We start from the raw sequence: 72,089 nt of genomic DNA, 5'->3' as shown, positions 1-72,089 counted from the left end.
AGTGTCTTGATCTATCTCTATAGATCTTGATACTTAATATGTAAGCAGCTTCACCGAGGTCTTTCTTTGAAAAACTCCTTTCAAACACTCCTTTATGCTTTGCAGAATAATTCTACATTATTTCCGATCAACAATATGTCATTCACATATACTTATCAGAAATGTTGTAGTGCTCCCACTCACTTTCTTGTAAATACAGGCTTCACCGCAAGTCTGTATAAAACTTATATGCTTTGATCAACTTATCAAAGCGTATATTCCAACTCCGAGATGCTTGCACCAGTCCATAGATGGATCGCTGGAGCTTGCATATTTTGTTAGCACCTTTAGGATTGACAAAACCTTCTGGTTGTATCATATACAACTCTTCTTTAATAAATCCATTAAGGAATGCAGTTTTGTTTATCCATTTGCCGGATTTCATAAAATGCGGCAATTGCTAACATGATTCGGACAGACTTAAGCATAGATACGAGTGAGAAACTCTCATCGTAGTCAACACCTTGAACTTGTCGAAAACCCTTTTTGCGACAATTCTAGCTTTGTAGATAGTAACACTACTATCAGCGTCCGTCTTCCTCTTGAAGATCCATTTATTTTCTATGGCTTGCCGATCATCGGGCAAGTCAACCAAAGTCCATACTTTGTTTTCATACATGGATCATACCTCAGATTTCATGGCCTCAAACCATTTCGCGGAATCTGGGCTCATCATCGCTTCCTCATAGTTCGCAAGTTTGTCATGGTCTAGTAACATGACTTCCAGAACAGGATTACCATACCACTCTGGTGCGGATCTCACTCTGGTTTACCTACGAGATTTGGTAGTAACTTGATCTGAAGTTATATGATCATTATCATTAGCTTCCTCACTAATTGGTGTAGTAGTCACAGGAACAGATTTCTGTGATGAACTACTTTCCAATAAGGGAGAAGGTACAATTACCTTATCAAGTTCTACTTTCCTCCCACTCACTTCTTTCGAGAGAAACTCCTTCTCTAGAAAGGATCCATTCTTAGCAACGAATGTCTTGCCTTCGGATCTGTGATAGAAGGTGTATCCAACAGTTTGCTTTGGGTATCCTATGAAGACATATTTCTCCGATTTGGTTTTGAGCTTATCAGGATGAAACCTTTTCATATAAGCATCACAATCCCAAACTTTAAGAAACGACAACTTTGGTTTCTTGCCAAACCATAGTTCAGATTGTGTCGTCTCAACGGACTTAGATGGTGCCCTTTTAAACGTGAATGCAGCTGTCTTTAATGCATAACCCCAAAACGATAGTGGTAAATCGGTTAGAAACATCATAGGTCGCACCATATCTAATAAAGTACGGTTATGACGTTCGGACACACCATTACATTGTGGTGTTCCAGGTGGCGTGAGTAGTGAAATTATTTCACATTGTTTTTAACTGAAGACCAAACTCGTAACTCAAATATTTGTCTCCGCGATTAGATCGTAGAAACTTTATTTTCTTGTCACGATGATTTTCCACTTCACTCTGAAATTCTTTGAACTTTTCAAATGTTTCAGACTTATGTTTCATCAAGTAGATATACCCATATCTGCTCAAATCATCTGTGAAGTTCAGAAAATAATGATACTTGCCGCGAGCCTTAACACTCATCGGACCGTATACATCAATATGTATTATTTCCAATAAGTCAGTTGCTCGCTCCGGAGAACGGAGTCTTAGTCATCTTGCCCATGAGGCATGGTTCGCAAGCATCAAGTGATTCATAATCAAGTGATTCCAAAATCCCATCAGCATGGAGTTTCTTCATGCGCTTTACACCAATATGACCTAAACGGCAATGCTACAAATAAGTTGCACTATCATTATTAACTTTGCATCTTTTGGTTTCAATATTATGAATATGTGTATCACTACGATCGAGATCCAATGAACTTGTTTCATTGGGTGTATGACCATCGAAGGTTTTATTCATGTAAACAGAACAACAATTATTCTCTGACTTTAATGAATAACCGAATTGCAATAAACATGATCAAATCATATTCATGCTCAACGCAAAAACCAAATAACACTTATTTAGGTTCAACACTAATCCCGAAAGTATAGGGGAGTGTGCGATGATGATCATATCAATCTTGGAACCACTTCCAACACACATCGTCACTTCTCCCTTAACTAGTCTCTGTTTATTCTGCAACTCCCGTTTCGAGTTACTAATCTTAGCAACTGAACTAGTATCAAATACCGAGGGGTTGCTATAAACACTAGTAAAGTACACATCAATAACATGTATATCAAATATACTTATGTTCACTTTGCCATCCTTCTTATCTGCCAATCACTTGGGGTAGTTCCGCTTCCAGTGACCAGTCCCTTTGCAGTAGAAACACTTAGTCTCAGGCTTAGGACCAGACTTGGGCTTCTTCACTTGAGCAGCAACTTGCTTGCCGTTCTTCTTGAAGTTCCCCTTCTTCCCTTTGCCCTTTTATTGAAACTAGTGGTCTTGTCTACCATCAACACTTGATGTTTTTCTTGATTTCTACCTTCGTTGATTTCAGCATCGCGAAGAGCTTGGGAATCACTTTAGTCATCCCTTGCATATTATAGTTCATCACGAAGTTCTACTAACTTGGTGATGGTGACTAGAGAATTCTGTCAATCACTATCTTATCTGGAAGATTAACTCCCACTTGATTCAAGCGATTGTAGTACTCAGACAATCTGGGCACATGCTCACTAGTTGAGCGATTCTCCTCCATCTTTTAGCTATAGAACTTGTTGGAGACTTCATATCTCTCAACTCGGGTATTTGCTTGAAATATTAACTTCAACTCCAGGAACATCTCATATGGTCCATGACGTTCAAAACGTCTTTGAAGTCCCGATTCTAAGCCGTTAAGCATGGTGCACTAAACTATCAAGTAGTCATCATATTGAGCCAGCCAAACGTTCATAGCGTCTGCATTTGCTCCTGCAATAGGTCTGTCACCTAGCGGTGCATCAAGGACATAATTCTTCTGTGCAGCAATGAGGATAAACCTCAGATCACGGATCCAATCCGCATCATTGCTACTAACATTTTTCAACACAATTTTTCTCTAGGAACATATCAAAAATAAACACAGGGAAGCAACAACACGAGCTATTGATCTACAACATAATTTGCAAAATACTATCAGGACTAAGTTCATGATAAATTAAAGTTCAATTAATCATATTACTTAAAGAACTCCCACTTAGATAGACATCCCTCTAATCCTCTAAGTGATTACGTGATCCAAATCAACTAAATCATGTCCGATCATCACGTGAGATGGAGTAGTATCATCGGTGAACATCATTATGTTGATCATATCTACTATATGATTCACGCTCGACCTTTCGGTCTCCGTGTTCCGAGGCCATATCCGTATATGCTTGGCTCGTCAAGTATAACCTGAGTATTCTACGTGCGCAACTGTTTTGCACCCGTTGTATTTGAACGTAGAACCTATCACACCCGATCATCATGTGGTGTCTCAGCACGAAGAACTTTCGCAACGGTGCATACTCAGGGAGAACACTTCTTGATAATTTAGTGAGAGATCATCTTATAATGCTACCGTCAATCAAAGCAAGATAAGATGAATAAAAGATAAACATCACATGCAATCAATATAAGTGATATGATATGGCCATCATCATCTTGTGCCTGTGATCTCCATCTCCGAAGCACCGTCATGATCACCATCATCACCGGCGCGACACCTTGATCTCCATTGTAGCATCGTTGTCGTCTCGCCAATCTTATGCTTTCACGACTATCACTACCGTTTAGTAATAAAGTAAAGCATTACATCGCGATTGCATTGCATACAATAAAGCGACAACCATATGGCTCCTGCCAGTTGCCGATAACTCGGTTACAAAACATGATCATCTCATACAATAAAATTCAGCATCATGCCTTGACCATATCACATCACAACATGCCCTGCAAAAACAAGTTAGACGTCCTCTACTTTGTTGTTGCATGTTTTACGTGGCTGCTACGGGCTTAACTAAGAACCAATCTCACCTACGCATCAAAACCACAACGATAGTTTGTCAAATAGACTCTGTTTTAACCTTCGCAAGGACCGGGCGTAGCCATACTTGGTTCAACTAAAGTTGGAGAGACAGTCGCCCGCAAGCCATCTCTGTGCAAAGCACGTCGAGGGAACCGATCTCGCGTAAGCGTACGCGTAAGGTTGGTCCGGGTCGTCTCGTCCAACAATACCGCCGAACCAAAGTATGACATGCTGGTAGGCAGTATGACTTGTATCGTCCACAACTCACTTGTGTTTTACTCGTGCATATAACATCAACATAAATAACCTAGGCTCTGATGCCACCGTAGGGTTTCATAGTAATTTCAAAAAATTTCCTACGCACACGCAAGATCATGTGATGCATAGCAACGAGGGGGAGAGTGTTGTCTACGTACCCAACGCAGACCGACTGCGGAAGCGATGACACGACGTAGAGGAAGTAGTCGTACGTCTTCACGATCCAACCGATCAAGCACCGAAACTACGGCACCTCCGAGTTCGAGCACACGTTCAGCTCGATGACGATCCCCGGACTCCGATCCAGCAAAGTGTTGGGGAAGAGTTCCATCAGCACGACGGCGTGGTGACGATCTTGATGAACTACAGCAGCAGGGCTTCGCCTAAACTCCGCTACAGTATCATCGAGGAATATGGTGGCAGGGGGCACCGCACACGACTAAGGAACAGATCACGTGGATCAACTTGTGTGTCTAGAGGTGCCCCCTGCCTCCGTATACAAAGGATCCAAGGGGGAGGGCTGGCCGGCCAAGGAGGGGAGGCGCAGGAGAGTCCTACTCCCTCTAGGAGTAGGATTCCTCCCCCCAATCCTAGTCCAACTAGGATTCCTCGGAGGGGAAGGGAGAGAGGGGGGCCGGCCACCTTCTCCTAGTCCTAATAGGACTAGGGGAGGGGGAAGTGGTGCAGCCACCTTGGGCTGCCCCTTTCTCCTTTCCACTAAGGCCCATGAAGGCCCATATGGCTCCCGGGGGGTTCCGGTAACCTCCCAGTAACCCGGTAAAATCCCGATTTCACCCGGAACACTTCCGATGTCCAAACATAGGCTTCCAATATATCAATCTTTACGTCTCGACCATTTAGAGACTCCTCGTCATGTCCGTGATCACATCCGGGACTCCGAACAACCTTCGGTACATCAAAATGCATAAACTCATAATGTAAGTGTCATCGTAACCTTAAGCGTGCGGACCCTACGGGTTCAAGAAGAATGTAGACATGACCGAGACACGTTTCCGGTCAATAACCAATAGCGGGACCTGGATGCCCATATTGGCTCCTATATATTCTACGAAGATCTTTATCGGTCAGACCGCATAACAACATACGTTGTTCCCTTTGTCATCGGTATGTTACTTGCCCGAGATTCGATCGTCGGTATCCAATACCTAGTTCAATCTCGTTACCGGCAAGTCTCTTTACTCGTTCCGTAATACATCATCTCACAACTGACATATTAGTTGTAATGCTTGCAAGGCTTATGTGATGTGTATTACCGAGAGGGCCCAGAGATACCTCTCCGACAATCGGAGTGACAAATCCTAATCTCGAAATACGCCAACCCAACATCTACCTTTGGAGACACCTGTAATGCTCCTTTATAATCACCCATTTACGTTGTGACGTTTGGTAGCACCCAAAGTGTTCCTCCGGCAAACGGGAGTTGCATAATCTCATAGTCATAGGAACATGTATAAGTCATGAAGAAAGCAGTAGCAACATACTAAACGATCGGGTGCTAAGCTAATGGAATGGGTCATGTCAATCAGATCATTCACCTAATGATGTGACCTCGTTAGTCAAATAACAACTCTTTGTTCATGGTTAGGAAACATAACCATCTTTGATTAACGAGCTAGTTAAGTAGAGGCATACTAGTGACACTCTGTTTGTCTATGTATTCACACATGTATTATGTTTCCGGTTAATACAATTCTAGCATGAATAATAAACATTTATCATGATATAAGGAAATAAATAATAACTTTATTATTGCCTCTAGGGCATATTTCCTTCAGGCTCCCCGATGAGGGGCAGCTCATCCCCACCCCCGGGCCCCATGAGAGGGTGGTTTTCCTTCCCTATTTCCTCTGCGGATTGGGCTTCCCACTCCACCCCTTTGTTCGGGGGCTCATGTTCTACTATGGCTTGGATTTCCATGATCTGGCCCCGAATTTCATCCTCAACATCTTGGCGTTTATCGTCGTGTGCGAGGCGTTCCTCTGCATCCAGCCCCACTTCGGCTTATGGCTAAAGACTTTTATTGTCAAGCCAAAGATAGTGGGGGGCAGCCAAGCGGACTGCGGAGGCGCCATGGTGGGCAAGATGCCCAACGTCACCTGGCTCGAGGGCTCCTTCATGGAAACCATCAAAGGGTGGCAATCGGGGTGGTTCTACATCACCGAGCCGCGTGACCCCGAATGGGCAGCGGCCCCCGAATTCAGATCTGGCATCCCCACGCGGTTCACCTACTGGAAAGAGAAGGGCCTGTTGTGGGGCGATTCGGAAGAGCTGACCGGACTCCAATCATGTCTCCAAACCCTGGTGAACAAGAAGCTCAAGCTTGTCAACGTAATCCAGGTCATGCTCATCCGCCGGATTCTCCCCTGCCAATAGCGGGACTTCAACTTGTGGGAGTTCGATCTGGCACAGCACCAGACCTTGAGCGGGCTTTTCGACACTATGTACGAAGAAGCCTGGAGGGTGCTGTTCAAGGGCGCCGAGGCTCCCGCATCCGCTACCGAAGATCGCAGATTCAGCTCGCAGCATCCGGCTGGCGAGGTAAGTCATGTTATCCTTTATGGGACACTTGTTTTTCATAGTTTGACTCTATGTGGGATCTAAACTCCCAATACCTTTAACAGGCCTGGCAGAAGATGTCCGGACAGGTTAACTGTCCGGCCCCCCTTCCAGAAGACCCAGCGGATGCCCGTTTGACAGGGCTGCTGGTCCCGGCGCCTTACGTGGTGCCGGAGAAGAAGGCCAAGAAGAAGGCCACGGGAACCCGGAGGAGTTCCCGACGCCAGGTGGTATCGGATTCATCGTCCGATGACTCCGAGGCGGACTCCTCCCACGAAGGCGAGGAGGAGAAGAAAGAGGCCTCTCCCCCAGCGGGGGGAGAGAAGAAGAGGAAGGCTTCCCCAACGGGGGAGGCCGAAGGGTCCAAGAAAGGGAGGACCCTTCACCCGGACTGTTCCACCAATGCCGACGATGGCGACGAGGAGTGGTCCTCGAGGGCCAAGCCCCTGGCGAGATCGTAAGTGTCCGGACTCCTGAGTAACTCATAATTTTTCTTTTTGTTGCATAGCGTCTTTTAACGTCGCATACAACCTTGTAGTCCGCCCAAGGATGATCTTCCTGCTTCGTCGAGCGGGTCCTTGGGTACGTCAGATGTGAATAGCACTTCACTTCCGACCACCTCCTCCCCCCGTGACGCCGACGATGCCGAGGTGGGATCCTAGAAAGGGACCCACCAGGAGGAGGAGGCCCTGGAGGTGTCGCAGGGCAACCTCCCGGACTTTGGACCGGACTCGGAACCTTCAGTGGTTCCGGAGTCCGGCGGGCGGCCCCTTCGTAAGAAGGGCAAGACTGTGACGCCGGTGGCCTCCGTCCAACCGGAGGCGCCGGATAACTTGCTGGAGGTGCTCAACGACGCTTCCATCGACGAGGAGCACCGCACTGTCATGAGTGTGGTGATTCAGAAGGTTCAGCTCGCCAAAAGCAGGCTGACCGAAGCCTGCAGCAGCCTTCTAACAGGCTTTGAGGTAAGAATTTTAAGATATGTAAAATAGTACCGCATAGACAGTAGCCCCTGATGCTCGGTTCGGTGTTCAGAAAGAAAAGCCGGACTGAGGATCTAAAAAGATATACACAAGAGTCTTAACAAAAATATGTCAATATGGGAATGCAGGCTGCGCTGCTGACCTCTACCCCACTGACTGCGGAGGTCAATGCCTTGAAGCAGAGCCTCGAGCGGTCCGAGAGCGAGCTCGGCCGTGCCAAGAAGCAGCTCGAGGACAAGGAAGGTGAGTACCACCTTATTAAAGTTGTACCTTACAGAAAAGGATTTGGTTGCAAGAAGAATGACAAGGATAATGTGGGTACTCCAGGGGCTATGAACAAGGTGGCGACCCTGAAGGAGGCGGTGTCCGCGGCCGAACGCAATGCGGCCGCGGAACGCGCCGAGCGAGAGAAGCAGGAGGCGCGGGTGGCGGAGGTACGACAAGAGCTCCAGGCTCTCGTGGAAAAACACGAGAGTTTGGAGCGTGACTCAAAGACTCGAGAGTCCGAGCTTGTGTCGGCTCTTGAGAGTGCCAAAGCCGCTAAGGCCGAAGCCCACAAGGCCCTCCGGGAAATCGAGGCACTAAAGAAGATAGCGGCGGGTAAGGCATTCTTCATGCAAAGCAAGCATGTAAAAGTGAATTACCTGTTACTTACCCGAATTCGGAGCTCTCCAGGAGCGTTCGCAGATCTGCCCCGTAGCGTGTCCGATGCTGCCGCTTTCTACAGAGCCGAGGAGGGGATCTCGACGGAGAAGGTGTTCTGGTCTCAGTATGCTGAGGCCGGACATCCGGTGCCCCTTAGCGACCAGCTGAAGCAGCTGGTCGAGCTCCACAAGGTGGCCGAACAGGCCACGAGGGGCCTCATAGTTCAGCTGTGGCCCAAAGAGGCCATGCCTGGGAGCTACTTCGGCCTGGTGCGGCGACTGGTGGATGCTTGTCCATGGGTTGAAGTCATCAAGCACTCCGCCTGCATTGAAGGTGCCCATCGGGCCCTTGCCCGTGCTAAAGTGCATTGGGGCAGGATGGACGCTGAGAAGCTTGTGTGGACGCGCCACCGTCGGGCAAGGAGTATCGCACGCCCGAGATGTATTATAAGGGTGTCCTGAAGGGTGCCCGCATTATTGCGGGTGAGTGCTCCAAAGATGTAATTTTTGAGTAGACTTGCATTTTGTTATCCTGTGCGCTGAAAACTTCATTCATATGCGCTAAGCAACGCTTGTTAATTTAAAATATTACCTTCTGTGCGGCCATTTATCAAATCTGAGAGATGGCAAGTCGTTGGCTTCAGCCCCCATGCCACGAGTGCTGGGGTGTTTGGGATAAACTTGAGTGCTCTTGTTCCCATTTTTGGGTCCTTCTAGGGAGGCGCTCAACACAACGAACGAGGCAACCGGACTTATAGTGCTTGAACACTCTCACTTAGCCATAGAATTCTATAATTTTAAATTTCAGCGAAGCCCCTGGTGTTCGGAAGGCCAAATTCGGGGCGTTATCCATGCCTGGGCCGGACAAAGCCGGTTCTTCGCTCTAAGTGGCATAAGTCTTTAGGGACTCAAAAAAACCTCTCGAACAGCGACCGGCTCTCGCCCTATCATGACGGTCAGTTTTAGCTTTCTCCACTGAGGTGCTCACCTAGCTCAACTGGGGCACAATCGCAGTGGTTCTCCCAGCGCTACCTTAGCCGATATAACGGAACGTAAGGTACCAAAACATGGGAGCCGGGCAAACCCAACTATTGACCCAAGACATGATTCAGAGCCGATGCATATAATGCTATAAGTTCGGGTGCCACACTTGTGAAAGTGTTCGGACTTACCACACCATAATATGGGGAACTTAAGCCCCTGGTGTATTTAGCCGTACCAGAGTGTACGGATGCAACATGTCAGAAGTGAACAGATGTATAAAGAAGGAATGCAATGGTAGGCAAAAAGCGATGCATTGTTTATTCAAAAAATACTGCCATGAATGCAGAATGATACAAATAGTGTGATAAGCAAGGGGTGAGACTATTTAACATGTCCCCCTCCAGGGGTAAGCTGCGGAATGGTGTATAAAACAGGTATAATGCTCGTAATGGAGACCACCTGGACACTCGTCGTAGCTTTTCTGCTTCACTGGCTGTTGTATCGTGAGTTCGGCGGGTCTATTGCCGGGCAGGGCTTCTGATAAACGGAGTCCTAAGGATAAGAAAAAAAAGAAAAAAGTATGACACATGTGGGAGCCCCTAGTGTGGTTGAGCCACATTCTGGGCCTGCCGTGGTCGTGCCCCTCCCCCTATGCCCATGGTATCTCCAGAGCATAGTGATGTACGCGTAGTGCTGGTCTTGTCACTTTACGAGGGCTGGGGTTGGGGCCGCATTGCTATGCGTGCTCGGAACGTGCCAGGTGGTCTTGTTGTAGGTTACTCCGGGCGTGCTTGACGATGTCCGGTCGCTTAACGGCCGGACTCGAGAATTGCCTTAAGAGGCTGCTCTGTACTTCCGCCGTGAGAGCCGCCATATGCTCCTCCGTTTGGAGGGAGCGTTCTGTGTTTCCGTTGACCATGATGACTCCTCGAGGGCCTGGCATCTTCAGCTTGAGGTATGCGTAGTGCGGCACCGCATTGAACTTTGCGAATACGGTTCGTCCGAGCAGTGCATGATAGCCGCTGCGGAACGGGACTATGTCGAAGATTAACTCCTCGCTTCGGAAGTTATCCGGGGATTCGAAGACCACTTCAAGTGTAACTGAGCCTGTACAGTTGGCCTCTACACCTGGTATGACGCCTTTGAAGGTCGTCTTTGTGGGTTTAATCCTTGAGGGATCTATGCCCATCTTGCGCACCGTATCCTGATAAAGCAGGTTCAGACTGCTGCCGCCGTCCATCAGGACTCTAGTGAGGTGAAATCCATCAACGATTGGGTCTAGAACCAATGCGGCGAATCCGCTATGGCGGATGCTGGTGGGGTGGTCCCTTCGATCAAAAGTGATTGGGCAGGAGGACCATGGATTGACCTTTGGGGCGACTGGCTCCATCGCGTATACGTCCCTAAGCGCACGCTTCCGCTCCCTTTTGGGTATGTGGGTTGCGTATATCATGTTCACCGTCCGCACTTGTGGGGGGAAACCCTTTTGTCCTCTATTGTTCGGCGTCCGGGTCTCTTCCTCGTCATTGCTGTGCAGCCCCTTGTCGTTGTTTTCGGCAATTAACTTGCCTGCCTGCTTGAATACCCAATAGTCCCTGTTGGTGTGATTAGCTGTCTTTTCGGGGGTGCCGTGTATGTGGCATGAGCGGTCGAGTATTCGGTCCAAATTGGACGGACCCGGGGTAGTTCTTTTAAATGGCTTTTTCCGCTGACCGGGTTTGGAGCCTCTGAATCCGGCGTTGACTTCCGTATCCTCAGTATTATCGCTGTTAATGCGGCGTTTGTGCTTGTTGCGACGCGACCTGCCATTGCTGTCTTTGGTGTCCGGACTGCCAGAATTTTTGTTGAGATTCTTACTGCGGGCTAGCCAGCTATCCTCTCCCGCACAAAAGCGGGTCATGAGTGATGTGAGGGCTGCCATGGATTTCGGCTTTTCCTGTCCTAAGTGCCGGGCAAGCCACTCGTCGCGGATGTTGTGTTTGAAGGCTGCAAGGGCCTCTGCATCCGGACAGTCGACGATTTGATTTTTCTTGGTTAAGAACCGTGTCCAGAATTGTTTGGCCGATTCGTCTGGCTGCTGAATGATGTGGCTTAGGTCATCGGCATCTGGTGGTCGCACATATGTGCCCTGGAAGTTATCAAGGAATGCGGCTTCCAGGTCCTCCCAACACCCAATTGGTTCTGCTGGCAAGCTGTTAAGCCAATGTTGAGCTGGTCCTTTAAGCTTGAGTGGGAGGTATTTGATGGCGTGAAGATCATCACCACGGGCCATGTGGATATGAAGGAGATAGTCTTCGATCCAAACCGCGGGATCTATTGTGCCATCGTAGGATTCAATGTTCACGGGTTTAAACCCTTCGGGGATTTGATGATCCACTTCATCTGTGAAGCATAGTGGGTGTGCGGCGCCTCTGTATTGGGCTACATCACGACGTAGCTCAAGCGAGCTTTGTCTGCTGTGTTCGGCCCGGCCGAAGTTGCTGTATCTGGCGTGACGGTTATCGTCGCGTATCGTGGGGCGCCCGCGCGATCCGTAGATCGATCTTGATTGTCTTGCCTTATCCTCCAATATGTCTCGCAAGTCCGGCGCATTCCCCCGTGCCTTTGTACTTTTCGAGCGATGCCGGGGTACGGCTTTAGTGGAGGGCCTAGAGGCCTCTTTGTCGCGGCCACGAGGTGGTCGTTCAGCCGTATTGTGCGCTGGTGATGTAGGTTTATATGCTTCCTCCTCTAATCGGGGCAGCAGCTTGCGTTTGGGGTAGCTTTTGGAGGGGCGTTCGAGTTCGTACTCTTCGGCCGCAAGGACTTCGGTCCATCTGTCGGCTAGCAAATCTTGATCAGCTCTAAGTTGTTGCTGCATTTTCTTGAGGCTGCTTGCCATGGCCATGAGCCTGCGTTTAAAACGCTCTTGTTCGACGGGATCCTCAGGCACGACGAATTCATCGTCGTCGAGGCTTGCCTCGTCTCCGGAGGGAGGCATGTAATTATCGTCCTCTACCTCTTTGTCTGCCGCTCTCTCATGAGGGCTGGCTTCTCCATCCTCCTGTGCTGAATCTTGCTGGAGGGGGTTGTCTTCGGCACTGTCCGGGGTGTTATTGTCTCCGATGCCGGAATCTCCATTCTTGCTGTGGCGGGATTTAGAGCGGCGCCGCTGATGCCGGCGCTTAGGCTGTTTCTTGGAGGGGTCTTCCTCCACTGTTCCATCGCCATTCTCATCCTTTGGGATGTCCACCATGTATATGTCGTATGACGAGGTGGCTTTCCAGTGCCCCGTGGGCGCTGGTTCTTGGTCGTCTCTGGCATCGTCGTCCATGCCGTCGATGTCTTCTGAGTTGAAGTCTAGCATGTCGGTTAGGTCGTCGACAGTGGCTACAAAGTGGGTGGTGTGTGGGTTTTTAATTTCTTCGTCGTCCGCATCCCAACTGTCCCGACCGTGATCCGGCCAGGGCTCTCCTGATAGAGAGAGATACTTTAGCGAATTCGGGATGTCGCCAAAAGGCGAGTGCTAAAAGATGTCCGCAGCGGTGAACTCCATGATCGGCGCCTTGATCTATCTCTATAGATTTTGATGCCTAATATGTAAGCAGCTTCTCCAAGGTCCTTCACTGAAAAACACTTATTCAAGTAGGCCTTAATGTTTTCCAAAAGTTCTATATCATTTCCCATCAAAAGTATGTCATCCACATATAATATGAGAAATGCTACAAAGCTCCCACTCACTTTCTTGTAAACGCAGGCTTCTCCATAAGTCTGCATAAACCCAAACGCTTTCATCATCTCATTAAAGCGAATGTTCCAACTCCGAGATGCTTGCACCAGCCCATAGATGGAGCGTTGGAGCTTGCATACCTTGTTAGCATTTTTAGGGTCGACAAAACCTTCCGGCTGCATCATATACAGTTCTTCCTTAAGGTGACCGTTAAGGAATGCCGTTTTGACGTCCATTTGCCATATCTCATAATCATAGTATGCGGCAATTGCTAACATGATTCGGACGGACTTCAGCTTTGCTACGGGAGAGAATGTCTCATCGTAGTCAATCCCTTGAACTTGTCGATAACCCTTAGCGACAAGTCAAGCTTTATATATGGTAACATTACCATCCGCGTCCGTCTTCTTCTTAAAGATCCATTTGTTTTCTATCGCTCGCCGATCATCAGGCAAGTCTGTCAAAGTCCACACTTTGTTTTCATACATGGATCCTATCTCGGATTGCATGGCTTCAAGCCATTTGTTGGAATCTGGGCCCGCCATCGCTTCTTCATAGTTCGAAGGTTCACCGTTGTCCAACAACATGATTTCCAAGACAGGGTTGCCGTACCACTCTAGTGCGGAACGTGTCATTTTGGACCTTCGAAGTTCAGTAGGAGCTTGATCCGAAGTATCTTGATCATCATCATTAACCTCCTCTCTTGTCGGTGCTGGCACCACAGGAACATCTTCCTAAGTTGCGCTACTTACCGTTTCAAGAGGCAGTACTTCGTCAAGCTCCACTTTCCTCCCACTTAATTCTTTCGAGAGAAACTCTTTCTCCAGAAAGGACCCGTTCTTGGCAACAAAAATCTGCCCTTGGATCTTAAGTAGAAGGTATACCCAATGGTTTCCTTAGGGTATCCTATGAAGACGCATTTTTCCGACTTGGGTTCGAGCTTCTCAGGTTGAAGTTTCTTGACATAAGCATCGCATACCCAAACTTTTAGAAACGATAGCTTAGGTTTCTTCCCAAACCATAATTCATACGGTGTCGTCTCAACGGATTTAGACGGTGCCCTATTTAAAGTGAATGTAGCTGTCTCTAGAGCGTATCCCCAAAATGATAGTGGTAAATCGGTAAGTGACATCGTAGATCGCACCATATCCAATAGAGTGTGATTACGACATTCAGACACACCATTTCGCTGAGGTGTTCCAGGCGACGTGAGTTGTGAAACGATTCCACATTTCCTTAAGTGCGTACCAAATTCGTGACTTAAATATTCACCCCCACGATCTGATCAAAAGAACTTTATCTTTCAGTCACGTTGATTCTCTACCTCATTCTGAAATTTCTTGAACTTTTCAAAGGTCTCAGACTTGTGTTTCATTAAGTAGACATACCCATATCTACTTAAGTCATCAGTGAGGGTGAGAACATAACGATATCCTCGCGAGCCTCAACGCTCATTGGACCGCACACATCAGTATGTATGATTTCCAATAAGTTGTTTGCTCGCTCCATTGTTCCGAAGTTTTGCCTATGAGGCATGGCTCGCATGTGTCAAACGATTCATAATCTAGAGACTCTAAAAGTCCATCAGCATGGAGCTTCTTCATGCGCTTGACACCAATGTGACCAAGGCGGCAGTGCCACAAGTATGTGGGACTATCGTTATCAACTTTACATCTTTTGGTATTCACACTATGAATATGTGTAACATTGCGCTCGAGATTCATTAAGAATAAACCATTCACCAGCGGGGCATGACCATAAAACATATCACTCATATAAATAGAACAACCATTATTCTCGGATTTAAATGAGTAGCCATCTCGAATTAAATGAGATCCTGATACAATGTTCATGCTCAAAGCTGGTACTAAATAACAATTATTGAGGTTTAAAACTAATCCCGTAGGTAAATATAGAGGTAGCGTGCCGACGGCGATCACATCGACCTTGGAACCATTCCCGACGCGCATCGTCACCTCGTCCTTCGCCAGTCTCCGCTTATTCCACAGCTCCTGCTTTGAGTTACAAATATGAGCAACCGCGCCGGTATCAAATACCCAGGAGCTACTACGAGCACTAGTAAGGTACACATCAATTACATGTATATCACATATACCTTTGGTTTTGCCGGCCTTCTTGTCCGCTAAGTACTTGGGGCAGTTCCGCTTCCAGTGACCACTTCCCTTGCAATAAAAGCACCCAGTCTCAGGCTTGGGTCCATTGTTTGACTTCTTCCCGGCAACTGGCTTACCGGGTGCGGCAACTCCCTTGCCATCCTTCTTGAAGTTCTTCTTACCCTTGCCCTTCTTGAACTTAGTGGTTTTATTCACCATCAACACTTGATGTTCCTTTTTGATCTCTACCTCTACTGATTTCAGCATTGAATATACCTCAGGAATGGTCTTTTCCATCCCCTGCATATTGAAGTTCATCACAAAGCTCTTGTAGCTCAGTGGAACCGACTGAAGGATTCTGTCAATGACCGCGTCATCCGGGAGGTTAACTCCCAGCTGAGTCAAGCGGTTGTGCAACCCAGACATCTTGAGTATGTGCTCATTGACAGAACTATTTTCCTCCATCTTACAGCTAAAGAACTTGTCGGAGACTTCATATCTCTCGACCCGGGCATGAGCTTGGAAAACCATTTTCAGCTCTTCGAACATCTCATATGCTTCGTGTTGCTCAAAACGCTTTTGGAGCCCCGGTTCTAAGCTGTAAAGCATGCCGCACTAAACGAGGGAGTAATCATCAGCACGAGACTGCCAAGCGTTCATAACGTCTTGGTTCTCTGGGATTGGTGCTTCACCTAGTGGTGCTTCTAGGACATAATCTTTCTTGGCAGCTATGAGGATGATCCTCAGGTTCCGGACCCAGTCCGTATAGTTGCTGCCATCATCTTTTAGCTTGGTTTTCCCTAGGAACGCGTTGAAGTTGAGGTGGACATGAGCGTTGGCCATTTGATCTACAAGACATTTTGCAAAGGTTTTAGACTAAGTTCATGATAATTAAGTTCATCTAATCAAATTATCAAATTATTCAATGAACTCCCACTTAGATAGACATCCCTCTAGTCATCTAAGTGAAACATGATCCGAGTCAACTAGGCCGTGTCCGATCATCATGTGAGATGGACTAGTTAACATCGGTGAACATCTTCATGTTGATCGTATCTTCTATACGACTCATGCTCGCCCTTTCGGTCTTCCGTGTTCCGAGGCCATGTCTGTACATGCTAGGCTCGTCAAGTCAACCTAAGTGTATTGCGTGTGTAAATCTGGCTTACACCCGTTGTATTCGAATGTTAGGATCTATCATACCCGATCATCACGTGGTGCTTCGAAACAACGAACCTTCGCAACGGTGCACAGTTAGGGGGAACACTTTTCTTGAAATTATTTTGAGGGATCATCTTATTTAAGCTACCGTCGTTCTGAGCAAATAAGATGTAAAACATGATAAACATCACATGCAATCAAATACTGACATGATATGGCCAATATCATATTGCTCTTTTGATCTCCATCTTCGGGGCGTCATGATCATCTTCGTCACCAGCATGACACCATGATCTCCATCATCATGATCTCCATCATCATGTCTTCATGAAGTTGTCACGCCAACGACTACTTCTACTTCTATGGCTAACGTGTTTAGCAATAAAGTAAAGTAATTTACATGGCATTCTTCAATGACACGCAGGTCATACAAAAATAAAGACAACTCCTATGGCTCCTGCCGGTTGTCATACTCATCGACATGCAAGTCGTGATTCCTATTACAAGAACATGATCATCTCATACATCACATATATCATTCATCACATCCTTTGGCCATATCACATCACAAAACACTTGCTGCAAAAACAAGTTAGACGTCCTCTAATTGTTGTTGCAAGTTTTTACGTGGCTTCTATAGGTGTTCTAGCAAGAACGTTTCTTACCTACGTAAAACCACAACGTGATAAGCCAATTTCTATTTACCCTTCATAAGGACCCTTTTCATCGAATCCGCTCCAACTAAAGTGGGAGAGACAGACACCCGCTAGCCACCTTATGCAACTAGTGCATGTCAGTCGGTGGAACCTGTCTCACGTAAGCGTACGTGTAAGGTCGGTCTGGGCCGCTTCATCCCATGATGCCGCCGAAGCAAGATAAGACTAGTAGTGGCAAGAAAATTAATAACATCTATGCCCACAACTGCTTTGTGTTCTACTCGTGCATAGTAACTACGCATAGACCTAGCTCTGATACCACTGTTGGGGAACGTTGCATAAAATAAAAAATTTCCTACGTTCACCAAGATCAATCTATGGAGCCATCTAGCAACGAGAGAGGGGAGTGCATCTACATACCCTTGTAGATCACGTGCGGAAGCGTTCAAGAGAACGAGGTTGAGGGAGTCGTACTCGTCGTGATCCAAATCACCGGAGATCCTAGCACCGAACGGACGGCACCTCTGCGTTCAACACACGTACGGTTGGGACGACGTCTCCTACTTATTGATCCAGCAAGGGGGAAGGAGAGGTTGATGAAGATCCAGCAGCACGACGGCGTGGTGGTGAATGCAACACGATCACGGCAGGGCTTCGCCAAGCTTCTGCGAGAGGGAGAGGTGTAGCAGGGGAGAGGGAGGCGCCAAGACTTGGGGTGCGGCTGCCCTCCCTCCCCTGCTCTTTATTTAGGCCCCCTGGGGGGCGCCGGCCCTAGGAGATGAGATCTCCAACGGGGGGCGACGGCCAAGGGGGTGGCTTGCCCCCCAAGGCAAGTGGAGGCGCCCCCCCCCCACCCTAGGGTTTCCAACCCTAGGCGCAGGGGGGCCCAAGGGGGGTGCACCAACCCACCAGGGGCTGGTTCCCCTCCCCACTTCAGCCCGCGGGGCCCTCCGGGATAGGTGGCCGCACCCGGTGGACCCCCGGACCTTTCCGGTGGTCCCGGCACAATACCGGTGACCCCCAAAACTTTCCCGATGGCCAAAACTACACTTCCTATATATAATTCTTCACCTCTGGACCATTCCGGAACTCCTCGTGACGTCTGGGATCTCATCCGGGACTCTGAACAACTTTCGGGTTACTGCATACTCATATCTCTACAACCCTAGCATCACCGAACCTTAAGTGTGTAGACCCTACGGGTTCGGGAGACATGCAGACATGACCGAGACGCCTCTCCGGTCAATAACCAACAATGGGATCTGGATAACCATGCTGGCTCCCACATGCTCCTCGATGATCTCATCAGATGAACCATGATGTCGAGGATTCAATCTATCCCGTATATAATTCCCTTTGTCAATCGGTACGTTACTTGCCCGAGACTTGATCATCGGTATCCCAATACCTCGTTCAATCTCGTTACCGGCAAGTCACTTTACTCGTACCGTAATGCATGATCCCGTGACCAGACACTTGGTCACATTGAGCTCATTATGATGATACATTACCGAGTGGGCCCAGAGATACCTCTCCGTCATACGGAGTGACAAATCCCAGTCTCGATTCGTGCCAACCCAACAGACACATTCGGAGATACCCGTAGTGCACCTTTATAGTCATCCAGTTACGTTGTGACGTTTGGCACACCCAAAGCACTCTTACGGTATCTGGGAGTTGCACAATCTCATGGTCTAAGGAAATGATACTTGACATTTGGAAAAGCTCTAGCGAAACGAACTACACGATCTTTGTGCTATGCTTATGATTGGGTCTTGTCCATCACATCATTCTCCTAATGATGTGATCCCGTTATCAATGACATCCAATGTCCATAGTCAGGAAACCATGACTATCTGTTGATCAACGAGCTAGTCAACTAGAGGCTCACTAGGGACTTGTTGTGGTCTATGTATTCACACATGTATTATGATTTCCGGATAATACAATTATAGCATGAAGAATAGACTATTATCATGAACAAAGAAATATAATAATAACCATTTTATTATTGCCTCTAGGGCATATTTCCAACACTGTCAATGTTTTATTCATCTCACAGATGTAACACTTACGGCGAACCCGGTTAACCAAACAAAGTCTTCGAGACGATTGAGTTCACATCAAGAAATTTTGAGGTTTTTTCCAGAGTGACACCGGTATTCAAGAGCTGCGGCATACTGCACGCATGGTCCTGCATATCATGTGCAAAAGTATGGCAAATCTGGAAAAAACAACCTCTTGTTAAGGTCATTGTACCAGTACATGGTTCGCTGCATGCGACTCGAACCTTTTTATTGCAGTTCATGTAGTCCTATAATACATCATATAATTTACCTACATAGTGCTACTTTTGTGCTCAACTAACAAAGCAGAAGACATGAACAACACATGTATTTGTTAATAACTAACGGTGTGCTACCAACACACTTGAAAGGCAGAAAACATGAACAAAACATACCAGGCCTTCAAATATATTCATTTAAGAAAAGTATGACTAAAATTCAATTGACAGATTTAATATTACAGAACAAAGGTAAATCACAGATGATGCATACGACAAAATATTATAGAAATGTAGAAATGGTAACCGATTGAAAGAGAAAGCTACTTAAAAACACTTTAATTAGACTGAGCACATACATAGCTGGAAGGGAAATGAATTTGCCTTAGATAATGAAATTTCATTATAAGATGAAACATCACAAGATTACTATCTGGCTAAGATAATTGTTTTCCTTATTTACCTGTTGAAATATCCACAACTTTAAAGGGTCATATCCATAGCTATTTCAATACCCCTTAAAAAGAAAAAACAGGAATATAAAATTTCTGACATGGATCTCCATATACTAGAACATGCAAAATCGTCATGAGTTAACTTTGCAAATAGGTTTTTTTAAGTTATTTTTGCAATGCAGTGAACATTATGGGCTGGTAAATTCAAACAACTCTAAGGTGAAACAAATAGATAGATAACCAAATTTGCATAATTAGTTACCAATGAAAATCTAAATATCCTTGCACAAGGATCTCCTTAGTAGATACAAAAGGTATGATTGATCTGCAAGAAACTATCCACCTTTATTTAAAATTCAGAAAATACTGCAGTTCTAATGATTACCTTGGTTGAAGAATGGCTGACTGGTTACACATTCAAGAACGGCTACTGCTATCTGCTCTTGCTTGCCTTCACATTCTATAAGGATATAGTCATTAGCATAAAAAATCAAGTTTTTCTGGTTGTTGGTATCTACCAAACAGATTATAACACACTATTCTGCTGAAGAATAAGTGAGATACATATGTACGGAACCAAGACATCACAGTTTGGTAAAGAAATTAATGAGTACCGTAAGCTCTGAATTTTAGGCTTATAGGAAAGAAAAGAAGACTGAACCTTTAGTCTTTGCGTACGGCAATCTCTGAAATTAATGGTACACATAGTCATATTCCAATACATGTTGCGGTTTGGTCGCTTCTTCCTATCTTCCAGAAGTTCTGATCAGACCATGGTTCATCCTTCACTATGTTGCGGTTTGGTCGTTTCTTCGGCTATTTCTGTCCCTTGAGCTTCGGCTTGCCAGGTCCAGCTTCGCCAGCGTCAGTATCTTCCCGACGATGCGCCGATGTGTGATTCACCAATGTACCCTTTATCCTCCATCTCGACCCACATGCATTGCAGAGAACTGGCTTGTCTGGTGGCCCATTACACCAAAGAGGAGTACCTGTATCAGCAGCATTTGCCATGAGTAATAAGAAATAGAGTACAAAACTGGTACCCGAGAATCTGTGTAAAATGCAGGTACAGAGTTCATCGGTAGTGGGGCCATCAATCAGGAGTTTGCTTGCATAATAGATTTACAAGAATTATGCCTAGCAGTGACACTACAAGAGATGGTGGCTGGTGTCCAAAAAAAAGATGGTGGTGCTAATCGAGGAAGCGAACATAACGCAACAGTCAGGAAGAATACATCTTCAAGGCTATAAATAAATAATCTCTCGTAGATACACGTAGTCATACTTCATATTCCAGGTACTCTTTTTGATGGTTAGTACAAACAAGCCTGTGATGCTCTATGTGATGTCCTACAGAATAAAGCCTAGCAAATGCAGATAATCTGAAAATGAAACCAATCTGTGCAGATGAGACAGAGCAGCAAAAAATCAACTCTGCCCCTGAACTCTGAATATATATTGAACTCTAAATATAATGAGATGAGCATATACATAGTCAAGCTGCATATTTCTTTCAGGTGTTGCTTATTTTCAATGGTTAATACAGACAAGCATATACATCTTCCCGATGGGTTAACCTGGACGGGACCGAACTGTCGCCTTCCCGTGGCAACAGGAGCAGCATCTCGCCCGTCCATGCTGCAGTCCACGAAGGAGAAGATGCGCGAGCTGCAGCCTCCTCTCCTCCCCACGCGAGACAGAGGGGGAGAGAGAGAGCGCGACCTAGTCTCCCTCCTCGCCTGCTCTGCTACTTTCAGTAACACAAAAACGTGTACAATCTAGAAGTTCAACTACTTTCAATACAATTTTCTTCAGGTTTTCTAGTTTTTCTTAGGAGACAACAAGTAACATAATTGAACGAATCAAATCAAAGGGGATTAAGGGCTGCTGCAGTACAAGAAAAGACCGAAATAGAAGAGAGGAGGAGAGGGGGACGGACCTCCATGGACATGCATATCGGCCCATCTCCCTTCCCGTCTTCTTAGCTCATCCATCCCCTTCTTCTCCTTTTCTCTGCACATGGAAAGGGGAAACACCAAATTGATGTCCCCCAAAACACAAATCGTTCCAAATCACAAGTATTACAAGGATGGGGCAGCTGCGCAGACCTGGCTGGAACTCCTTCGTGATCTGAGGTGACTGTCAGGACCGGATTTTTTGGGGTATCAATTTCCCAAAAATGGTCCTTGTGCTCACCAGCCCCAGGATTACTGTTAGCTGATGAGGCACCAACTTGATACAGAAATTCCAAGCAAAATACAAAATATGTGGTACAGAACCATTCTGGCCTATGAGTACAACAAATGGTTTCTAGTGGTTGCTGGCGGAAGTGGTTTGTGGTTCATCAGTGGCCATGGGACTCCATTTCCCACAGAAACAGCTGATCAGGATAACTCCTATCTTCGCGAGGCTGCTATCGCCATTGCGTATGTTCCCGGGCTGTCATCGCAACGCTCCTCTCCATGCAAGAAATCTGGCCAAGACAATAGCCAGGGACAAGCCAGTGAGTACTTTTGAATGTACTCGCAAACATTGTGAACACAGATATAATATAACAAATGATAATCATGCTCTGAATTATTCTAGGGTCACGACGTCAGTCACAAAATAACAATCCATGATGCACGCAAGCAGAGTTATTTATATACAACATGAACATGCAATAATGGAGTAGAAATAATATGCGCCAATCGGGTGTCTGAAGCGACACCTCAAAAGAATAATAATTTAAAGCATGCCTCAGTCGGGCGTCTAAGCGACACCACATAAAGGGCTTATAAGTAGTTTAAATAACAAACATGCCACAGTCGGGCGTCTGAGCGATACCATCATAAAGGGCTTATAAATGATTTAAATAATAAGCCTGCCACAGTCGGGCGTCTGAGCGACACCACATAAAGGGCTTATAAGTAGTTTAAATAACGAACATGCCACAATCGAGCGTCTGAGCGACACCACATAAAGGGCTTATAAGTAGTTTAAATAACGAACATGCCACAATCGGGCGTCTGCGCGACACCACATAAAGGGCTTATAAATAATTTAAATAACAAGCATGCCCCAATCGGGCGTCTGAGCGACACCACATAAAGGGCTTATAAGAAAATAATCACAGTGAATATCCAGGAGGTAGAACCGTCCCAGGGATACTCAATAATTCAAATAATGTAAATGGTTAGTGCATAATAACAATAATCATAACCATCATGAGTCACAAGTCACGATCCATGTTCTGGTTTAGCAAATTTTCTTTTTCCTCCCAAGACCGACACTAAGACCGACACTTGACCCAACCCAGACTGTAGTCCTTAACCATGGACACGGCTATTCGAATAGATATAATCTCTGCAGAGGGTGTACTCTTTACCCACGGGTAACGGATTCCTTTAGTCCATCGGGATTAATTCCGTCTACGGTCTTTTAGTTGAAAACACACCTAACCGCACACACCAGCCTGACTTATCGGTGTCTGGAATCACCCACGACACTCGTTAAGCAAAACTCTAAGTGGGGAGGCTACAACCTCGAGTAGCATGGGATCACAAAATTTATAACGCGCGCAAACTAGGGGAGCTACCCCCTCGGCTACAACCGAAAACACCCATGCCCCCGGACCAGGTGGCATGCCTACCGGATGCAGCCAGTATCTTCCATCATGGCCTCTCTGTACGGTGTGTGCTAGAAAGGGGTTGACAACTTACTGAACCGTACCCTACCTATGGCAGGGACAAGTGGTAGTACGAAACAAGTATGGGGGTTACTGGAACAAGACTCGATCTACTGTCGACTCAGGAGGGTTCAAGTATTCCCTACATGATTAGCATAACAAATATGTTTCAACCAGCAGACAGAATCACCACTCATCATACCTCACTATGCCATACCGGACACAACCGTCTCGACGAAGAGTGGAGACAAGCTCGTGTCTACCCAAGACAGAGGCTTTCCCGGATTCCTTCCGATAGGCATGAAAGGTATACGAGGGTGATTACTATCACAATGTATCAAATTCCAATAGCATGGAATCATCAATATGCACTTATGAGTATGTTCATATCATCACATAAAATAACGAAAACTCCAAGACAAGGGGTGTTGTAACTGTATCAAACAACACACGATAATATTATGCCAGGGTTCAGAATGCTTGCCTTCAAGTTGTGGAGAGGCAGGGTGCATTCCAAAACTTTTGAAAGTTGCCTTCTCTCTTCAACAAATCCTATTTTTGAAAATATTCAAATTAACACCAAATTTAAAAAACAGTACAAAAAGTTTTCCTAATTATTTTTGAAGTAAATCTTAAAATAATCTAGGTGAAATTTGAGAGAGGTAGGAAAAAGAATCAACTCATTTGGAGTTATATTTAAAAAATTATAGCCAGTCAAAGTTTAGTCAAATTTCTGTTTTTTAAATAAAACAGAAAAAAAACGTTTCGAAATAAAAACACGTCGAAGACGTACTCTGAGTTTACGCCTTCACTTAATCCAGCGTGGACCGGTTCGTGGTCACTGACAGTGGGTCCCCTGGGCCCACTGGTCAGGTTTGACCAGTCGCCCCTCCCTCCTTTCTCCTCTGCCCGAGCGGGGGCGGGGCTCTGGCGATCACCATCGACGGACGGCGGTTCCCCAGGGGTTCTGAGGGCGGGGATGGATCCGCCAGTCTAGGGCGGTCCTCCCGGTGGTCGACAGGCTGGCGGGGACGAACGGAGTCGCCGGCGGCGAGCTCCGTGGCGGAGGTGGCGTCGGGAGGATTTGGGGGTTCGGGCTATGGTGGTTCCTGATCGTGTTTGAGAGGTTGGGCGGCTCCGCAAGGCCATGGGGAGTCGAACGGTGGTGCTGGAAGGACGGGGGAGTGCCTGCTCGCGACGAATGGAGCCGGAGCGTGGCGGCGGCCGAACTGATCAGAGTCCAGGAAGAAAGCCTTCCTCCATTGATTGCGGGCTAGGGGCGCTCCAGAGGGATGGCCTGAGGCTGCCTGGGGTTTGGATGAGCTCGGGGGTCTCCATTTGTAGCGTAACTAGGTCGGTTCCACGGCCGTGGATAAGAACCCCGACGAACCGCCGTTCTGTAGTTGCAGGGCGACGTGGCGGCGACGTGCGCTAGTGGACGAGATTGCGGATGAGCTTGAGCTGCTCCAGAGGGCAGCTGGCATGTTGGAGTGGCTTGGGCGGCGCTGCCACGGCCGGGGCCTGCTATGGCCGGCCGCTAGCTGCCGTGGCCGACCTGACGGCGGCGCTGTGGGGCTCCAGGGGCGGCCTGGAGGGTTCTGGTGAGTGGTTGAGGACGGGCGTGGCTCTGCAGGTGAGTAAAGGCCAGGGGCCAGACGCGGCGACCCGGGCGCATGCACGTGCAAAACGCGTGCTCTGGGCGCGCCCAGCGCACGCACGCCAGATGCTCGACGAAATTCCAACGCGTGTTAGAGAGCTCGGATGATGCTGGTAGTTGACAGGCCTGGTTTAGGGTTAGCTAGGAGCTTAGTGGACAAGTTAGTTAGGTCAGAGGATCAAGCTCACAATGCCAACTAAAAATCATGCCAAATCTGGCTATGCACACAGAGTGCTCGACAGAATGTCATGGGCATCTAGGCATCTCTTGGGGTGGCCAAAAACTCCAGATCATAGTCTCTTTAGATGCTAAAGAAGGTGGCAAGGTTAGTTTGTCAAAGATAGAAACTTGTTAGTGCAAGTTTTTGAGAAAACCAAAACTGGACAGAAACTAAAGGCTATCATTGCATGGACCAAAAATACTCCAATGGGTCCACTCTCCTGGACTTAAGGGTTTTGTAGGATGGACTATAAGCAGGAGAAAGATCATGAGCACTAGAGCAAAATAAATTAGGATTGCAGTAGAAAAAGCCAATCTGGTCCAGAGAGCAGAAGAGGATGATTTGCTCAAAATTTTCAAAGAACACTCATGGGTTTTTGCATAAAGTTGAATAATATACTCCTACTAACATCCCCTAATTTTGGTGGAAGTTTTAAAGAAATATTTAAATAGGTTGTAGTGAAATTTTACCAACTGGACCAGTTTTGAAAACTAGGGATAGAGCTTAAAATCTCCAATGAATAAAAGATATTTTTGCATCAGAGTGATTTAATAACATCACATGACATACCCAAATTTTGGTGAAAATTTTAAATGCATTTATCAAATGGTTGCAGTGCAAAAGAGGCTCCAAAACTTATGAAAAATCATTTTAAAAGAATAAAGCTCAGGAAAAACAATTATGCAAATAAATCCACTGATAAAAGAATTGTTTTTCTTGAGAGGGTATACAAGTCCAATGATAATTTTGGAAAGTTTTTACTTGGGGTAAAAACTCCACAATATTAAAGAAAAGAGAGGTTCTGAAATCAAAAGAAAATCCAGAAAGTAAAATTTTTAATCTCCTGGCAAAATTTTAATAAACAAATCATGGTTAAATTTTTGGGGTGTTACAGTGACGACCAACGAGGAGAGACACGGCAAAGGAGGAGGCCGACGACATGGGGAAGAGGGGCTCGCGGCAGGGGCGGGGATAGAGGAAAGGGAGGAGGCGGCAGCGAGAAGGGACGACGGTCGCGATGGCGACGCCCACGCCCCTCCTGCCGTGTGCACGCAAGGACGACGGCGACGCCGCCGGGGAAGTGGATGGCGGGGATCCGGCAGGCTGGAGGAACGAGACGGCGGCGGCGTGGGGAGTAGATAGGGTTAGGGAATGGGAGGAGCTCGGCGCGCGAGTGCGGGAGGAGGCGATGGCAAGGTTATCTCCACGGGAGGGGTTGCGTTTTATATGGCTGCGTGTGAAATGACGATAATGCCCTCAACGGGGCGCTCGATTTACACGCAGTGGCAGCCGCTGGTGGTAACTGTTCATTGCAATAGTGTCTCCGATTCGATCTAACGGCTGTGGTCCTCCAGCGGCTTGATCCGACGGCCCAGATCCGATCAAGCCACCCGATCCAACGGCCATGGGATCCCGAGCGGTGAGGAGGCGGGAGGATGACTGTCGATCTTATTTCTCGATTTATGATGTGGGCTTAACTTGTGAAATTTGTACTACTGCGCATTTTGCTAGAAACCTCGCACTCACTCGCTCAGTCCACAGCCCACAGTCCACACTCGTGTCCCACTGACCACTGTCCTTCCCAAAAACCCTCGTCGAAGGCGACCGCGGCACCGCCGCCGGAGGACTTCGCCCGCCACGCTATGGCCTACGTAGCCGAGGAGGAGGAGGAGGACCCTGAGGAGGTGGAGCCGTGGATTTCCTCCGACTCGGAGCCGGACGAGCACCCGGCGCCCGAGCCGCGGAGCCCTTCCCCCGACACGGAGCCGGAGCAGCCGCCGCCGCCGGCACCGCAGTCGCCGCCTGCGCCGACGAATTCGGCGTCCGAGGCGGCGGAGGAGGGGCAGAAGGCGGCGCCTTGGCCCGGGTTTCCCGGCGCGAGCGTGTTCCGGCTGGTCGTGGCCGGGGACAAGGTGGGCGGTCTCATCGGCCGCCGGGGCGAGATCGTCAAGCGCCTCTGCGAGGTGACCCGCGCCCGCGTCCGCGTCCTCGACGCCGCGGACGGCGTCTCCAGCCGGATTGTAAGGCTCCTTCCCTGTAATTTTGGTCGATGGCTTGATGGCGGTGGTTAGGGCACGGGAAATTGGGCGCCTGGAGCATGACTGTCTACGGTCTCATGTGGTCACAACCTCTCCAGGTTAATAAGGAGAACTAAATTAGAAATTGCTTTGGGATTTGTGCATGCTCACTGTAAGAGCATCTCCAACGGCTCCCCTTTCCCCAATATTTTTCTGGTATTGAGGGATTTGGGACAAAATACCAGCTCAAATTTTCCTGGTATTGGGGGATTTGGGTTGCTCATTTCCAAGTTCTCTTGGGACTTGAGATCATCCAGCGCCTCTGCAAGGAGACCCATGTCCGCGGCCGCGAGACCACGGGCGGCGTCACCGGCCATATTTTAAGGCTCCTACCCCGGAATTCTGGTTGATTCATGTTAGGATTTATGGCTCGATGGTGGTGGTTAGGACATCGGGGATTAGAAATTGAGTCGCTTGTGCCATGCTTAGTATGCGGTTGGGCGCGTGGAGCATGAATTTCATGGTCTCATGTGGTCACAACGATCGATTAGCAATATAAGCTAGCTAATCTAGAAATTACTTTGCGATTTGTGTATGCTCATTGTACATTGGACTGTGGCGTTACCATGGGTCTTCCACAAGCAGCTCTCGACATGTAGATCAGCAATTGTGTGCCAGCATTGCCCTGGTTTGGGTTACTCATTTCCATGTTCTCTTGAGAATTGTGCATTGTGGCCATCGGCACATTGTTACTGTCATCTTGCAACGCTATCCTAATAGTTTTGGAACCCTTTTTTTAACTTGTTCTGGAACCTAATTTGGTTATGAAATGGACGAAACAGTGGCATCAATGTTAGCTTTATAATTCCAATTGTTCAATGACCTTTTTTTGTTAGCATTTAATAGATAAGTGACTTATTGTTTAATTTAATTGTTCTACAAGAAATCTCTACTTTGGTAAGTCTTGGCCATGTTATCTGTTGGGTTTGTTGTTTTAGTTTAACAGTTTTTGCAACCATAGGAACAAAGCCATTACTAAGGCCATGTGTTAGGGAAGTTGAAATAACTGAAAATTACTCTCAGTCTTGTAAGCATAAGCTTTTTAAAACAGGAGGATTCTATTCTAGCGTGGCATGTTGAGGTGGTACTTATTGTGAGTACATAGAAAAGAACAAAAAAGGTTAAACTTAGATCATTTGTTTGTATTTTCTTATTCATTTTGTTAATTTTATACCTCCTCTTTAGGTCTTGATATCCGCAACAGAAGAAACACAAGCAGAACTGGCACCTGCTATGGATGCTACAGTTAGGATCTTCAAGCATGTAAATGATATAGAAGGGATCAATCCTGATGTCACATTATCTGCTTCTGCACCAGAAATTTGTTGCGCTAGATTACTGGTTCCTAAAGCACAAGCGGTGCACTTAATTGGCAAGCAAGGAACCATGATCAAGTTAATGCAAGAAACTACTGGTGTTACCATAAGGATTATAGATCAAGGTACACGGTTATACATTTTCATGTTAACTATTATGCGATGCATTTCCAGTTTGATCCATAGAATTACTGGTCATTTTTATTACCTATGAATTAATGACATTGGTTTCGCTCTTGGATGTGTAACTTGAAAAGGTATATACATTTTCAACTCAAGTATTATGTGATGCATTTCCAGTTTGATTTGTAGAATGGCCAGTCATTTTTGTTACCTATAAATTATTAACATTGGTTTCGATCTTGGATGTATAACTTGAATGTGGAAACAAGGGAGTATACCTGGGCATTCTAAAGCAAACGTGGTGTCCCTAACTTCTATGATCCATCATTTCTTGTACAAGAGTCCACCTGTACTTGATGTCAAGTTCTTTTTGCTGAGAAAAATCCAGAAAAACTATTGGACTGTTTTCCCAACTTTGTGTTGTAGCACCAACCTTCTCTGAAAAGTAGCACCTGCCTTCTCCCAGAAATTACTAGCACCGGCCCTGTTCACTAGAATAGTAGAACGTACTCTGTTTCATCACTGAAGAAGGAGTGCAATTGATAGGATTCTTGTTCTTGTGTTATCTAACTTGTTAGCATGAGAATACTTGGTTTCGTTGGTTGACACCGATTTTTCAACCAAATTGTGTATTGTGACCCTTGTAGAAAATGGTGGTTGCTTAAGGGATTTACACCAATCAGTTAACCAGATGCTTTGTTGTGACCCTATCACTTGAAAAATTAAACTCCCCCACTTTTATAAAATATTGAGACCAGAAGTCACATAAGCTTCCACATTGCATTGCATCCCTATATATCAGTGGTATAATCGAACTAGATTGGATTGTCCCTTCCATGATACATAAATCACTGAAATATTCATTACGACAGAGAAGCAACTTGATTTCAATCTGGTATTTGTTGCTACTAATACCATGGAGATTCTTTTGCACACTGTAAAGAGCCTGCCTGGTAGGTTACATTTTTAGAAGCCCCACAACATACTTTTCACCTTATTCAAGCGTATACCTTTTTGCCAGCTTTTCAATTTTGATCTCGTTTTGGTTGTTGTGAATTCAATCTAGATCACTGGATGTAACACATGATACTGGATCTACTTTTCTAGACGACCTTTTGAGCAATCAGATGGTGGTTGAAAGAATTGTGGAGATACGTGGTGCTTCCCTCAAGGTCCTCAATGCCCTAAAATCAGTACTTGGACTTCTCCGGAAGTTCCTAGTTGATCATAGCGTCCTTCATCTATTTGAAAGAAAGGTAATCCTTGCTATAATTGTTGCTGCACGCTTTACTATGAGTAAAGATGAGAGCACTTGTAACGTTCTCGTCGGATTGATATCACTGTTGCATATCTGCAGAACCAAGCAATGGTTCAGGTGCAGGATAGTTCTGAAGAAAATCAGGTTACGGTTACCAATGGTTATGCTCTTCCAGTGAACCAGGACCTTTTGTTATCTGACAGTCGAAGTCCTCTCAACATGAGTGGCAGCAGATATTTGTTGTATGGACGAGGCCCATCTGTTTGTGACCCATATTCATCAGATATCAGACACCCAACCGTTCCCTTAATACCGAAGGTCTATTGCTATAACTATTATTATCCCCTAGTTACGCTATGCACCTATATTATGTCAGTTAGCTTGTAAAAATGTGCTCAAGTTTCACCTGGTACAAGCAGGTTTCTTTTGTTCATTTTCCCTTTTTTTCCCCCGCAACGTTACTTGGTATGGTCATTTTACATCAGGCTGCTACAGACGTTGCTCTTATGGGATGTTTTGGTTTTCAGATTACGCAGACAATGCAGATCCCTTTGCTGCAAGCTGAAGAGATAATTGGTGTCAGGGGACGGACCATTGCTCATATACGTTCTGTCAGTGGAGCGGTGGTTGTCCTCGAGGAAACTGGAAATTATCTGGATGAGGTTCTAGTTTCAATCAAAGGCACTTCTTCGCAAGTTCAGACTGCGCATCAACTCATACAGGTTAATTACCAATGCCCTAAGGGTTCCTACTTTAGTATCCATTTTCTGAATGAGATTAGGATGCCATCTGAATTTTTTATTTATTTATTTTTGCGCCCAGCCTACTACGCATACACAGATAGTTGCCACCTACCAGTTATACCAGGTCCATTTTTTTTGCTTGCAACAATTTAAGTGTAGTTTACACAAGGTTGGAGATTTCAGCCAACCTTTATTAGAAGATAAATTTGTCTTAGATATCAGACCAGCAGGATATTAGCTAGGAGGAAATGGCGCATAGCCGCTTTCACCCCAAGAGTCCGGAGCGGGATAAAACTTGAGAAAGCCACTTGTGCGCAGTTGCTCCTTCTCTATGAGTAGTAATTTTCCTTTGTTAACCATCGGTGATTTGGGCCATTTCATAACTAGCCTAGGTTCCAACTTGCTGGAGGCAGCTACCCAGGACATGATAGCCCACCTATGTAAAAATGTAAAGCACACTACACAGCACAACCCTTGCTCCTCCGGTTTTCACAGGGTCGATTACACTGGGCGTCTGCATGGAGACCAGCGTCGATTACACTGGGCGTCTGTTTATCGGCGCAATCATGAACCGCATGCCGGATGTCTGTTTTCTGACCTATCGTCATTTTCGCACGCAGGAGGTCCTACTGGGCGACAGAAAAGTTCTACCACCCAGGAGCAGCGGCTACGGCAACCCTGACGCTGGCCCGGTCAGGCCGCGGTTCGACCCGTGCGGCGCTCCAGCGAGTCCGGAGTACGCCCCGCCTCTGTACAGCGACTACCTGTCATCGTCCAGCAGCGTCCGCCACTATCACTCTGCTGCTTACCACGGGTACAGGCTGTAGCACACAGAACCGAGCGACTGACCGCGCGCCTATCCTCATCGCCGCGCCTAACCTAAAGATCCCCACCCGAACCCTGCCTGATTAAGTAGAGATTGAATGGAACGGCTTTGCCATGACGATTGATCCGACGCTACGCCCCAGCAGTTACTTGCCTGTGGTAGTCTGTCTGCATATTCGCCTTTCTCTGAAGAAGGTACAGAGGTAGTACTTGCTCGCTCCTGCTTCTGAAGATTGTGGCACTGGCACGCGTGATTTTGCAACCGAACGCCTCCTTGACTGTATGTTTTGGTAGTACCAGCCAAACGCTGTCTTAGAGCATCTTCAGCCGTGCCCCTAACATGGCCTTCCCAGGCGATTTTTCCGTGCCGGCGCCGAAAAAACGGCTCAGTCGCGCCCCAGGAGCCCGTTTTTCGCCGGCTTGGGCTGAAATCAGCGCCGGTGGATTCAGGCCGAACCCGACGGGCTGGGGGGAGCCAGGGCGAGTGTTTTGGCGCGAAACAGCCGTGGGCCCACTGAGTTAGCGAGACGGCCGCTTCATCGCCTCGGTTCCCGCAGGAATCAATTCCAAGGCTGCCGCATTGCTGCGCCGGTCAGCCTCCATTGATGCCTCACGGGCGGTGCCCTCATCATCAAAGAGCTCTCACCACCCGCGACGGCACCGGCGAGGCGCTCCCTGTGCCTGGTCCGGCCGAAGCCTGAGCCGGGCTTGCTCCCCGTGAAGCCGGAGCACGTTGACATGATGGCCCCTGACGACAAATCCGCCCTCAAATGGGCGAAGGAGGACTATGTCCGCAAGCGGGTGCGCCGCCAGCGCCGGGCGTACCTGGAGACCCAGCCCCGTAGCCGCGCCGAGGAGGGCGGCGTTATCGTCATCGACAACGGCGATGAGGGTGAGGCTGGGCCGTCAAGCGCCCCACCACGTGTCGGCGACCCCGGCCAGGGCTGCAGCAGGGACGCCGCAGGCAGGGCGCGCGATGACGACGAAGACGGCGGCGGCGGTAGCGGCGACTACACCCGCTTCTACAGGCTTCTCGGCATGTAGACGACGGCGGTGACAGCTAGGCTTTTAGTTTGTTTTTTAAGTTAGGCGTAGTTCTTGCATGTTTTTACGTTTTTGTATAAATTTCGATGAAGTATGGCCGAGTTTCTGCAAAAAATCGCTGAGTTTGCAAAAAAATGAAACGAACTTCGCCGAACCCGCGGTGACCATGGGCCTATGACTGGGAGCGAACCGAACCCCAGGGGCCAATCTAGCGCCGGTTCGCCCCCAGGCCGCTCTTTTTCGGCGCCCTGGGGGGCCGAACGGCTGGAGATGCTCTTAGACCCCGCTTTTCTACTTGGCTGGTTCATTCCCCCTTGTAACCCAGGCACGCCGGTGCCACCATTCTGGTAGGGTGGGGGCGCGATGCGCGCACACACTCGTCCTCTGCGATGAGCTTCCCGGTTGTTCCGTTGGCGACGGCGAGTGTTTACTTTCTGCATGAAGGGCGTGGACTGCGACATTTCAAGGCGCGAGACCGTGATTCAAACATTTGTATTTACCGAAAAAGGCTTTCGCCCCGCTTTATATTATAAAGCAAACCGTCCAAACCAAACATCCAAAAAGGTTGAACAAAGCACAAACACACACGCACACGGAGGTCCACAAGAACACAAAGAAGTCATAAGGGTCAATGCTGAGGGCACAACACAACAAGCCCTAAGCACAAAAACACACACTCCACAGATCCACTAGACGGCCTAGTCCGGCTCTGGGGGGGGGGCAGCGGGGGTGCCACGCGGAGAGCCATCGAGCGGAGGTCGGTGAGGAGGGTGGTGATGACGTCCCTGTCCTGGGGGCGGCTAAGCGGCTGCCAAAGCTGCAAGTAACCACACATTTTGAAGATTGCGTCAGTCGCACGGCGGAGAGGCACCTTCCGAATAACAAGCTTATTGCGAATGTTCCAAAGCGTCCAGGTGAGAAGCCCAATGCACAACCATCTAATATGGCGGTATCGGGTAGGGGAAGCGTTGAGCTCTGCAAGTAAATCGGGGAAGTTGGTATTGCACCACTGTCCACCGACCGTTTCGCGGAAGCAAGCCCACAGGAACTGGGCAGTAGAGCACGAGAAGAAGATGTGGTTAGCGTCCTCGATCGTGACACAGATGGGACACATCCCATCGCCTGGGCCGTTACGCTTGAGGACTTCAACCCCAGAGGGGAGGCGTCCACACAGGAAAATCCTGATCTTCAGAGGTAGGCGGATGTTCCAGATCAGGCTAAAGGGTTCCGGGGCCGCCAAGGGCGCAATGGCGGCATACAAGGACTTCATGGAAAAGCGGCCAGACGGCTCATCCTGGTCCTCCTCGACGTTCATCGGCATAAGGGCGATGTCTTGGAGGAGGGAGTCCCAAGCAGCCACCTCGAGGGGGCCGAAGGGGTGCCGGAAAGCGAGACGCCCTAAGTCAATAAGGGCCGTCTCGACAGAGACCCGAGGGTCGGCCGCAATGGGAAAGAGTTCTGGGAATCGCGCAGCCAGGGGGGAGTCCCCTAACCAACGGTCGAACCAGAACAGGGTCGAGGACCCGGAGCCAACTGAGATGGACGTGCCGATGCGGAGGACGGGCAGAAGCTGGATCACGGACTGCCAGAACTGGGATCCACCCGTACGCTGGCAAAACGCAAGAGGTTGGCCCCAAAGGTACTTATTACGGATGATGGTAAGCCAGAGGCCTCCCTTCCCATTGGCGATACGCCACAGCCAACGGGTCAGGAGAGCAATGTTCATGCGTCGAGATGACAAGATCCCAAGGCCACCCTGGTCTTTGGGTTTGCAAATGTCGGGCCAGCTCACCATATGATACTTCTGTTTGTCGCCCTCACCAGCCCAAGAAAACCTCGACTGGTATTTGGCAACCTCCTGATGGAGGGTCTCATGGAGGCCGTAGAAGCTCATGAGAAACCAGAGAAGGCTAGCAAGCGAAGAGTTGATTAGGATTACCCTGGCTGCTTTCGACAGCCACCACCCCCTCCAGGGTTCAACCCGGTGCTGCATCCTAGTCACCGTCGGGCGGAGATCAACAACGGTGAGCCTGGAGTCACTAATGGGTATCCCCAAGTAAGTCGTGGGGAAGGAACCCAGGCGGCAGTTCAGCCAGTCCGCAATGGACAAAGCCTCCTCCAGAGGATAGCCAAGAACCATCACTTTGCTCTTATCGAAGTTGATGGTGAGCCCAGACATCTGTTGGAAACACAAGAGGAGGAACTTCAGGTTGGCGATGTCGGACGCGGAGCCCTCCACCATAACTATGGTGTCATCCGCATATTGGAGGAGGGAGACCCTCCCCCACCCACTAGGTGGGGGACTACGCTGCGGATATGGCCACAAGCTTTGGCCTTATCAAGGATGACCGCGAGGGCATTGACAACCATGTTGAACAGAAATGGGGAGAACACGTCACCCTGGCGAACCCCACATAAGGTGGGGAAGTAAGGACCGATCTCACCGTTGATGTTGACCGCCGTCCGACCGCAGGTGACGAGTTACATAACACGGGTCACCCAGCGGTCATAAACCCTTTCGAAGCAAAACTTCCCGAAGGAAGGGCCAATGGACAGTGTCGTAGGCTTTGTGAAAGTCGAGCTTTAGGAAGACCGCGCAGTGGTTCTTGGATCGGACTTCATGGAGGACTTCGTGAAAGACCAGCACCCCATCCAAAATAAACCGGCCTTGGATGAAGGCGGATTGGTTGGGGTGGGTGACAGAGTCCGCTAGAAGGGTCACCCTATTGGCGTAACCTTTAGCCAAGATCCTGAAGATCACGTTGATCACCATGATCGGGCAGAATTGGCGAATGTCCGAGGCGCCCGGGACCTTGGGGATGAGGGTAATGATCCCATAGTTTAGGCGCCCAAGGTCCATGGTCCCAGAGAAGAACTCGTCGAAGAGGGCCATGACTTCCGGTTTGATGGTTTGCCAGAACGTTTTGAAAAACGAGACTGGCAATCCATCCGGGCCCGGAGCCGAGGAGGGTTCATTCCTTTGATTGCCGCTAGGACCTCATCCTTCGAGAAAGGTGCCACCAAGGCAGCATTGGCCTCGTCGGAAACTAGCTGGGCACCCGACCAGGTATCGGGGGCCAGCGCAGCCCCACCCCGAGGGATAGGGGAGAAAAGGGCTTTATAGAAGCTGTCTACATGGGTTCGGATGTCCGAGGGGCGAACAAGCTGAGTATCGCCGTCCCACAAGGAGTGAATGGAGTTCCATCGACGCAGGCCATTGGCGATCGCCTAGAAGTAAGCCGTGTTAGCGTCCCCACGGAGCACCCACCGTTGGGTGCCGCGCAACCGCCAGTATGCCTCCTCGTCCGAGTAGATGACCGAGAGCTGGTCCTCGAGATCATATCTCAGCATCCACTCGTTCGGAGAGATCCCAGAAGTGTCAGCGCGGGCGTCTGATGTCTACTACACAATCTTCTTCTTGTAGACGTTGTTGGGCCTGCAAGTGCACATGTTTGTAGGACAGTAGCAAATTTCCCTCAAGTGGATGACCTAAGGTTTATCAATCCGTGGGAGGCGTAGGATGAAAATGGTCTCTCTCAAGCAACCCTGCAACCAAATAACAAAGAGTCTCTTGTGTCCCCAACACACCCAATACAATGGTAAATTGTATAGGTGCACTAGTTCGGTGAAGAGATGGTGATACAAGTGCAATATGGATAGTAGATATAGGTTTTTGTAATCTGAAATAATAAAAACAGCAAGGTAACTAATGATAAAAGTGAGCGTAAACGGTATTGCAATGATAGGGAACAAGGCCTAGGGTTCATACTTTCACTAGTGCAAGTTCTCTCAACAATAATAACATAGATATATCATATAACAATCCCTCAACATGCAACAAAAAGTCACTCCAAAGTCACTAATAGCGGAGAACAAACGAAGAGATTATGGTAGGATACGAAACCACCTCAAAGTTATCCTTTCTGTTCTATCTATTCAAGAGTTCGTAGTAAAATAACATGAAGCTATTCTTTCCGCTCAATCTATCATAGAGTTCATACTAGAATAACACCTTAAGACACAAATCAACCAAAACCCTAATCTCACCTAGATACTCCATTGTCACCTCAAGTATCCGCGGGCATGATTATACGATATGCATCACACAATCTCAGATTCATCTAACCAACACAAAGTACTTCAAACAGTGCCCCAAAGTTTCTACCAGAGAGTCAGGAAAACGTGTGCCAACCCCTATGCATAGGTTCATGGGCGGAACCCGCAAGTTGGTCAACAAAACATACATCAAGTGGCACGTGATATCCCATTGTCACCACAGATAAACACGGCAAGACATACATCAAGTGTTCTCAAAGCAAAGACTCAATCCGACAAGATAATTTCAAGAGGGAAACTCAATTCATCACAAGAGAGTGGAGGGGGAGAAACATCATAAGATCCAACTATAATAACAAAGCTCGCGATACATCAAGATCGTGCCATAGAGAGAACATGAGAGAGAGATCAAACACATGCTACTGGTACATACCCGCAGCCCCGAGGGTGAACTACTCCCTCCTTGTCATGGATAGCACCGGGATGATGAAGATGGCTACCGGTGATGGGTTCCCCCTCCGGCAGGGTGCCGGATCGGGCTCCCGAGAGGTTTTTGGTGGCTACAAAGGCTTGCGGCGGCAGAACTCCCGATCTATCTTGTCCGTGGATGTTTTTCGGGTACGTGGGGCTATATAGGCGAAAGAAGTCGGTCGGGAGGTGCTCGAGGGGCCCACGAGACAAGGGGGCGCGCCAGTAGGGGGGGGCGCCCCCCTCTCTCCTGGCCTCCTCGAGGATCTTCTGACGTAAACTCCAAGTCTCCAGGATCATATTCTTTCAAAAAATCACGCTGCCGAAGGTTTCATTCCGTTTGGACTCCGTTTGATATTCTTTTTCTTCGAAATACTGAAACAGGCAATAAAACAGCAATATGGGCTGGGCCTCCGGTTAATATGTTAGTCCAAAAAATGATATAAATGTGTAAAATAAAGCTCATAAACATTCAAAAAGGGTAATATAATAGCATGGAACAATAAAAAATTATAGATACATTGGAGACGTATCAGCGTCCAAGACTTGCATGGCACTCAGGAGGGCCTTCTTGTGGTCATGGAGATCACGGCCGAGGTTCGCGCCCCAACCCTTCATAAATTGGCGGGCAAGCTTGGCGCAGAACTGCCAGGAGTCAACGGCGGACATGGCGCGGTGAGGAGAATCGCGCGCGGCGGTCCACTTAGCCGCAACGTCCTCGCGGAATCCGGCCTAGTTGAGCCAGAAGAGCTCAAACCATAACCGAGGAGGGATGGGGGGGCGTTCATCTGCGGAGGAGAGGAGGACGGGGGCGTGATCGGAACCGGTCCGGGTGATAGCTTGCAGCGAGGCCAGGGGACATCTGAGTTCCCACTCGAGAGAGACTAGGACGCGGTCCAGAACGGATTGCGTCGGGTTCGCCTGGCGGTTAGTCCAGGTGAACCGCCCCCCGTTCGCTTAAGCTCACGGAGGCCAAGCTCCGCGATGCAGTCGTTGAACATCTGCATCCGGGGCGGTTAACCCGGTCATTGTTCTTCTCATCCGGGGAGCGGATGAGGTTAAAGTCACCTCCCACGACCACTGGGAGGGAGGAAGCGGAGATCTTCTGTTGTAGCTTAGCAAAGAATGTCGGGGAGCGGCGGTGGTCCGTCGGTCCGTATACAATGATGACCTCCCACTTAAAGTTTAGCGCCCGCTCAAAGATCTCCATACTAACGAAGAACTCGCCCCGGTCCATACCACCCACCTCAAAGGTGGCATCCTTCACACCTAACAGGATGCCACCCGAGTGGCCATTGTTCCCACTAAAAGGGAACCAATGCCAGGCAAACAGGTGGGAGCTAAGGTTGTCAAGTTCGGGGAGACAGAACTCCGCGCGCATGGTTTCTTGAATGGCAATGATGTCAATGTGTTCGTCGCGGATGTACTCAACTAGCTGGCAGCAGTGGCCATCATGGCCAAAGCCGCGGATGTTCCAGAAGAGGGCGCGCATCTAAACCTCCATTGAGGGGCTGCTTGACCCCGGGACGGTGGAAGCGCTGTGGGCTCTGAGAGCGGCAGTGCGGGAGCGAGTGCGACCACGGATTTCCTCGACTGGTATCCCTGCGGAAGGCTGGGGCGCCGGTGTACGGAGGAGACGGGCCCGGGTCTCGGCGAGTTTCCCGTCAAGGATCTCCCGGGCCTGGATAGCCGCAATCTGCTTTAAAGAGGGACCAACTTCCCCCCGAAAACTATAGACGAGTCTAGGGCCACCTTGGCAAGGCGGCCGAGCGGGACCGGTTCGAGCATAGAGAACGAACAGCTGGAAGAACTGGAGGGAATGTCGGTCGCACCTATCTCGAGGTTCCAGGACGCAGCCCGGATCTCAGCCCGCTCGGAGTGGACGGCACCGGGAAGCCGGCCGGGCGGTCCGCGTTGAGACAGGCACTGCGACGGGAGGGAGGTAGTCACTGAGATGGAAACATTTATATTTCAGGCTCCCAAGCAAAATTCGAGGGCACACACCCCACTATCTAAAACAACGATCTTTTTTAAACAAAACAAAAACACAGCCTTCTCTCCTACTCCCTCCGTCTGAAAATACTTGTCATTAAAATGAATAAAAGAGGATGTATCTAGATGTATTTTAGTTCTAAATACATTCATTTTTGTCTATTTTGATGACAAGTATTTCCGGATAGAGGGAGTACGTACCATTGTAGCGCGACTGATGAAAAGTCTCCTTTTTCCCACACACAAAAAATAGTATGAAAGAATCCTAGTGTGAATAAAATTTGATAAATTAAAGAAATATGCACATAGAGACTATTTACATGCATGAAGAGATGAAGAGAGTGCAGAAAGTGTGACAAATCATGTTGTATCCAAGGACAGCAATCAGCAGAGAGACATCACCGCCAGATCGAAAAACAGCTAAAAAAAAGAAAAGGCCTGGAAGGCCCATCATCATCCTTCGGTTGCAAAATGTGGTAGCAGGCGAACCAGATCTTCTAACATTGTGAAGGAAAGTTACGATGCTACAGTGTTTGTCCTAGTGTAAAATGAAGAAGAAAAGTTAGGGACTGTTAGTAGCTAGTTAGTAGGTTGTTTATTGTTGGTATTTACTGTAGACATAAATAATTTAAAATTAATTTTATTTCATCATCAAATTGTTTGTATGTAATTACTATAAATGTACACGGTAGATCATCAATTTGCAAATTAATTTAAATTATTTTAGCCATAATCACATGGATAGAAAGAAGGAAAGTTAGGGTATTTTAGTTTCTCTAACTTTTCTTCTCAATGTTAGAGGATCCGGTTCCGGTAGCAGGGTGCCCCAGTTTCTAAACAGTATCCAACGCTTGACACTTTCATCATCCCATACCAGATCGTCCCACCACTGCATCTCTCCTGTTATCGTCGTGAAGAACGGGTTATTTTCGGTCACGCCGATGGGAATTTCCTTCAGCTTCACGCAGCCCTTCACCTTCAAGTCCCTGAGAGACGGCAGGACCCCTCCGCAGATGCAGCCGGGCTCCGGAAGCTCCCACAGCAGCAGTGACCGCAGCCCAGGAAGAGCGTGCTCCGCGGCGGCGGGGACCGGTTCGTCGAACACTTTCCCCAGGCTGTCGCAGAACCTTATTTGCAGGCTGCGAAGGCTGGGTAGGCGCGGGGATGAGGGGAAGAGGAAGCCGAGCTTCGGACAGCAGTCGAGGTGCAAGTGCGTCAGACTGGTGAAACCGGTCGGGTTTTCTGCCCCCCCTTCTTGGCAGAAATATGCTAGATTGCCCATGTTAGAGATCCATATATTCTGCAATTTTACCATTGTAGCCACTTCTTCCAGGAAGAAAATACTCTCCGGCTGGTGGCAGTCCTCCATCCAAAGTTCTCGTGCTGCTGCCGGTCTCCCGGTATTCAGGGTCCATGCCAGATTTGCCCCTGTTACACTTTTTAATGATATTAGCTCAGCGTGTCTAAGAATCCCTTCAAGATCATTAGGAATGCCGGCACGGTTTATCTCCAAAGCCCTATCAAAATCGCCCGACTGTGCGGCATTCACAGCAGTGAATTTTGTGCTCCGTGCTCCAAACCCATTGCCCATGGTCTGCTCATAGTTTAAAGGGGAGATAACCATGTGAAACTTTCGAAGGCAGTTCGACCACAGCGGAGAGTCTTTGTCCAAAGACTGAAAGAAGTTGGCATGGCTCGCATAAATGTATGTTTTTTCTGTCCTGGTTTACCTCTTGAGAGACCCTCATACCAAATCTGTCAGAAAACTCGAAAGTCGGTCCAGGAGGTAACCAAAGCATGGCCATCCAGTTCACCAGATCCTTACTTGTCCCTATCTGTAGGTTACTGGCAGCGCCTGTTTTCGAAACTCCATGCGCGAACTTGGTAGATTCTGTATCACATGTATTGTGGCTTGTTTCTCTGGTTGGCTCGGACTCGGCACACGGGCAATCTTGTAGCAGAAGCTGGGTAACCTCCATGCACGCAGCGAGAGATGGCAAGTATGCAATAGAAGTTCCCGAAAGGTCGAGGATCTTGAGCAACCTCATACGGTCAAATGATCCGCATTCTACACTTTTCAGGGAGCCACACCCTGATGCATTAAGTATCTCCAGCATGTGCAGCGAGCCTATGTGCTGAATTTTCTGCAGGTGTCCACATCCAACTAGTAGCAGCAGACGGAGGTGATACAAACGAGAAATGGACCGGAGCAGGATTCTGATTGGAGCGAAGGACAGGTCTAGCACTCTAAGCATTCCCACACAGCAAAAAAATTCTTCCGGTATAGTTCTCATATGGCGGTTTCCTCTTAAAAGTAGCGTCGAAGTTGGAAAGCACTCATGGCTTGGACTTGCGCGGAGTTCTTCCTTTATTGTGTTCATTAAGGAAATTCTTCAGCCCAACCTGGCAAGATTCTCAAACCGAATGTCACCGTCAAAGTACCTTTGGGGCTGTTCTACGTAGCCATTATCCCGTCCTAGTTGTGATACCGTCTCTCTAACGACATCGTGCATGTGGATGTGATCATCACCCTCAGAATGAATCAAACCATGCTTCAAAAGCACATGAATTATTTCCTTACCGTTACAGTTAGCCTCATGAGAATCTCTACTGCTAGCTTCTTGAATCATGCCATCTAGCTTCCAGAACATGATCAAGTCCTTGACAGAAATTGCTTCATTGTTAGGGAAGAGTAAGAAGTAGAGGAAGCAATGCCTGGCGGTATCACTAGGAAGCCGATGGTAACCAAACTTTACAAGGCGAATCATTGTGGTGAACACTGACACCTTGGGTCCTTGAGCTACATAGGCTTCACTGATTAACTTGCTGAATTCCTCTTGTGTAGGCACATCACACAATGCTCCCACCGGTAAGATAACCGACAATGGCATGCCATAACAGTTGTCGATTAACTTTAGATCAATATCTTTGCCAATCTTCTCACGCAGTTAGTCATATGACTCCTGATATAGGAGAGGTTGTGGCATTATAACCAGAGCTGGATCCATGACTGATAAAGCCCTCCTGGTTCTTGTGGTCACAATGACCTTTGAACCTAAACTCTGCTCTCGAGGGCATGGAATCCCGAGGTGCCATAAAATGTTTTCCTTGAGAAAATAAACATTGTTAAGAACCAACAAGAACTTTCGTCTTGCGAGATGTTCTTTGATCATTACCCTTATTCTTGATGATAATAGTTCCTCTCCAATGTCAATTTAAAGACATGTCGCAATCTTCTCAGTGCACCGTCTCAGACTATAGCTTCTGCACAATGAAACCCACATAAGTTTTCAAAGCGATTTGAGTTGCTTGGGGTTTGAACGCAGCTTTTGCCGTCCATGTCTTTCCCAAGCCACCAATGCCCTCTATAACAACCACTTCGCCTTCTGGAGGAAGAACTAGGCAAAGCATATCTTGGAGCAATATCGACAGAACTTGTGGTATAGTGAAGCTTGGCAAAGGTGTCCTTGTTTTTTCCTCTTAAAACAACAGTAGGAGGATGCTGATAACCCACAAATATAGGGGATCGCGACAGTCTTCATGGGTAGTATTTCACCCAATTTATTGATTCGACACAAGGGAGCCAAAGAATATTTATAAGTCTTAGCAGTTGAGTTGTCAATTCAACCACTAAAGAACTAAATATCTTCAGCAAAGTGTTTAGTAGCACAGTAGTTTGATAGTTTTAATAGTAGCAGTAACAGGAACAGTAGCATTTTTATAGTGATTGTAATAGGAGAGAGGCATTTTGGTGGCCGAGCTACCTGGTGGCCGGAATCTCTACCGTGTAGTATAGCATCACGATGCGCAATGCCTTGTTTTTCTCGTATGTATACGCTGGCTATTAAACTGCAATACAGTTGTGCCATGGGCTGCGGTGCTATGATTGTACGTGGGCCTCGGGTACACATCGTTCTGCATGCATGTGTCAGGTGTGCTATTTTGAAAATCGAACATGTAGTTGGTGGTGGAAAGGGCTGGTGGGGATATTATTTTTTGTTTTGACTAGGTAATTGCCCGTGCGTTGCAGCGGGGTCAAACAAACTCTAATATTATGTATAACATTTACCCTTAGGACATAACTACTGTCAACTTTTTTTAGCCGATAAATAACTTCTGTTGTTGTTTTTCTTCTTCTTCGCTTCATGAGTTGGCCGTCATTGTTGCTGTCGGTGCTGCCGGTGATGGCATTGCCATAATATCAATTAAACTCAAGATGCTATATAACTCCATCGTTTAAAAATAGTTCGAGCAGCTATGTCTTTTACAAGATGTACCAAAAACCCATTGTGTCTATTCTCGTAATCGTAAACTATCTAGTACAAGCCCGTGTGGACCTTTTATATATAGCACACATTCTATGTACTAAATTAACTTAGAATAACCTGAAACTCATGATTAAGAAAGAGGAAAATGTACTTCCTTCACTAACAAAACATGGATTCCCTCATTCCCTGTCTTAGAAGAAACAAACAAATCAACCAGGCTAAGATCAAGACTCACCTTCACCACACACAAAAATAGAGCAAGAATAGAAAAACGAAAACGCATGCTGGAACTCGGTCTAACGGGAAGCAAGTTGATTCGCTAGCCCGCAAGATGGGAATTACAAGGGCGTACATGATCTCTTACATGGGCCATGCAAGGCATCCCCGAAGAAGGATGGCATGCATATTGATTTTTGCGTTGCACCTCCAACTCTTTTGCTTGAACTCATCCATGGATTGGAAGAGAGAGGGCACTACCTGAGATTTTCTGGATCGCGTTGTTTTCTTGGAGAGAGGGTCGGCTGAGAGAGAGAGGTTCGATAGCCTGGGAGAGGAAGAGATGCGGCAAAATCGGGAGACAGATAATTTCTAGATACTTACGCGTGAGAGATTGCGGGAGTACAATCAGGGAAAGATATATTTTCCATAACTATTGTCTGGGATTTAAATTCCAACTGAATGACTGGGAGATTGGTTATGTGAGGGAGATTGGCCCTTGATTACAGGAGACTGATCCGAATTTATTCGGTTACCAAAGAATATTTACTAGGTTACCATCAAAAGACTAATGCGATCCTGCCGGTCAAATAAAAATCGTGTGAAATACAAAATCGGGACGGGGAGGAAAACCAGAGGAGGGGTGGGGAGGGGCGAACGAAGAGGTTGGACGAAAAATTGACGTATGACGGGAAACGGAACTCTCCGTTTCTTTTAGGTAGTATATATATAGATATAGAAGTATAGATGGGCCCATGTGGCGATGCAGATATGTTAACTTCCACACAGTGCTCAGTTCTCGTGCGGCTATTCATCCCCTTCTCCCTTGATGGCCTATAGTTTTTTTTTGAGGAAGCGGAATCAGGATTAAAAACTGCTGATTCTTGCAATTTATGTTTCTTGTTCTCATGCTTTTCAACCAAAAAAATGTGTTTAGTGGGTATTTCGTGCCTGATTTTTTTTTTTGACTGGGCTTCCTGCCTTATTTTGCTACCAATCTTTTTGATTCCTTCGTCTGTGCCTTGTTGTTTGATCTGACGAGACCACAGAAGGAAAACCTGCACCACCCCACCCAAACCCGAATTCAATGAATGCTTTTATTTGTTTTTATGTTGGAAATGGAACTTCAGACTGAATAGTCTGATGTTTGTCGCTTGAAAAGAACAATGCGGGTATGTATGGATGTCAGGCCGCTAGTATCCATTCTGGATTTTGCAAACCTATGATTGTCTTAACCTGTCTACTGGAAAATTCTCAAGGTCCTCTGTGTTTTGGCTGTTATATTTTTTCAGCTATTATCATATGTTCAACTGCCAGACGTCTTTTTCTTAGGTCTCTCAGTTCTTTTTTGCGAATAACGATCTCAGTTTTTTTTAGAAAATATTGGTCTCAGTTAATTCGCATTGTTTTGTTCCCTGCAAATGTACACCCATCATGGCAAAAAGTGAATTTGTACACATGCCGTGGCTAAAAAAAAAATACATAGACCAGTTTATGGAATCATGGGCTGTGCATGTTGTGCGTTTTCGCATAGGAACATGGTGACCGAGTCAATCCCATGTCGAGCACATGCGTCTCTGTCATGGTACAACGTGCGACCGTGCATGGCAACTGTGCCCGCACGCACTGCTGTGTAGACTAATCTACGTGAGCTGCCACTGTTTATTTCCCAGGAAATACGGGCACTGTGCAGCGGCCTCTACTAAAAATACGGTCGCTTGATGCTGATCACGACGAGCACAGATGGATGTGATAACGGCCTGCAGGTAGCGCGGCCACCAAAGTGCATTTCCGTTGTAATAGCAGCAACATCAATAGTAATAACTTAGCAAAGATCAATATGAGCAAAGCGTAGGCATTGGATCAGCAAAGGATATGTATGTTGGATGATATTCATCATGTAACAGTCACAACCCAGCGATACACAATAGCTTCAATTCATCAATATAATATAGGCATGTATTTCATATGTAGTTATACGTGCTTATAATAAGAACTTGCATAATATATTTTGTCCTATCCTCCCGTGGCAGCGGGGTCCATAAGGAAATCTAAGGGATATTGAGGCCTCCTTTTAATAGACAACTGGAACAAAGCATTAACACTCAATGAATACATGAACACCTCGTACTATGGTCATCACTGTAGTGAATCCCAATTGTTGTCACTTTGGGGTGTACGGATCATAACACATAATAGGTGCATACAACATGCAAGATAGGATCCAAAACACACTTATATATGTGAAAATATAATAGGTTCATATCTGAAATCGTTGCATTCAGGCCCTAGTGACAAACATTTAGCATACCAAAGTCAGAGCAACATCAGTCTCAGAATATAGTGGATACTAGAGATCAAGCCCTAACAAATTGACTCGATTTCATGACAAATCTCATCCAACTCTATCACCATCAAGCAACCTGCGAAGAGATTACTCACTCTCGGCGGTGAGCATCATGGAATTGTTGATGGAGAAGGGTTGGTGATGATCATGGTGACGAATCCCCCTCTTCGGAGCCCCGAACGGACTCCAGATCAGCCCTCCCGATGAAAAACATGAGGTGGTGGTGGCTCTGTATCCTAAAACGCAATGAAACTTTATCTCTATTTTTTTTCGTGAGACGGTACTTATAGACTTGGAGGTAGGGCAAACGGAGTCCCTAGGGTCCCACAAGCCTGGGGGCGCCACCTGAGCTTTATATATTCCAGAAAAATTATTCGTAAATTTTCAGGTCAATTCGAGAACTTTTATTTCTGCACAAAAATAACACCATGGTAATTCTGCTGAAAACAATGTCAGTCCGAGTTAATTCCATTCAAATCATGCAAATCCAAAATAATAGCAAAACTATTTGGAAAAGTAGATACATTGAAGACGTATCAGATGCCATGACACCCCTAATGTCTTATTAGCCTTTTGCTTAGGTTATGTCCGGACAAGCAATCAACGCCGGTGTCATGTGTGAGCAGTGGCGTAGTCATGATTTTCAGTCAGGGTGGTCCAATTAATTTAAAAATGTCTTATATCACAAATACAACAAACCAACATACTATGTGTCAAGATGAGGGGACCACTGCCCCCCCTCCCTTTGAACCAATTTATGAAAAAACATGGGAGCCTTAGATGAGACTTTTTTTAGCCTTTGCTGAAGGAAATATGCCCTAGAGGCAATAATAAAGTTATTATTTATTTCCTCATATCATGATAAATGTTTATTATTCATGCTAGAATTGTATTAACCGGAAACATGATACATGTGTGAATACATAGACAAACATATAGTCACTAGTAAGCCTCTACTTGACTATCTCATTAATCAAAGATGGTTATGTTTCCTAGCCATAGACATGTGTTGTCATTTGATTAATGGGATCACATCATTAGGAGAATGATGTGATTGACATGACCCATTCCGTTAGCCTAGCACTTGATCGTTTAGTATATTGCTATTGCTTTCTTCATGACTTATACATGTTCCTATAACTATGAGATTATGCAACTCCCGTTTATCGGAGGAACACTTTGGGTGCTATCAAACGTCACAACGTAACTGGGTGATTATAAAGGAGTACTACAGGTGTCTCCAAAGGTACATGTTGGGTTGGCGTATTTCGAGATTAGGTTTTGTCACTCTGATTGTCGGAGAGGTATCTCTGGGCCCTCTCGGTAATGTACATCACTATAAGCCTTGCAAGCAATGTAGCTAATGAGTTAGTTACGGAATGATGCATTACGTAACGAGTAAAGAGACTTGCCGGTAACGAGCTTGAACTAGGTATTGGATACCGACGATCGAATCTCGGGCAAGTAACATACCGATGACAAAGGGAACAACGTATGTTGTTATGCGGTTTGACCGATAAAGATCTTCGTAGAATATGTAGGAGCCAATATGGGCATCCAGGTCCCACTATTGGTTATTGACCGAGAATAGTTCTAGGTCATGTCTACATAGTTCTCAAACCCGTAGGATCCACATGCTTAACGTTATAATGACAGTTTTATTATGAGTTTATAAGTTTTGATGTACCGAAGTTTGTTCGGAGTCCCGGATGTGATCACGGACATGACGAGGAGTCTCGAAATGGTCGAGACATAAAGATTGATATATTGCATGACTATATTCGGACACCAGAAGTGTTCCGGGTGATTTCGGAGAAAACCGGAGTGCCGGAGGGGTTACTGGAAGCCCCCGGGGAAGTATTGGGCCTTAGTGGGCCTGAGGGGAGAGAGAGGGCAGCAGCCCAGGAGGTGGCCCCCCCATGAGGAGTTCGAATTGGACTAGGGGAGGGGGCGCGGCCCCCCCTTTCCCTCTCCCTCTCCCTCTCTTTCCTTCCCCCTTCCTCCTTCCTAGTGGGACTAGGAAAGGGGAGTCCTACTCCCACTAGGAGGAGGACTTCCCCCTCCTTGGCGCGCCCCTAGGGCCGGCCGGCCTCCCCCCCTTGCTCCTTTATATACGGGGGCAGGGGGCACCCTAGAGACACACAAGTTGATCTACGGATCGTTCCTTAGCCGTGTGCGGTGCCCCCCCCCCTCCACCATATTCCACCTCGGTCATATCGTCGCGGAGTTTAGACGAAGCCCTGCGCCGGTAGAACATCATCATCGTCACCACGTCGTCGTGCTGACGGAACTCATCCCCGAAGCTTTGCTTGATCGGAGCCCAGGGATCGTCATCGAGCTGAACGTGTGCTGAACTCGGAGGTGCCGTACGTTCGGTACTTGGATCGGTCGGATCATGAACACGTACGACTACATCAACCGCGTTGTCATAACGCTTCCGCTTACGGTCTACGAGGGTACGTGGACAACACTCTTCCCTCTCGTTGCTATGTCATCACCATGATCTTGCGTGTGCGTAGGAAATTTTTTGAAATTACTACGTTCCCCAACAGTGGTATCAGAGCCAGGTTTTATGTGTTGATGTTATATGCATGAGTAGAACACAAGTGAGTTGCGGGCGATACAAGTCATATTGCTTACCAGCATGTCATACTTTGGTTCAGCGGTATTGTTGGATGAAGCGGCCCGGACCGACATTACGCGTACGCTTACGCGAGACTGGTTTTACCGTCGTGCTTTGCACATAGGTGACTAGCGGGTGTCTGTTTCTCCAACTTTAGTTGAACCGAGTGTGGCTACGCCCGGTCCTTGCGAAGGTTAAAACAACGCTAACTTGACGAACTATCGTTGTGGTTTTGATGCGTAGGTAAGAACGGTTCTTGCTCAGCCCGTAGTAGCCACGTAAAATTTGCAACAACAAAGTAGAGGACGTCTAACTTGTTTTTGCAGGGCATGTTGTGATGTGATATGGTCAAGACGTGATGCTATTTTTTATTGTATGAGATGATCATGTTTTGTAACCGAAGTTATCGGCAACTGGCAGGAGCCATATGGTTGTCGCTTTATTGTATGAAATGCAAACGCCCTGTAATTGCTTTACTTTATCACTAAGCGGTAGCGATAGTCGTAGAAGCAATAGATGGCGTAACGACAATGATGCTACGATGGAGATCAAGGTGTCGCGCCGGTGAGGATGGTGATCACGACGGTGCTTCGAAGATGGAGATCACAAGCACAAGATGATGATGGCCATATCATATCACTTATATTGATTGCATGTGATGTTTATCCTTTATGCATCTTATCTTGCTTTGATTGACGGTAGCATTTTAAGATGATCTCTCACTAATTATCAAGAAGTGTTCTCCCTGAGTATGCACCGTTGCGAAAGTTCTTCGTGCTGAGACACCACGTGATGATCGGGTGTGATAGGCTCTACGTTCAAATACAACGGGTGCAAAACAGTTGCACACGCGGAATACTCAGGTTAAACTTGACGAGCCTAGCATATACAGATATGGCCTCGGAACACGGAGACCGAAAGGTCGAACGTGAATCATATAGTAGATATGATCAACATAGTGATGCTCACCATTGAAACTACTCCATCTCACGTGATGATCGGACATGGTTTAGTTGATTTGGATCACGTAATCACTTAGATGACTAGAGAGATGTCTGTCTAAGTGGGAGTTCTTAAGTAATATGATTAATTGAACTTAAATTTATCATGAACTTAGTACCTGATAGTATTTTGCTTGTCTATGTTTGTTGTAGATAGATGGCTCGTGCCGTTGTTCTGTTGAATTTTAATGCGTTCCTTGAGAAAGCAAAGTTGAAAGATGATGGTAGCAATTACACGGACTGGGTCCGTAACCTGAGGATTATCCTCATTGCTGCATAGAAGAATTACGTCCTGGAAGCACCACTGGGTGCCAGGCCTGCTGCTGATGCAACTAACGACGTTAAGAACGTCTGGCAGAGCAAAGCTGATGACTACTCGATAGTTCAGTGTGCCATGCTTTACGGCTTAGAACCGGGTCTTCAACGACGTTTTGAACGTCATGGAGCATATGAGATGTTCTAGGAGTTGAAGTTAATATTTCAAGCAAATGCCCGGATTGAGAGATATGAAGTCTCCAATAAGTTCTATAGCTGCAAGATGGAGGAGAATAGTTTTGTCAGTGAACACATACTCAAAATGTCTGGGTATAATAATCACTTGATTCAACTGGGAGTTAATCTTCTTGATGATAGTGTCATTGACAGAATTCTTCAATCACTGCCACCAAGCTACAAGAGCTTCGTGATGAACTATAATATGCAAGGGATGGACAAAACTATTCCCGAGCTCTTCGCAATGCTAAAAGCCGCGGAGGTAGAAATCAAGAAGGAGCATCAAGTATTGATGGTTAACAAGACCACCAGTTTCAAGAAAAAGGGCAAAGGGAAGAAGAAGGGGAACTTCAAGAAGAACAGCAAACAAGTTGCTGCTCAAGAGAAGAAACCCAAGTCTGGACCTAAGCCTGAGACTGAGTGCTTCTACTGCAAGCAGACTGGACACTCGAAGCGGAACTGTCCCAAGTATTTGGCGGATAAAAAGAATGGCAAAGTGAACAAAGATATATGTGATATACATGTTATTGATGTGTACCTTACTAATGCTCGCAGTAGCACCTGGGTATTTGATACTGGTTCTGTTGCTAATATTTGCAACTCGAAACAGGGACTACGGATTAAGCGAAGATTGGCTAAGGACGAGGTGACGATGCACGTGGGAAATGGTTCCAAAGTCGATGTGATCGCGGTCGGCACGCTACCTCTACATCTACCATCGGGATTAGTTTTAGACCTAAATAATTGTTATTTGGTGCCAGCGTTGAGCATGAACATTATATCTGGATCTTGTTTGATGCGAGACGGTTATTCATTTAAATCAGAGAATAATGGTTGTTCTATTTATATGAGTAATATCTTTTATGGTCATGAACCCTTGAAGAGTGGTCTATTTTTATTGAATCTCGATAGTAGTGATACACATATTCATAGTGTTGAAACCAAAAGATGCAGAGTTGATAATGATAGTGTAACTTATTTGTGGCACTGCCGTTTAGGTCATATCGGTGTAAAACACATGAAGAAACTCCATACTGATGGGCTTTTGGAATCACTTGATTATGAATCACTTGGTACTTGCGAACCGTGCCTCATGGGCAAGATGACTAAAACGCCATTCTCCGGAACTATGGAGCGAGCAACTGATTTGTTGGAAATCATACATACTGATGTTTGTGGTCCAATGAATGTTGAGGCTCGCGGCGGGTATCGTTATTTTCTCACCTTCACAGATGATTTGAGCAGATATGGGTATATCTACTTAATGAAACACAAGTCTGAAACATTTGAAAAGTTCAAAGAATTTCAGAGTGAAGTAGAAAATCATCGTAACAAGAAAATAAAGTTTCTACGATCTGATCGTGGAGGAGAATATTTGAGTTACGAGTTTGGTTTACATTTGAAACAATGCGGAATAGTTTCGCAACTCACGCCACCCGGAACACCACAACGAAACGGTGTGTCCGAACGTCGTAATCGTACTTTACTAGATATGGTGCGATCTATGATGTCTCTTACTGATTTACCACTATCATTCTGGGGTTATGCTTTAGAGACGGCCGCATTCACGTTGAATAGGGCACCATCAAAATCCGTTGAGATGACGCCTTATGAACTGTGGTTTGGCAAGAAACCAAAGTTGTTGTTTCTTAAAGTTTGGGGTTGCGATGCTTATGTGAAGAAACTTCAACCAGATAAGCTCGAACCTAAATCGGAGAAATGTGTCTTCATAGGATACCCAAAAGAGACTATTGGGTACACCTTCTATCACAGATCTGAGGGCAAGATTTTCGTTGCTAAAATCGGATCCTTTCTAGAGAAGAGTTTCTCTCGAAAGAAGTGAGTGGGAGGAAAGTAGAACTTGATGAGGTAACTGTACCTGCTCCCTTATTGGAAAGTAGTTCATCACAAGAACCGGTTCCTGTGACAACTACACCAATTAGTGATGAAGCTAATGATATTGATTATGAAACTTCAGATCAAGTTTCTACTGAACCTCGTAGGTCTACCAGAGTAAGATCCGCACCAAAGTGGTACAGTAATCCTATTCTGGAAGTCATGTTACTTGACCATGATGAACCTACGAACTATGAGGAAGCGATGATGGGCCCAGATTCCGCAAAATGGCTAGAGGCCATGAAATCTGAGATGGGATCCATGTATGAGAACAAAGTATGGACTTTGGTTGACTTGCCCGATGATCGGCAAGCCATTGAGAATAAATGGATCTTTAAGAAGAAGACTGACGCTGATGGTAATGTAACTATCTATAAAGCTCGACTTGTTGCAAAAGGTTTTTGACAAGTTCAAGGGGTTGACTACGATGAGACTTTCTCACCCATAGAGATGCTTAAGTCTGTCCGAATCATGTTAGCTATTGCTGCATTTTATGATTATGAAATTTTGCAAATGGATGTCAAAACTGCATTCTTGAATGGATTTCTGGAAGAAGAGTTGTATATGATGCAGCCAGAAGGTTTTGTTGATCCAAAAGGTGCTAACAAAGTGTGCAAGCTCCACCAATCCATTTATGGACTGGTGCAAGCATCTCGGAGTTGGAATAAACGTTTTGATAGTGTGATCAAAACATATGATTTTATACAGACTTTTGGAGAAGCCTGTATTTACAAGAAAGTGAGTGGGAGCTCTGTAGCATTTCTGATACTATATGTAGATGACATATTATTAATTGGAAATGATATAGAATTTCTGGATAGCATAAAGGGATAGTTGAATAAAAGTTTTTCAATGAAAGACCTCGGTGAAGCTGCTTACATATTGGGCATCAAGATTTATAGAGATAGATCAAGATGCTTAATAGGACTTTTACAAAGCACATACCTTGATAAAATTTTGAAAAAGTTCAAAATGGATTAGGCAAAGAAAGGGTTCTTGCCCGTGCTACAAGGTGTGAAGTTGAGTCAGACTCAATGCCCGACCACAGCAGAAGATAGAGAGAAAATGAAAGATGTTCCCTATGCCTCAGCCATAGGCTCTATCATGTATGCAATGTTGTGTACCAGACCTAACGTATGCTTAGCAATAAGCTTGGCAGGAAGGTACCAAAGTAATCCAGGAGTGGATCACTGGACAGCGGTCAAGAACATCCTGAAATACCTGAAAAGGACTAAGGATATGTTTCTCGTATATGGAGGTGACAAAGAGCTAGTCATAAATGGTTACGTCGATGCAAGCTTTGACTCTGATCTGGACGATTCTAAATCGCAAACCGGATACGTATTTTTATTAAACGGAGGAGCTGTAAGTTGGTGTAGTTCTAAACAAAGCGTCGTGGCGGGATGTACATGTGAAGCGGAGTACATAGCTGCTTCTGAAGCAGCAAATGAAGGAGTCTGGATGAAGGAGTTCATTACCGATCTAGGTGTCATACCTAGTGCATCGGGACCAATTAAGATCTTCTGTGACAATACTGGTGCAATTGCCTTGGCAAAGGAATCCAGATTTCACAAGAGGACCAAGCACATCAAGAGACGCTTCAATTCCATCCGGGACCAAGTCCAAGTGGGAGACATAGAGATTTGTAAGATACATACGGATCTGAATGTTGCAGACCCATTGACTAAGCCTCTCTCACGAGCAAAACATGATCAGCACCAAGACTCCATGGGTGTTAGAATCATTACTATGTAATCTAGATTATTGACTCTAGTGCAAGTGGGAGACTGAAGGAAATATGCCCTAGAGGCAATAATAAAGTTATTATTTATTTCCTCATATCATGATAAATGTTTATTATTTATTATTTATTTCCTCATGATAAATATGCCCTTGCCTGGACGCTTTGGACCGTTCGCAATAAGCTTGTGATCCAGCGTACTCCTCTTCGTCGCGCTACTGACGCTCTCTACAAATTCTCGGGTTTCTTGCAGCTTTGGCGGCCGCTTAGCCGCCCCCCGGATCGGGACGCCATCTCAACCTTCATCACCGATCTCCGCTTGATGGCTGTCCGCCTGTCGCCACCGCCCCCGCCGCCTCCGCCGGAGCCTGACTAGTTCATCTGCGCTGGGCAGGTTGTGTTTTTTCTCTTTCTTCTGGGCTTGTTGAGCTGTGCCCTCAGCAGAACCTATGTACTTTGTTGTGGTACTTGAGTGGTGTGTGTGTGTGTGGACCTGCTGTGGTTGTATGTCTTGTGGCGGTTTGCTTTATTTATAAAGCGGGGCGAAAGCCCTTTTTGGTATTCATGCTAGAATTGTATTAACCGGAAACATGATACATGTGTGAATACATAGACAAACATATAGTCACTAGTAAGCCTCTACTTGACTAGCTCATTAATCAAAGATGGTTATGTTTCCTAGCCATAGACATGTGTTGTCATTTGATTAATGGGATCACATCATTAGGAGAATGATGTGATTGACATGATCCATTCCGTTAGCCTAGGACTTGATCGTTTAGTATATTGCTATTGCTTTCTTCATGACTTATACATGTTCCTATAACTATGAGATTATGCAACTCCCGTTTACCGGAGGAACACTTTGGGTGCTACCAAACGTCACAACGTAACTGGGTGATTATAAAGGAGTACTACAGGTGTCTCCAAAGGTACATCTTGGGTTGGCATATTTCGAGATTAGGTTTTGTCACTCCGATTGTCGGAGAGGTATCTCTTGGCCCTCTCGGTAATGCACATCACTATAAGCCTTGCAAGCAATGTAGCTAATGAGTTAGTTACGAAATGATGCATTACGTAACGAGTAAAGAGACTTGCCGGTAACGAGATTGAACTAGGTATTGGATACCGACGATCGAATCTCGGGCAAGTAACATACCGATGACAAAGGGAACAACGTATGTTGTTATGCGGTTTGACCGATAAAGATCTTCGTAGAATATGTAGGAGCCAATATGGGCATCCAGGTCCCGCTATTGGTTATTGACCGAGAATAGTTCTAGGTCATGTCTACATAGTTCTCGAACCCGTAGGATCCGCATGCTTAACGTTATAATGACAGTTTTATTATGAGTTTATAAGTTTTGATGTACCGAAGTTTGTTCGGAGTCCCAGATGTGATCACGGACATGACGAGGAGTCTCGAAATGGCCGAGACATAAAGATTGATATATTGGACGACTATATTCGGACACCAGAAGTGTTCCGGGTGATTTCGAAGAAAACCGGAGTGCCGGAGGGTTTACCGGAAGCCCCCGGGGAAGTATTGGGCCTTAGTGGGCCTGAGGGGAGAGAGAGGGCAGCAGCCCAGGAGGTGCCCCCCCCCATGAGGAGTTCGAATTGGACTAGGGGAGGGGGCGCGACCCCCCCTTTCCCTCTCCCTCTCCCTCTCTTTCCTTCCCCCTTCCTCCTTCCTAGTGGGACTAGGAAAGGGGAGTCCTACTCCCACTAGGAGGAGGACTTCCCCCTCCTTGGCGCGCCCCTAGGGCCGGCCGGCCTCCCCCCTTGCTCCTTTATATACGGGGGCAGGGGGGCACCCTAGAGACACACAAGTTGATCTACGGATCGTTCCTTAGCCGTGTGCGGTGCCCCCCCTCCACCATATTCCACCTCGGTATCGTCGCGGAGTTTAGGCGAAGCCCTGCGCCGGTAGAACATCATCATCGTCACCACGCCGTCGTGCTGACGGAACTCATCCCCGTAGCTTTGCTGGATCGGAACCCGGGGATCGTCATCGAGCTGAATGTGTGCTGAACTCGGAGGTGCCGTACGTTCGGTACTTGGATCGGTCGGATCGTGAAGACGTACGACTACATCAACCGCGTTGTCATAACGCTTCCACTTACGGTCTACGAGGGTACGTGGGCAACACTCTCCCCTCTCGTTGCTATGTCATCACCATGATCTTGCGTGTGCGTAGGAATTTTTTTGAAATTACTACGTTCCCCAACATTTGCCCCCCCTCCCACAAACATTCATGGTTTGTATTTTGCCATCCGTAGGAAGGTAACGAGTCTGTTTGGTTTGGTGCCCCGAGCAGCCCGGTAAGAAATTCGGCATTGACTTCAGTGATGGCCTGTATTTAGATCTCATTAAAAAAATAGCTCGTCCCAGCCCCAACAACTTTCCATAGTGGTTTCTTAGCCAATTTTTTGGCGAGTGGCTGGCAGCCGAATCTTCTGCCAATATTTGGCGCGCCAATATTGGCATGTCAAGCGTAAGAAGCATCCAAATAGACCCATCATCTTGCTACGCCACCACATACTGGTATAGAATTTGTCAAAAGAATGTATCAGTAAAATTAATTTTGCAACAATTCTACAGTAAAAGGTTTAAATTATCAATTGTCAGTTCAGATGTACCAATAATCATCAGTAGTCAGTTGGCTTTATTTATCAATTTGACTTTTGGTTTGCACTAATAGTTAAACCTTGAAGGCAAAATCATACTTGAATGGAAATGCAAATCATACTTTAAATTGGAAAGATGTGAAGTCAGTGGAGTTCTTGCCTTGGTGGCTTGTTCTGCCCCGTGCACATGTTACTAGCCCCCGCCTCGCCGACACACTCCTCCGTCCTATGCCTACCTAGTGCCATGCATCACCAGCTTCTCCCCTTGCTGAATGCTAGGGTTCGCCACCGTGGTAAGGTCAGTTGGAAACTTCAAGTCATCAAATACATTCTATAACGTACAAGAAAACTTCCCCGCAAAAAAAGGAAAACTTGTTTTAAGCATACAATGGAATTTTTTTCCTGGGGAAAGCATACACCTAGAACATAGGAAGGAACGAGGGAGCTAGCTATCAAATAGTGCAATCATACTTTTTGGAAATAGGCCTTGGACGTACGCTGCGACATGTCTAATTTATTTTACAAGAATAGTGAAGTACTAGGCCGATTATAGGGTGGCCCATGGACCACCCTGTCCATCCTCTAGCTACGCCCTGTGTGTGTGAGTGGAGCGCGTTGTGTTTCACAGTTCAATCAACGCCAGCGGTGTCTCGCTGGGCTAACTATGTCAAGCCATTTAGTTTTTTAGGCAGTCAAGCCATTTTAGTGGCATACAAAGTACTTCTCTAATGGGAAATACATAGGAGCACCTGGGTGTTCCACCCCTATACAAAAATAAATTTAAAAAGTACCAGGAAAATATAAAAAAACTAAAATTTTGGGATCTCAAACTTGGGCGCCCAATCTACTCCCATATGAAGTTTTCTAGAAAAATACCAGGAAATGTATCTGTGGCAAAGAAAACACAGTTCAAACTAAAATCCATCAAAATAGTTTTTTTTCATCCATAGGATTTTTTGTCTTTTTTGCCACAGATATATTTCCTGGTATTTTTCACCCAATTTCACTCTAAAAGTAGATTGGGCACCTAGGTTTCATATCCCAAAACTCTAGATTTTTTTTGGAATTTCATGGTATTTTTTTGAATTAATGTTAATATAGGGGTGTGGAACACCTAGGTGTTACAAATCCTCTTCCCTTCTCTAATACTCCTTTTGGCCATGCAGGAGCAAAGGTGTCCAACGTGTCGACCCACAGCACGACACGACCCGGCCTAGCCTAACGACACGTTTAGCCCGCTCGCCCACGTAGGATTCAACCTATTAAGCCGTGTTGGGCCTATATTTAGTCTATTGGGCTGAATAAAAAAATATCGGGTCGTGTCGTGGTGGCACAACCCGATTATAAACGTACCGGAAGCGGGCCAACACTCTCACGTCTCTTCACACCCAACACACACTTCCCTAGGACTTCTCTCCTACCAACTATAGCACGCTTGCTCGCCAACTGCCAATGCATCCCTCTCTTCCTGAGCACCTCCCGCTCTACTGGACTAGCGTAGAGTTAGAGCAAAGATCTATCTAGACACGTTCCAAAGGAGAAATGCATGAACATTCATCAATTATCTTCTTGTTTTCACCAGAACATCAGATTAAGTTTACTCACACTATATGATTCATCCGACTTTTCTTTTTTCTTTTAACCCAAAAGTGCAAGACATCAAGTTGGAAGGAAACACACGTGACGATAATAAAATTACGTACATCCTCCGTTCCATAATGTAGTGTGTATATTTAAAAAAAACCAAATGCTGAGAATATGAGCAATTTATCAAATGATTTTTTTAACAAAAATACTAGATAAAGCATGACTAGTATAGCAGTGATAAAACAAGCCATGCGATTTGACAAAGAGAAGGTAAATAATATCTGCATATATGAGCTAGAACCGATGATCTCTAGAGCAGACAGTAGATCAAGATGCATATATGCAGTAGAGCCTAACATGTCTAGGGAAAACACTAGAACAATGAACTGTTGCAGAACTTCTAATAGGAAAGATAAGAACACGTACGAGACGGCAGCAGGAGCAGAGGCACTGGACTTGGGGTTGGCGTCCTCCATGTCGTCGAGAAGGTTGTCGACGTCGGGGAAGTAGTCGTCGGAGTCCGGGGCGGCCGTGACGAAGAAGTCAGTAGTCGCGCAGAGCGCTCCCCAAAAACCTTATCACCCTTCTCCCGTACAGGACTCAAAAGGTGCGGTTTCGGAGGCCTACTGTCCCGATCTGGGTGCACGCCGCAAGCCGGGATGGGGAAGATTGTAGCAGCAGCGCAGTGCTCAGGAACCGGTGGCGAGAGGAAGAAGTAGTTCTGGTGCGTCTTGCTGAGAGGAGCGACCTCCCTTTTATAGGCGCAAGAGAAGGAGGCGAGAGGGCAGCGCCGGGAGCTGAAGGGAACGAGGGAGACGAAACGAACAGACAGCAGCCGAAGGGTGCAGCATTCGTATTCAATATCCACTACACCAAAAACTTTTCAGCTCCCGAGTGACCTTTCGTATACCCGTAGTGCGTGGCAAAAATTTAGACATCGGCTCGGCTCATTCCCGCAACCCGCAGCGCGTCATGATGAGGCGTGGCGTGGCGTGGCGAGGCGGGCGGCGGAGGAGGAGCGCGCGTGGATATCCCTCTTGTTCTCATGCTCATACTAGTGGTGAAGGAGCCTCCCTTATAAAGAGTTCCAACCCTCTCTAAACTAGCAATGTGGGACTAAACTTTAGTTCCAGCTCTTGCCTTGCACGAATGGGCTGCGTGGGCCTCTAGGATTTATTAGGAATTTCTGAAACTGCTATTGGGCTAGGCCCAAAATAGACAAAATTCCAGCAATCCCCCACCAGATCCCAGAGGCACACAAAATTTGCCTTTGGTTCCAAAACACTGTTTTATATACCGGTACTGCAGTGGAGACTGTTAAGTTGAACTTCCACCTAGAACTCTATGTTACACTAGTAAGCAACTTGAACAGTGGACTGGGCCTTGAACTGCAAGTTTTCTGCGAATCTAGCTTCACATAAAGCCTTGATTGATACGTGGCTACCGTGGGTCTTCCCCGCGGGTGGAGCTTATGCGTCATACTCCGAGACCTTTCATGAGTTTACTAGATAGAACCCTACTCTCATAGATTGCGACGTTTAACAATCAGACTCAGATAGGTGCGTTCTTCAAAAGATGTTCTGCAGGACAACATCTCTGCTTCAAAGAGCCACTTAGAACACATTAAGATATACATCAACCTGCCATGCAGATTAGGAGACTATTGCATCTTCATGGAGTGGTATTTTTGACAGTAAGGGTACTCTCCTCCCAGTTGAGCAACAACTTGTCTTCCACATCTAATTCACTGGATCTCCGATCACAAAGAATAGGTTACCACTTTGAACAACTCATATTGTGGGTCTCATACCCATCTCCCTCGAGGCATTATCTATCACATTACGTGATAGACCCTTAGTGAAAGGATCTGCCAGATTTTTAGACGTCTGGATATAATCCAATGCAATAACTCCGGAGTTTCTCATTTTTCTGATAGACTTTAACCTTCTCTGAACGTGTCTTGATGACTTCATGTTATCCTTAGAGCTGTTCACTTTCGTGATCATAGTTTGATTGTCGCAGTTCATAAGGATACCCGGTACAGGTTTCTCAACAACCGGCAAGTCATTCAAGAGTCGGCGAAGCCAATCTGCTTCGATCGTAGCTGTATCTAGTGATGTGAGTTCTGCTTCCATTGTTGACCTTGTTAAGATGGTCTGCTTGCAAGACTTCCAAGAAACAGCGCCACCTCCATGAGTGAATACATATCCGCTCGTGGCCTTTATCTCATCAGCATCTAAGATCCAGTTTGAGTCACTATACCCTTCAAGCACCTTTGGGTGCCCAGTGTAGTGAATTCCATAATTCGCGGTGCCTTTCAAATAACGCAAAACTCTCTCTAAAGCTTTCCAATGCACATCTCCTGGTTTTGAGACAAACCGACTCATATTGCTAACAACAAAAGAGATGTGAGGTCTTGTAGCGCTGGCTAAGTACATAAGCGAGCCAATAATCTGAGAATACTTCAATTGATCTCTAGCAATTCTTCGATTATTTCGAAGCAGTACGCTAGCAACATATGGTGTTGGAGAGGGCTTGCCGTCACTATAGCCAAAGCGACTCGAGATCTTTTCCACATAGTGAGATTGAAGCAATGTAATCCCACCATCATCATCTCTCAACAACTTGATGTTCAGAATGACATCAGCCACTCCTAAATCCTTCATCTCAAAACGGCGAGATAGGAAATCCTTGACCTCCTTAATAATATTCAGATTTGTTCCGAAAATCAGTATGTCATCAACATACAAGCAAAGCATAACTCCCTCGCCCCCACCATGGCGATAGTACACACATTTGTCAGCTTCGTTCACAACAAAGCCTGCAGCTGTTAAAGTTCTTTCGAACTTCTCATGCCACAGTTTGGGTGCTTGCTTGAGTCCATACAAAGACTTCAGCAACTTGCACACTTTCCCTTCCTGACCATCTATTACAAACCCATCTGGTTGTTCCATATAGATTTCCTCATCCAACTCTCCATTTAGGAAAGCAGTCTTAACATCCATTTGCTGAACGAGAATACCATGTGAGGCAGCTAGTGAAAGTAGAACTCGAATAGTGGTTAGTGGAGCAACAGGTGAGTAAGTATCAAAGAAGTCTTCACCTTCCTTTTGGGTATAACCCTTAGCCACGAGCCGAGCCTTGTACTTTTTGATAGTGCCATCAGGCCTAAGCTTCTTCTTGAATACCCATTTGCATCCTATAGGTTTGCACCCATAAGGACGATCAATTATCTCCCAAGTTTCATTCACCAAGATGGAATCCATCTCGCTATGAACCGCTTCCTTCCAGTAGTCAGCATCTTCAGATGCATAGGCCTCTGAAATAGAACTGGGAGTGTCATCTATGAGATACACAAGAAAATCATCATCAAAGGACTTTGCAGTCCTGTGTCTCTTGCTCCTAGTAGGAACTTCGTTGTTCTTCTCCACAGGACTTTCAAAGTGTTCCATCGAAATGGCAGGTTCAGTAATTGTAACTGGTTCCTGATTCGATGGACTAGGCATCTCCTGATTAGATGAGGTAGCCATATCCTTCATGGGAAAGATATCTTCAAAGAAAGTCGCATCATTCGACTCCATGATCGTACCGACATGCATGTCAGGTACCTCAGATTTTACAACCAAGAATCTATAGCCAATGCTATGAAAAGCATATCCCAGGAAAACACAATCCACAGTCTTTGGTCCAAGCTTCCGCTTCTTTGGAATTGGAACATTGACTTTCGCCAAACAACCCCATGTTCGCAGATAAGAGAGTTTTAACCTTTTCTTCTCCCATTCCTCGAATGGAGTTATCTCTTTGTTCTTTGTGGGGACTCGATTTAGGACATCACATGATGTCAATATCGCCTCCCCCCACCATGCCTTGGAGAGACCCGATGTGTCTAACATGGCATTAACCAAATCAATTAGAGTACGGTTCTTTCTTTCGGCCACCCCATTTGACTGAGGTGAGTATGGAGGCGTCCTCTCATGGATTATACCATGTTCCACACAAAAAGCATCAAATTCATTGGAAAAATACTCTCCACGACGGTCGGACCTAAGCCTCTTGATTTTTAGAGCAAGTTGGTTTTCCACTTCAGCTTTATAGATCTTGAAAAAGTTCAAAGCCTCATCCTTAGATTTCAGAAGATACACACGGCAGTATCTAGTGGAGTCGTCAATTAACATCATGAAATATTTCTTTCCACCTTTTGTCAAAACACCATTCATTTCACATAGATCTGAATGTATAAGTTCTAGTGGTGCAAAATTTCTCGTCTCCGCAGTCACGTGAGACTTACGAGGTTGCTTAGCTTGCACACACACTTGACACTTAGATCCCTTGACAGTGGTGAAACTAGGTATTAAGTTCAACTTCGCTAGTTGCGACATGCAACCAAAGTTAACATGACAAAGATGTGAATGCCACACATTTGATTCACTATTGTTGAAAATATGATTAACAACTTTATTGCAAACGTCTGATAAGGATAAACGAAACAGGCCTCCTGACTCATAGCCTTTACCAACAAAGGTTCCATACTTGGATATTACAAATTTATTCGACTCAAAGACAAGCTTATAGCCATCTCTACACAGAAGAGATCCACTGACAAGATTTTTATTGATGGAGGGGACATAATGCACGTTCTTCAGCCGCACGATCTTCCCCGAAGTAAACTTCAGATCGACCATGCCAACACCACGAACAAAAGCACTTGAACCGTTGCCCATCAACACGGTTGAAGTCCCTGTGGTCTGATAAGACAAAAACATGGAAATATCACCGCATACATGCACATTAGCACCCGTGTCAATCAATCAATCAGGAGAATGACATACTGAAAGAATAGTGGGAAATATACCATACCCAGCATCCTTCATGTCAGTGTCTCCAATGACAACATTAGCGGTCTTGCCGCCTTTCCCAGGATGACGCTTGTCATAGCGATTAGGACAGCTAGGAGCCCAATGATCAGGATCTCCACACACATGACAAGCACCTTTCTTCTTGTCACTCTTCTTCTTGAAGTTCGTGTGTTGTACAGCCTTGTTCTTCCCATCAAACTTTGCTTTATCATCAAGCTTGCCCTTGTTCTTAAACTTGTGGGACTAGAAGTTTTTCTTCTGTACCAGATTGGCACTAGATCCTCCCTCAATACCTCGAGCACGTGTGTCCTTTGCTCTCGCCTTTTCTTCCACATCAAGAGTACCGATGAGATCCGGAACAGAAAACTCCTATCTCTTATGCTTCAGTAAGGTAGCAAAGTTCCTCCATGAAGGAGGAAGCTTAGTGATGATACCCCCGGCAACAAACTTGTCCGGTAGCATGCAATTGAAGTGCTGAAGTTCTCTAGCAAATGACTGTATCTCATGAGCCTGCTCAACCATGAAGTGCTCTTCAGTCATCCTGTAATCATAGAATTGCTCCATGATGTACAACTCAGTGCCGGCATCCGAGACCCCAAACTTGGCCTCGAGTGCGTCCCACATATCTTTTCCATTGTCAATTGACGCATAAGCATCAACTATGTTCTCACCAAGAACACTCAAGAGAGCAGCCTTAAACAAGGTATCCATTTTCTAAAAAGCTTGTGCCTGTTGGGAATCTTGCTCTCCTTCAGGTTTGCCAAGAGTGGCGTCATAGCAACTCATGGTTTGAAACCATAAGACTTCTCTCACGCGCCACCTCTTATAGTGGATACCCTCAAACATAGGAGGTCTCATGGAAGCAGCAAAACCACTTGGGGTAAATTGCCTATAATAAGGTTTTTGGATTGTTGGAAATATGAGCAATTTACCAAATGATTTTATTAACAGAAATACTAGATAATGCATGACTAGTGTAGCAGTGATAAAACAAGCCATGCGATTTGACAAAGAGAAGGTAAATAATATCGACATGTATGAGCTAGATCCCATGATCTCTAGAGCAGACAGTAGATCAAGATGCATATATGCAGTAGAGCCTAACATGTCTAGGGCAAACACTAGAACAATGAACTGTTGCAGAACTTCTAATAGCAAAGATAAGAACACATACGAGACGGTAGCAGGAGCAGAGGCACTGGACTTGGGGTCGGTGTCCTCCATGTCGTCGAGAAGGTTGTCGTCATCGGGGAAGTAGTCGTCAGAGTCCGGGGCAGCCGTGACAAAGAAGTCAGTAGTCGCGCAGAGCGCTCCCCAAAAACCTTATCACCCTTCTCCCGTACATGACGAAGAAGTCAAAAGGTGCGGTTTCGGAGGCCTACTGTCCCTACCTACGGTGCACGCCACAAGCCGGGATGGGGAAGATCGCAGCAGCAGCGCAGTGCTCAGGAACCGGTGGCAAGAGGAAGAAGTAGTTCTGGTGCGTCTTGCTGAGAGGAGCGACCTCCTTTTTATAGGCGCAAGAGAAGGAGGCGAGAGGGCAGCGCCGGGAGCTAAAGGGAACAAGGGAGACGAAACAAACAGACAACACTTTTCAGCTCCCGAGTGACCTTTCGTATACCTGTAGTGCGTGGCAAAAATTTAGACACCGGCTCGGCTCATTCCCGCAACCCGCGATGAAGCATCTTCCAATTCCCTCATTTGGTGAATCAAGTATGTCGTAGGAGTTGGTTGACAAAAGTGCTAGACCGGCAACACCTTCATCTTGAGTATATTCGGAGTCGGAGTGATAGCTTCTCTCGGAGTGATTGTCGGAGTCGGAGCCGGATACCCGTTCACCAACATGAGCTTGATGTCTTCGTTTTGTGTAGCTCCTTGATGACTTGTCCTTCCTTTCCGAATCCTTGCTTCTCCGTGAGGGTCTTCGTTCATAACGATCATCTCTACTCCTCCTCTCTCTTGGTGGTGATTCTTCTCTTTTACTTCTTCTTTTTGGAGAATCTTCTCTTCTTTTGTAGGGTGCCGTACACTCATTGGAATAGTGTCCGGGTCTCCCACAATTGTAGCAATGGCGCTCTCAACTAGAAGATCTTTTGTCATTGTAGGACCTTGACTTAGAGCTTCTTTCTTTGCTTCTTCTCTTGTAGAATTTGTTGAAGTTCTTCACCATTAAGCACAATTCTTCATTAAAGGTTTGTTTCTCACTTGATGATGTGGGGGCTTCACATGAGGCTTTGTAAGCACCACTTGACTTGTTGTGAAGTTCCTCCTTATCCTTGAGTGACATCTCATGAGGAACAATTCTTCCAATGACTTCCGTTGGCTTGAGATCTTTGTAATTTGGCATCATTTGGATCAATGTGCACACGGTATCATACTTTCCATCCAATGCTCTTAGGATCTTCTTGATGATGAATCTGTCGGTCATCTCTTCACTCCCTAAGCCGGCAATCTCATTTGTGATAAGAGCAAGCCTAGAGTACATTTCTGTTGGGGAACGTTGCAGAAAACAAAAATTTTCCTACTCGTTTCACCAAGATCATCTAGGAGTTCATCTAGCAACGAGTGATTAGATGCATCTACATACCTTTGTAGATCGCGCACGGAAGCGTTCAAAAGAACGATGATGATGTAGTCGTACTCGACGTGATTCAAATCACCGATGACCAGCGCCGAACGGATGGCACCTCCGCGTTCAACACACGTACGGGACGGGAGACGTCTCCTCCTTCTTGATCCAGCAAGGGGGGAGGAGAGGTTGATGAAGATCCAGCAGCAGGACGGCGTGGTGGTGGATGCAGGGCGTCACAGCAGCAGGGCTTCGCCGAGACTACGAGGGAGAGACGTAACGGGGGGAGATGGAGGCGCCAGGGGCTGGTGTATGAAGTCCCTCCTCTCCCCCACTATATATAGGGGTGCCAGGAGGGCGCTGGCCCTAGTAGATGGCATCTACTAGGGGGGGCGGCGGCCAAGGGGAGGTTTCCCTCCCCCCCAAGGCACCTAGGGGTGCCTTCCACCACTAGGACTCCTCCTTGGTGGAAACCCTAGGCGCATGGGCCTATAGGGGCTGGTGCCCTTGGCCCATCCAGGCCAAGGCGCACCCCCTACAGACCATGTGGCCCCCCGGGACAGGTGGCCCCACCCGGTGGACCCCCGGGACCCTTCCGGTGGTCCCGGTACAATACCGATAACCCCGAAACTTGTCCCGATGCCCGAAATAGCACTTCCTATATATAATTCTTTACCTCCGGACCATTCCGGAACTCCTCGTGAAGTCCGGGATCTCATCCGGGACTCCGAACAACATTCGGGTTTCTGCATATACATATCTTCATAACCCTAGCGTCACCGAACCTTAAGTGTGTAGACCCTACGGGTTCGGGAGACAAGCAGACATGACCGAGACGACTCTCCGGTCAATAACCAACAGCGGGATCTGGATACCCATGTTGGCTCCCACATGCTCCACGATGATCTCATCGGATGAACCACGATGTCGAGGATTTAATCAATCCCGTACGCTATTCCCTTTGTCTATCGATATGTTACTTGCCTGAGATTCGATCGTCGGTATCCCAATACCTCGTTCAATCTCGTTACCGGCAAGTCACTTTACTCGTACCGTAATGCATGATCCCGTGACCAGACACTTGGTCACTCTGAGCTCATTATGATACCTCTCCGTCATACGGAGTGACAAATCCCAGTCTTGATCCATGTCACCCAACAGACACTTTCGGAGATACCCGTAGTCTACCTTTATAGTCACCCAGTTACGTTGTGACATTTGGCATACCCAAAGCACTCCTACGGTTTCCGGGAGTAACACGATGTCATGGTCTAAGGAAAAGATACTTTGACATTGGAAAACTCTAGCAAACGAACTATACGATCTTGTGCTATGTTTAGGATTGGGTCTTGTCCATCACATCATTCTCCCAATGATGTGATCTCGTTATCAATGACATCCAGTGTCCATAGTCAGGAAACCATGACTATCTGTTGATCAACGAGCTAGTCAACTAGAGGCTCACTAGGGACATGTTGGTGTCTGTTATTCACACATGTATTACGATTTCCGGATAACACAATTATAGCATGAATAAAGACAATTATCATGAACAAGGAAATATAATAATAATGCTTTTATTATTGCCTCTAGGGCATATTTCCAACAGTCTCCCACTTGCACTAGAGTCAATAATCTAGTTACATTGTGATGAATCGAACACCCATGGAATTCTGGTGTTGATCATGTTTTGCTCTAGGGAGAGGTTTAGTCAACGGATCTGCTATATTCAGGTCCGTATGTACTTTACAAATCTCTATGTCTCCATCTTGAACATTTTCACGAATGGAGTTGAAGCGACGCTTGATGTGCCTTGTCTTCTTGTGAAACCTGGGCTCCTTGGCAAGTGCAATAGCTCCAGTGTTGTCACAGAAAAGCTTGATTGGCCCCGACGCATTGGGTATGACTCCTAGGTCGGTGATGAACTCCTTCACCCATATTGCTTCATGTGCTGCCTCCGAGGCTGCCATGTACTCCGCTTCACATGTAGATCCCGCCACGACGCTTTGCTTGCAACTGCACCAGCTTACTGCCCCACCATTCAAAATATACACGTATTCGGTTTGTGACTTAGAGTCATCCAGATCTGTGTCGAAGCTAGCGTCGACGTAACCCTTTACAACGAGCTCTTCGTCACCTCCATAAACGAGAAACATTTCCTTAGTCCTTTTCAGGTACTTCAGGATATTCTTGACCGCTGTCCAGTGTTCCTTGCCGGGATTACTTTGGTACCTTCCTACCAAACTGACGGCAAGGTTAACATCAGGTCTGGTACACAGCATGGCATACATAATAGAACCTATGGCTGAGGCATAGGGGATGACGCTCATCTCTTCTATATCTTCTGCCGTGGTCGGACATTGAGCTGAGCTCAATTTGATACCTTGTAACACAGGCAAGAACCCCTTCTTGGATTGATCCATATTGAACTTCTTCAATATCTTATCAAGGTATGTGCTTTGTGAAAGACCTATGAGGCGTCTCGATCTATCTCTATAGATTTTGATGCCTAATATATAAGCAGCTTCTCCAAGGTCCTTCATTGAAAAACTTTTATTCAAGTAGGCCTTGATGCTGTCCAAGAGTTCTATATCATTTCCCATCAACAGTATGTCATCTACATATAATATGAGAAATGCTACAGAGCTCCCACTCACTTTCTTGTAAACGCAGGCTTCTCCATAAGTCTGTGTAAACCCAAACGCTTTGATCATCTCATCAAAGCGAATGTTCCAACTCCGAGATGCTTGCACCAGCCCATAAATCGAGCGTTGGAGCTTGCACACTTTGTCAGCATTCTTAGGATCGACAAAACCTTCCGGCTGCATCATATACAATTCTTCCTTAAGGAAACCATTAAGGAATGCCGTTTTGACGTCCATTTGCCATATTTCATAATCATAGAATGCGGCAATTGCTAACATGATTCGGACGGACTTCAGCTTCGCTACCGGTGAGAAAGTCTCATCGTAGTCAACCCCTTGAACTTGTCGATAACCCTTAGCGACAAGCCGAGCTTTATAGATGGTCACATTACCATCCGCGTCTGTCTTCTTCTTAAAGATCCATTTATTTTCTATGGCTCGCCGCTCAATGGGCAAGTCAGTCAAAGTCCATACTTTGTTTTCATACATGGATCCTATCTCGGATTTCATGGCTTCTAGCCATTTGTCGGAATCCGGGCCCGCCATCGCTTCTTCATAGTTTGAAGGTTCACCGTTGTCTAACAGCATGATTTCCAAGACAGGGTTGCCGTACCACTCTGGTGCGGAACGTGTCCTTGTGGACCTTCGAATTTCAGTAGGGGCTTGATCAGAAGTATCTTGATCATTATCATTAACTTCCTCTCTAGTCGGTGCAGGCACCTCAGGAACATTTTCTTGAGTTGCGCCATTTTCCGGTTCAAGAGGTAATACTTCATCAAGCTCTACTTTCCTCCCACTTACTTCTTTCGAGAGAAACTCTTTCTCCAGAAAGGACCCATTCTTGGCAACAAAGATCTTGCCTTCGGATCTGAGGTAGAAGGTGTACCCAATAGTTTCTTTTGGGTATCCTATGAAGACGCATTTTTCCGACTTGGGTTCGAGCTTTTCAGGTTGAAGTTTCTTGACATAAGCATCGCATCCCCAAACTTTTAGAAACGACAGCTTAGGTTTCTTCCCAAACCATAATTCATACGGTGTCGTCTCAACGGATTTCGACGGAGCCCTATTTAAAGTGAATGCGGCAGTCTCTAAAGCATAGCCCCAAAAGGAAAGCGGTAAATCGGTAAGAGACATCATAGATCGCACCATATCTAACAGAGTGCGATTACGACGTTCGGACACACCATTACGCTGAGGTGTTCCAGGCGGCGTGAGTTGTGAAACTATTCCACATTTTCTTAAGTGTGCCCCAAACTCGTGACTCAAGTATTCTCCTCCACGATCTGATCGTAGAAACTTGATTTTCCTGTCACGTTGATTTTCAACCTCACTCTGAAATTCCTTGAACTTTTCAAAGGTTTCAGACTTGTGTTTCATTAAGTAGATATACCCATACCTACTTAAATCATCAGTGAGGGTGAGAACATAACGATAGCCACCGCGAGCCTCAACACTCATTGGACCGCACACATCAGTATGTATGATTTCCAATAAGTCGGTTGCTCGCTCCATTGTTCCTGAGAACGGAGTCTTGGTCATTTTACCCATAAGGCATGGTTCGCACGTGTCAAATGATTCATAATCAAGAGACTCTAAAAGTCCATCAGCATGGAGCTTCTTCATGCGTTTGACACCTATGTGACCAAGGCGGCAGTGCCACAAGTATGTGGGACTATCATTATCAACCTTACTTCTTTTGGTACTCACATTATGAACATGTGTAGCATCACGTTCGAGATTCATAAAGAATAAACCATTCACCATAGGAGCATGACCATAAAACATATCTCTCATAAAAATGGAACAACCATTATTCTCAGATTTAAAAGAGTAGCCATCTCGAATTAAACGAGATCCCGATACAATGTTCATGCTCAAAGCTGGCACTAAATAACAATTATTAAGGTTTAAAACTAATCCCGAAGGGAGATGCAGAGGTAGCGTGCCGACGGCGATCACATTGACCTTGGAACCATTCCCGACGCGCATCGTCACCTCGTCCTTTGCCAGTTTCCGCTTATTCCGCAGCCCCTGCTTTGAGTTACAAATGTGAGCAACTGCACCGGTATCAAATACCCAGGAGCCACTACGGGCACTAGTAAGGTACACATCAATTACATGTATATCACATATACCTTTTGTTTTGCCGGCCTTCTTATCCGCTAAGTACTTAGGGCAGTTCCGCTTCCAGTGACCGCTTCCCTTGCAATAAAAGCACTCAGTCTCGGGCTTGGGTCCATTCTTTGGCTTCTTCCCGGCAGCTTGCTTGCCGGGCGCGGCAACCTCCTTGCCGTCCTTCTTGAAGTTCTTTTTACCCTTGCCTTTCTTGAACTTAGTGGTTTTATTGACCATCAACACTTGATGTTCCTTCCTGACTTCTACCTCTGCTGATTTCAGCATAGCAAATACTTCAGGAATGGTCTTTTCCATCCCCTGCATATTGAAGTTCATCACAAAGCTCTTGTAGCTTGGTGGAAGCGACTGGAGGATTCTGTCAATGACCGCATCATCCGGGAGATTAACTCCCAGCTGAGTCAAGCGGTTATGCAACCCAGACATAGTGAGTATGTGCTCACTGACAGAACTGTTTTCCTCCATCTTACAGCTGAAGAATTTGTCGGAGACTTCATATCTCTCGACCCGGGCATGAGCTTGGAAAACCATTTTCAGCTCTTCGAACATCTCATATGCTCCATGTCTCTCAAAACGCTTTTGGAGCCCCGGCTCTAGGCTGTAAAGCATGCCGCACTGAACGAGGGAGTAGTCATCGGAACGTGCCTGCCAAGCGTTCATAACATCTTGTTCTGCAGGGAGAACGGGTGCGTCACCAAGCGGTGCTTGTAGGACATAATCTTTCTTGGCAGCTATGAGGATGATCCTCAGGTTCCGGACCCAGTCCGTATAGTTGCTGCCATCGTCTTTCAGCTTGGTTTTCTCTAGGAACGCGTTGAAGTTGAGGACTACGTTGGCCATTTAATCTACAAGACATATTGCAAAGATTTTAGACTAAGTTCATGATAATTAAGTTCAACTAATCAAATTATTAGTGAACTCCCACTTAGATTAGACATCCCTCTAGTCATCTAAGTATTACATGATCCGAGTTAAACTAGACCGTGTCCGATCATCACGTGAGACGGACTAGTCAACATCGGTGAACATCTTCATGTTGATCGTATCTTCTATACGACTCATGCTCGACCTTTCGGTCTTCTGTGTTCCGAGGCCATGTCTGTACATGCTAGGCTCGTCAAGTCAACCTAAGTGTTTGCATGTGTAAATCTGTCTTACACCCGTTGTATGTGAACGTCTGAATAAAACACCCGATCATCACGTGGTGTTTTGAAACAGCGAACTGTCGCAACGGTGCACAGTTAGGGGGAACACTTCTTGAAATTAGTATGAGGGATCACCTTATTTACTACCGTCGTTCTAAGTAAACAAGATGCAAAACATGATAAACATCACATGCAATCAAATAATAAACGTGACATGATATGGCCAATATCACATAGCTCCTTTGATCTCCATCTTGGGGCTCCATGATCATCTTGTCACCGGCTTGACACCATGATCTCCATCATCATGATCTCCATCATCGTGTCTCCATGAAGTTGCTCGCCAACTATTACTTCTACTACTATGGCTAACGCGTTTAGCAATAAAGTAAAGTAATTTACATGGCGTTTCTTGATGACACGCAGGTCATATAAAAGAATAAAGACAACTCCTATGGCTCCTGCCGGTTGTCATACTCATCGACATGCAAGTCGTGAATCCTATTACAATAGCATGAACATCTCATACATCACATATAGATCATTCATCATTCATCACAACTTTGGCCATATCATATCACAAACCACTTGCTGCAAAAACAAGTTAGACGTCCTCTAATTGTTGTTGCAAGTTT

The 72,089-nt window shown here is 46.4% G+C and overlaps 1 protein-coding gene across 2 annotated transcripts; it reads left to right on the top strand.

Annotated features, from left to right (window-relative positions):
* Nucleotides 1–26,919: 26,919 nt before the first annotated feature.
* LOC123136017 (RNA-binding KH domain-containing protein PEPPER) lies at nucleotides 26,920–54,318 on the top strand. Of its 2 annotated transcripts, none has more exons than XM_044555291.1 (6): nucleotides 26,920–27,423; nucleotides 28,666–28,921; nucleotides 30,027–30,175; nucleotides 30,277–30,495; nucleotides 30,705–30,899; nucleotides 54,143–54,318. In XM_044555291.1, the coding sequence occupies exons 1-6, from the start codon at nucleotides 27,046–27,048 to the stop codon at nucleotides 54,263–54,265; spliced, it is 1,320 nt and encodes a 439-aa protein (XP_044411226.1). In that variant the 5' UTR covers nucleotides 26,920–27,045; the 3' UTR covers nucleotides 54,266–54,318. The 2 variants fall into 2 exon arrangements, with proteins under 2 accessions (XP_044411226.1, XP_044411227.1); XM_044555292.1 differs by lacking the exon at nucleotides 54,143–54,318 and adding an exon at nucleotides 45,463–45,637 and having other exon boundaries at nucleotides 26,921–27,423.
* Nucleotides 54,319–72,089: the final 17,771 nt, after the last annotated feature.

Source organism: Triticum aestivum, chromosome 6B (assembly GCF_018294505.1).
Source record: "Triticum aestivum cultivar Chinese Spring chromosome 6B, IWGSC CS RefSeq v2.1, whole genome shotgun sequence".
Classification (NCBI taxonomy): Eukaryota; Viridiplantae; Streptophyta; class Magnoliopsida; order Poales; family Poaceae; genus Triticum; species Triticum aestivum.
Note: the sequence above shows the minus strand (reverse complement) of the source record. Positions and strands in the feature narration are given on the sequence as shown.

What these genes read in the sequence shown, in the direction of transcription:
- LOC123136017 (XM_044555291.1), top strand. Translation starts at nt 27,046, where the DNA reads ATGGCCTACGTAGCCGAGGAGGAGGAGGAGGACCCTGAGGAGGTGGAG. An exon ending in TTCATCTATTTGAAAGAAAG is followed by an intron (nt 30,176 to 30,276) that starts GTAATCCTTGCT and finishes GCATATCTGCAG; the next exon opens with AACCAAGCAATGGTTCAGGT. An exon ending in CCGTTCCCTTAATACCGAAG is followed by an intron (nt 30,496 to 30,704) that starts GTCTATTGCTAT and finishes TTTGGTTTTCAG; the next exon opens with ATTACGCAGACAATGCAGAT.